Below are 66,982 nucleotides of genomic sequence, written 5' to 3'. Positions count from 1 at the left end.
AGCAATATCCCGGCATGATAGTGGTTTTATAATTACACATTGTAACCTTTACAAAGGAATTAACCTTTAATCTTATCTTTAATGGTGGTAGTAATAGCACTGTTAAGAGGACATATGTGCAACTAATGTGGCAACGTTTCGACAGCTTGACAAAACTCATGGAGAGCGAAATGTTGCAACATTAAAATGTCATGTAACATGTAAATTAATCTTCCTGTCGGTAAAGAACTTTAAAATTCTGGGTCGTGGCCAACTAGTGTCCACCTCCCAGGTGACTTAACCTGAATAAACTTACGTACATAAGAACATAAGAAAAAAGGAACACTGCAGCAGGTCTACTGGCCCATGCGAGGCAGGTCCAAGTCTCCTACCAGCTTAAACCAATGCCCCAACCTAGTCAGGTCAGGACACATTCACTTAAGGAAGGAACATGACAACTGACCTAGTAGCACAAGCTAGTCAGGTCCAACTCACACCCACCCACACCCACTCATGTAGTTATCTAACCTATTTTTAAAACTACACAACGTTTTAGCCTCAATATTATTATTATTATAATCAAGGGGGAAGCGCTAAACCCGGAGGATTATACAGCGCCTGGGGGGGGGGATGTGGAAGGTATTCAGGCTTAATTCGGGGAATTGGAGCACAGATCCAATTCCCTAAATCAAGAGCCCCTCACCAACATCAAGGAACCTTCCTTGAGGGGTTAGCCTCAATAACTGCACTTACTTACCGGAAATATGAGTATTCCAGTCACTTTCAAGATCGAAGTTTAAGGATACAAGTAAATAGGAGAGTAGATAAATCGTTTACAGAACCGACAACACTTGGGTATCTTTAATGAGGAAACGTTTCGCCACACAGTGGCTTCATCAGTCCATACAAAGCAGGAAGATATAAGGAGAGGAGGTTGAGGTGATTAGTCCCTCAGCCCTCAGTGGCTTATATACGTTTATTCAATAAAGATTCCCATATGTCGCATAAGTGTCTTAATTCTTCAACTTGTCGGGAGAGATACATGATTATATACACCTGGAAAATCCTAGAGGGACTAGTACCGAACTTGCACACGAAAATCACTCACTACGAAAGCAAAAGACTTGGCAGACGATGCACCATCCCCCCAATGAAAAGCAGGGGTGTCACTAGCACGTTAAGAGACCATACAATAAGTGTCAGGGGCCCGAGACTGTTCAACTGCCTCCCAGCATACATAAGGGGGATTACCAATAGACACCTGGCGGTCTTCAAGCAGGACTCACGAAATCGTAATGACACGATTGCAAACAAACCATACCCCGGCCGGGATTGAACCCGCGGTCAGAGAGTCTCAAAACTCCAGCCTGTCGCGTTAGCCACTAGACCAGCTAGCCACAATAAGATTCGTCCAACTAGGTATATTTCTACACCATAGGAAGGTTAGCACAGGCACCACTGTGACCACAAATGCAAGTTTTTACAGACGAATCTCCAGCTAGCGTGGCCGTGACGAACTCTAGCTCAAGTCCCTTCACTGCCATCAACATGACTCACGAAATCGTAATGACACGATTGCAAACAAACCATACCCCGGCCGGATTGAACCCGCGGTCAGAGTCTCAAAACTCCAGCCCGTCGCGTTAGCCACTAGACCAGCTAGGCACTGGACAAGCACCTAAAGTTGGTACCTGACCAGCCAGGCTGTAGTTCGAACGTTAGATTGCGTGCAGCCAACAGTAACAGCCTGGTTGATCAGGCCCTGATCCACCATGAGGCCTGGTCACAGACCGGGCCGCGGGGGCGTTGACCCCTGAACTCTCTCCAGGTAAACTCTTCAGACATCTTGGGATCTTAATACAGGGAATTCTTCACTTGCCTAACCTTTAGACATGACCTACTTCCACATTTGGATTTGTCAAGTGTGATACCACCTATGACTGCTGCACCTCACCTGTCTACAGTATATAAGCCCCTTCTTGGCACATATGCTGTATTTTTTTTCAAGATTGATGGACTGATTACATTGACTCAAGGCTGAGGGACTAATTACCTCAAACTCCTCCTGTTCTTCAACATTCTCCTTTGTATGGACTGATGAAGCCACTGTGTGGCGATACGTTTCCTCAATAAAGATACCAAAGAGTTGCACGTGTGTCTAACTTATCATCATGGTGAATGTGTTTAGAAGCTGTGATGAAGGTTTAGAAGCTACCTAACTGCTGTTAATGGGTTGGATTTGTGATGGACCTGTCCATTATGGTCCAGCAGGCCTACTGCAGTGTTCCTCCTTATGTTCTTATGTAGCACTATCCATCAAAGGTCTGGAAATTACACTGTATTCAAATTGCTAATCAATTGGACTGATAAAGCCAGTGTGTGGCAAAACGTGTTTACCTGGAGAGACTTCCAGGGGTCAACGCCCCTGCGGCCCAGTCTGTGACCAGGTCTCATGGTGGATCAGAGCCTGATCAACCAGGCTGTTACTGCTGGCTGCACGCAATCCAATGTACGAGTCACAGCCCGGCTGGTCAGGTACCAACTTGAGGTGCTTGTCCAGTGCCTGCTTGAAGACAGCCAGGGGTCTTATGTATGCTGGGAGGCAGTTGAACAGTCTCGGGCCCGACACTTATTGTATGGTCTCTTAACGTGCTAGTGACACCCCTGCTTTTCATTGGGGGGATGCTGCATCGTCTGCCAAGTCTTTTGCTTTCGTAGTGAGTGATTTTCGTGTGCAAGTTCGGTACTAGTCCCTCTAGGATTTTCCAGGTGAATATAATCATGCTTCTCTCCCACCTGCATTCCAGGGAATACAGGTTCAGGAACCTCAAGCGCTCCCAGTAATTGAGGTGTTTTATCTCCGTTATGCGTGCCGTGAAGGTTCTCTGTACATTTTCTAGGTCAGCAATTTCACCTGCCTTGAAAGGTGCTGTTATGTGTGTAGCAACAATCCAGCTTAGATAGAACAAGCGGCCTGAAGAGTGTCATCATGGGCTTGGCATCACTAGTTTTGAAGGTTGCTCATTATCCATCCTGTTATTGAGCTGTACGTAAGTGTCTTTTTCCACATCTTGTCAGTATCACCATACCATTTCTCTCGTCAGTAGCTTACACTAGTGCAGGGTCTCCTTAGGCGCAGGGCGCAATTGAGAGCAATCAGTCCAATCGGCTGAAGGCTGGCCCTGACAACTACTACTGCTCGTCTGGAACAATATCGTTCCAAATAATGGAGCTCATCTCTTCTCCAGGCTTAGAGACTGACTATTTCTCCAAGGTTGATGGACTGATGACATCTTCATTTCACTACTGTACCTGCTTCGTAACAGCTTGACAAAGCTCCTGGAGAGTGCAACTTGCCACAAAATGTCACATTAGTTGCAGTTGTGTGCTTTTACTTAACATGTACCTGCTTCCTCCATTTGACTTAGGAAGCCTATTGTGTAGGTGAAACGTTTCAACAATAAAGATACCTAACTGTTGCACGTCTTAATCATCAACTTGTTAGCATTTTATAACATTTTCAGCACAACCACTGCTAACACTGATAGTATCTACCCTTAAAGCAGACACCCTAATTTCATGACTACAAGTTCATCACTTGTGACCCCTTATTCTTTCTGCCAATGTCCACTCAACACTCCTGCCTCTGGGCTGTATAGTCCTGCATGACTCTTACATGTTGATTATTTCCCTATGAATTTTTATTTATTATCACACTGGCCGATTCCCACCAAGGCAGGGTGGTCCGAAAAAGAAAAACTTTCACCATCATTCACTCCATCACTGTCTTGCCAGAAGGGTGCTTTACACTACAGTTTTTAAACTGCAACATTAACACCCCTCCTTCAGAGTGCAGGCACTGTACTTCCCATCTCCAGGACTCAAGTCCGGCCTGCCGGTTTCCCTGAATCCCTACATAAATGTTACTTTGCTCACACTCCAACAGCACGTCAAGTATTAAAAACCATTTGTCTCCATTCACTCCTATCAAACATGCTCACGCATTCCTGCTGGAAGTCCAAGCCCCTTGCACACAAAACCTCCTTTACCCCTCCCTCCAACCTTTCCTAGGCCGACCCCTACCCCGCCTTCCTTCCACTACAGACTGATACACTCTTGAAGTCATTCTGTTGCGCTCCATTCTCTCCACATGTCCGAACCACCTCAACAACCCTTCCTCAGTCCTCTGGACAACAGTTTTGGTAATCCCGCACCTCCTCCTAACTTCCAAACTACGAATTCTCTGCATTATATTCACACCACACATTGCCCTCAGACATAACATCTCCACTGCCTCCAGCCTTCTCCTCACTGCAACATTCATCACCCATGCTTCACACCCATATAAGAGCGTTGGTAAAACTATACTCTCATACATTCCCCTCTTTGCCTCCAAGGACAAAGTTCTTTGTCTCCACAGACTCCTAAGTGCACCACTCACCCTTTTCCCCTCATCAATTCTATGATTCACCTCATCCTTCATAGACCCATCTGCTGACACGTCCACTCCCAAATATCTGAATACATTCACCTCCTCCATACTCTCTCCTTCCGATCTGATATCCAATCTTTCATCACCTAATCTTTTTATCCTCATAACCTTACTCTTTCCTGTATTCACTTTTAATTTTCTTCTTTTGCATACCCTACCAAATTCATCCACCAATCTCTGCAACTTCTCTTCAGAATCTCCCAAGAGCACAGTGTCATCAGCAAAGAGCAACTGTGACAACTCCCACTTTATGTGATTCTTTATCTTTTAACTCCACGCCTCTTGCCAAGACCCTCGCATTTACTTCTCTTACAACCCCATCTATAAATATATTAAACAACCACGGTGACATCACACATCCTTGTCTTTTACTGGGAAATAATTTCCCTCTTTCCTACATACTCTAACTTGAGCCTCACTATCCTCGTAAAAACTCTTCACTGCTTTCAGTAACCTACCTCTTATACCATACACCTGCAACATCTGCCATATTGCCCCCCTATCCACCCTGTCATACGCCTTTTCCAAATCCATAAATGCCACAAAGACCTCTTTAGCCTTATCTAAATACTGTTCACTTATATGTTTCACTGTAAACACCTGGTCCACACACCCCCTACCTTTCCTAAAGCCTCCTTGTTCATCTGCTATCCTATTCTCCGTCTTACTCTTAATTGTTTCAATAATAACTACCATACACTTTACCAGGTATACTCAACAGACTTATCCCCCTATAATTTTTGCACTCTCTTTTGTCCCCTTTGCCTTTATACAAAGGAACTATGCATGCTCTCTGCCACTCCCTAGGTACCTTACCCTCTTCCATACATTTATTAAATAATTGCACCAACCACTCCAAAACTATATCCCCACCTGCTTTTAACATTTCTATCTTTATCCCATCAATCCCGGCTGCCTTACCCCCTTTCATTTTACCTACTGCGCCTCACGAACTTCCCCCACACTCACAACTGACTCTTCCTCACTCCTACAAGATGTTATTCCTCCTTGCCCTATACATGAAATCACAGCTTCCCTATCTTCATCAACATTTAACAATTCCTCAAAATATTCCCTCCATCTTCCCAATACCTCTAACTCTCCATTTAATAACTCTCCTCTCCTATTTTTAAGTGACAACTCCATTTGTTCTCTACGCTTCCTTAACTTGTTAATCTCACTCCAAAACTTTTTCTTATTTTCAACAAAATTTGTTGATAACATCTCACCCACTCTCTCATTTGCTCTCTTTTTACATTGCTTCACTGCTCTCTTAACCTCTCTCTTTTTCTCCATATACTCTTCCCTCCTTGCATCACTTCTACTTTGTAAAAACTTCTCATATGCTAACTTTTTCTCCCTTACTACTCTCTTTACATCATCATTCCACCAATCGCTCCTCTTCCCTCCCGCACCCACTTTCCTGTAACCACAAACTTCTGCTGAACACTCTAACATTACATTTTTAAACCTACCCCATACCTCTTCGACCCCATTGCCTATGCTCTCATTAGCCCATCTATCCTCCAATAGCTGTTTATATCTTACCCTAACTGCCTCCTCTTTTAGTTTATAAACCTTCACTTCTCTCTTCCCTGATGCTTCTATTCTCCTTGTATCCCATCTACCTTTTACTCTCAGTGTAGCTACAACTAGAATATTATAATAATCAAAACCAAGTGCTAAACCCAAAAGGGTCATACAGTGCTGCTCCCCCATGAATACAGCATCTATGGAACAAAACTCTTCTCCAGGCTGCAGGACTGATGACATCGTCTTCACATCTCTAATGCTTCTGCTAACTTTTCTGTTCTCGACTGAAGAAGACTATTGTAATAAAGTTGGTAGAATTACCGACAATATGTAAAGTAAAAGGACACAAGTGCAACTAATGTGACATTTATTGTGGCAACGTTTCGCTCTCCAGGAGCTTGATAAAGCTCCTGGAGAGCGAAACGTTGCCACAATAAATGTCACATTAGTTGCACTTGTGTCCTTTTACTTTACAAGACTATTGTGTAGGCAGAATGTTTCAGTATAAAGATGCCTAACTGTTGCATGTCTTACCTTCTTAAAAGCTATTCCTGGCTAACAGCCAGAGGATCCAGGCTCAGTCAGGGGAGGGTTGACATGTATGGGGAGGTCTTGCACCTGCTGCCTATTCACCTAGCAGTAAATAGGTACCTAGGTACGTATTTGGCTTTTGCTCGTCACATCCACTGGAGATACATCACACTTGCTCAAATTCCTTGGGTTATCGTGGGTTAAAAGTGCTTTGGTGTTAGTAACCCAACAAGTCTTCTTAGATTATTAAATATCCTGGGGAGTGCTAAACACATAGGGTGAGGGTGGGAATTGGAGCACAGATTGTTTCTTAGATCAAGAGCCCCTCACCACCATCGAGGAACCTCCCTTGAGGGGTTAGAAGGCACAAAAATATGTATATGTAATGGAGAATTAAAGAGTACCGAGTGACTCATACAAATTTAGATTTTTTTGTAATTATAATAAAATGGGAAAGATGAAGTTGAAAAAGGAAGTCTTACCGAGATGTTTTCACTTCTTCTGTGACTGACTTAAGAAGACTTCTGACAATGTCTTCAATCCAGTAACATTTTAGTGCATTTTTCTTAACTGTTTAACAATTCACATAGTTTTAAAATATCGTATGAAATATTCAGCAACTATATATTTTTATGTACTTCATATGATTTTTTAAAATGCGAGATATTTAAAAATATAAAAAAATGTGCTAAAACGATTCCTCTTTTTTTTTCACTACTTTTCGGCTTTGGTCATTTGTCTCTGTAATGCAGTAATGGAAAATTATAGTCCATTAAGTTTATTTTTTACTTAAAAGGGAGATGCTACAGCACATTCACTTTACATTAACAATACAATATATTCCATATGCTGAACAGTGTTACTTGGAAGCCCTATACCACAATACATGTATTTATAAAGTTGTGAGACAATACCGCATCGTGAAAATCCATGAACAAAATGGTATATTATTTTTATTATAATGAGGAAGCAATAAACCTGTAGGGGTTATGCATCTGAAGAATGGGAGGTAATCAGGATTGATCAAAATAGGGTAGCTCAAGTTCCTTGGTTAAAGAGACCTTCACCAGCACTGAGGAAAACTTCTCTTAAGGTAAAGAATAAACTGCAATCCTATGAAGGACATTACTATTATAGTCACAAGAAACTTGCTAAACCTTTGCAACCTTTCAAAGATGGTATCTTGATGCTGCTAAAGGGTTCCTGATCTAAGTAACTGGAGCTATCTAACCCTTCGTTTCATCAAACCTTTTATTTCCCAGGCATTGCATGACCCTTACAAGTTTAGCACTTCCCCATGACAATAATTCCTTGGAAAGGATCCTATGAGAAATACGCAACAGATGTAGTATTACCAGTTGATGATTAAGACACACGTGCAACACTTGGGTACCTTTATTGTTGAAATATTTTGCCTACACAGTAGGCTTCTTCAGTCAAACACAGAGGCAGCATAAGTCTACTGTGTAGGCAAAACATTTCAACAATAAAAATACCCAACCAGTGCTTGTGTACCTTAACCCTTAACCCCTTCAGGGTCCAAGGCCCAAATCTGAAGTGGTGCCCCAGTGTCCAAGAATTTAAAAAAAAAAAATTTGTTATTTTTTCTTATGAAATGGTAGAGAATCTTTTTGTGAAGGTAATAAAACAAAAAGTACGAAATTTGATGGAAAATTTACGAAATTATGCTCTCGCGAATTTTGATGTGTCAGCGATATTTATGAATCGGCGATTTTGCCGACTTTGACTCCCATTTTAAGCCAATTACATTATTCCAGTCAACCAAATTCTTAGCTATTTCACTAGTATTACTTCTATTCTATCGATTGAGCACAAGAAATCACCAAATCAACTGTTTCAACTACAAATTAAAGTGATCGGAAATTGTTAATTTGGCCAATTTAACACAAAGTTCAAAATATTCCAATTTCAAAATAGGGTCCAGAATCAACAATGTAGGTATTCCTGGAACTAAACTAACATTTCCTCTGTTCATTAGTTACGTTTTGAGGCTTTACAAATAAATTCCATTTTGATTTTTTATTCACATAATGAATTTTTATTCACACCAAAAAATAGAAGATTTACTGTTATGCAATACTGTAATAATTGTATAAATATCACCATATTTGTGAATGCATATTAGACCCACCAGCTGGCGTGTACTAGATGTGTGAGGTCGTTTGTTTACTCTTGAATATCGGCAAAAATTTAACATTTCTGCTACTTTGAGCTCAGTTTCAAGCCATTTCCAGTGCTAAAACCAATCAAAATCATCTCTATTTCTGTAATATGTCTCCATTCTATCAAATGAGACCAAGAAATTGCAAATACAACTATAAAAAACATACGAAAAAACACTGCAAAGTCGCTGTTTTAATTGAAAAATCATGATTTCAGTTTTTTTCTCTCATTATACACAGTGTGCTGCAAGATCTGTTTTATGTGGTGCACACATACCACATAGATGTATTCTCTCATATCTAGGCCCAAATGTACCACTCCTCACAGTTTATCAGAGCGAGCTGAGCTCATGACGTAGATCTACGGTTTGGACCCTGAACGTAAAGCCGTAGATCTACGGGACGGACCCTGAAAGGGTTAAACTGCCCAAACGTAGATCTACGTTCACTCACGTAGTGCTCCGAATGTAGATCTACGTTTTTTTTTTACGTGCTTTCTAATGGACAAAATCTAGGTCGGAGCGCTATGAGCGTAAATGTAGATCTACGTTTGGACAGATTAAGGTTTAATCATCAACTTTATATTTTATACCATTTTCAACATAATATTACCAGACAAGCCATCACCTCGGGTCCTGAGAGACGGAGCTGAGAAACCACGACTCCACTTTTATGATGTAAACTAGTTTCACTCTCATTGTAATTTTCATTGAAATTTTATTTTTAAATTAATGGAATAATCTTAATATAGTATTATCTAAGTGTTCTTATTCTTTTGAAACATGTTATATTATCTACTTCATATACATTTTTCATATATTTTATTGTGAAAAACATTCATCGTGTAAAGTCCTTCTAAACGTAAGTCAGGCTTAAGGGGTTTCCCATGGTTCATGTGAGAGATATAATGTCATTACATTTTCTACAATTTTTTTTCCCTTTAACTGGCCGTATCTCACTGAAAAAGGGTGACCCCAAAAAGAATTTTTTTTTTTTTTTACATTTAATGTACACAGGAGAAGGGGTTACTAGCTCCTTATAGTTGCCTCTTACAACACAGTTACAAATGATTTATCATGTAGAAAAAACCGACTGACTGAACTATGGAGAGACTTCAACCACTTGTGAAGGATAGTGTTAATGTACCATGCCCTTTGAGCAGTTTAAACATTAGTAACATTAGTTTTTGTGAATTATTATTATACTTAGGTGGTCACACAGATCCGGGCAATACAAGAAAATCAGGTTCGATCCAATTTTTTGTAAAGAAAAACTTATTTATGTTTAAGGAAAAAAAAATACCTTCAAGAGGAGTGCATTAATGCCAGAGAACGGCTATTGTTGCAACAACATATAACCAAAAAGGTATCCAAAACGGTGGGGATCCTCTCCAAGATACGATACTACATGCCGCAAACTGCCCTTCTCACACTATACCATTCACTTATATATCCATACCTCACCTATGCTATCTGTGCTTGGGGATCAACTGCAGCAACACACCTAAAACCAATAATAACCCAACAAAAAGCCGCAGTAAGAATAATCACTAAATCCCATCCCTGGCAAGACACCCCCCCCCACTCTTCATAGATCTAAACTTACTCCCTGTTCAGTACATCCACACTTAGTGCTGTGCAATCTATATCTACAGGACGTTAAATTCCAATATTAACCTTGACCTAAAACGCTTTCTTGATAGTTGTGACAGAACCCACAGGCATAACACCAGACACAAACATCTCTATGACATTCCCCATGTTCAACTAAACCTTTACAAAAATTCAATGTATTTCAAAGAACCTAAAATCTGGAACACCCTACCTGAGAACTCTAGAACTGCAGACACATTCATCACCTTCAAAACTACAGTTAGAAAACATCTTATCTCCCTGATCCACCCCGACAACTAACTACACGATAACCACCTGGTGGTTCACAATTACACTCACTCGCCCAATGACTATAAACCCAGAAATACTAATCTTAATCTTAAAATAATAAATCCTAACTAGTCATAAGTTTGCCTATGATACTCCAATATAGACACCTTGTATTGTGCCAAAACAAAAGCATTCACATTGCTAAACTCACAAATTATGATGTAGTGACTTAGCCTTAATACCATAACCTGTAAGAATTTAATGTTAAGAATTAATCTAAGTCTGCCCAAAATGCCTTGCCATGCTAGGTGTCCTAGTGGCCCCCTCTGTAATTAGTATTTTATAACATGTAAACCACACAATACCCAAAACCTGTAAACCCCGCATTGTAACCCTTATAGAGAATAAACTTGAATTGAATTGAATCAATTACAGCTACCCTCCCCCACCTTGGATCAAGCCTGATTGACTGCCATTCCCCATACACTGTAGACTCCTATGGATTTAATGTTACCCCATCAATATAATAATAATAATAATGTATAACAACTGAAAATAAAATGAAGAAAAGCATGATTCAAAGTAACAAAAATTGCAAATAAACTGTTAAAACTAGAATTTCTGCCCATGTATATTAGATAAAATTTCATAAACTAATGCAAATTAATAATTAACTTGCAAAATAATAATGGCACAATTGTAGATAAATGGTTCAAGAACTGCAAGTTGATAAATTAGACACACATCCAACACTTGGCTATCTTTATTGTGGAAACATTTCACCACACAGTGGCTTCATCAGTCCTATATCAAGAAGAATGGGGAAGATGAGGAGTTTGAGGTAATAAGTCCCTTAGCCTAGTGTTGATGTAATCAGTTCATCATTATTATAAAGAGTGATGGACTGATTACATTGACCCCAGGCTGAGGGACTGATTACCTCAAACTCATCATTTTCACTATTCTTCTTTATAAAGGACTGATGAAGCCACTGTGTGGTGAAACATTTCCACAGTAAAGATACCCAAATGTTGCACGTGTCTAATTTATCAACACAATTGTAAACCACTCACTAAACTGTTGTCCGAACCCATGGCAAGGCTGGCATGGTACAGTGAAAACACTCTGGTCTGCTAATTTTAACACCAACTTGCCATGGATTCAAACTTTCAGTCCAGTGAGTTTATAAAGAAAAACCTTGATTCAATGGATTCAGGATTTAATGGACACAATCTGTGGCTGGACAACACTTAAAAGTAATGCACAAAGTCAGTAAAATCCAGAACTATCTGTTATTGTTGCAGTCCGATGGGTAAATTTATCTTCAGATCTAATGGACTAAGTCCTTTAAATCCAAAGCAGACCAAGCCCATTAAATCTTGATTGTTATTATTAGGATCATGGAGAAAAATTCTTTTAATTTGGACTCATTAAACAAGTGGCTTTAGCAGATGTCCTCTGCCCTTTATTGGTTCATTAAATCCAAGTTTTACTAAAATACAGAAATTCAGCATAGAGCTGAGCAGAGCAATTTGTATATCTAATAATCTACTGCAATATCCATGTGAGGTTAGGTAAAAACTAGAGAAGAGCGCTAAAAAGTGCAGAACATGGTAGTGTATTACACAAATCGAAGAGAAGAACAAACAGCAGTGTTGAAGAGAAATGAATGATAGTGAAGAACAAAATTACATGGCTGTCAAACAAACACGGTAGTGTGGATCATAAAAAAAAAGTGAAAAGAATTAAATGATAGTAAAGAATAAATAGTAGTGCAGAATAGTGTAGAACAATTACACAGCAGTGAATAACAAAATCAAGCAGTAATTTAGAACACAGTGTTATATAACAAATAAACAGTAGTGTATAACAAACTATTGTAAAATATGCATAATAATGTACAAGTTAAACAGTAGTATGCAACAGCCTTGAACAGTAGTGTAACACACCACTATTATTACATATCATATATATATATACATATATATACAATAAACCACATTCTGATAATGTAACACAGCCATTTCATTACCCAATATTAATAATAATAAGATATGCTAATATGTTAATAAATCCAAAATAAATCTCTAAACCTTGCATAAATCTAATAAAATTAATTCACTATATGTTGCTACAATACTATAACAGTTTCTTGAATATTCACTCTATATTTTATATTGCAAAACTAGTTTTGTATACAGTATAAGGAATCATTGCATTATGTTAAGCCATGGATTTAAGAATCCTCTCTCCCTGTACAGTAGCAGCATTTCCAACTTATTAGGTGAACAACTTGAAGGTATCGTCACAGAAGGTGGCCATTTGGATATCCTTTGAAGAGAGTCCACCGCAGTCATGTGTGGACCAAGTCACCTCCACCTTGTTATACACGTTGAACCATTCAGGGTGGTGGTCTAACTTCTCACTTCTCAGTGCAACCCGGCTCATCCAACCCCAGGCCTGAAACACACAAGAGTGGATGTATTTCTTCTGAAACACATCGGGGTTAATAAATAATAATAACAACAACAATAAGGGGTATGGGTCAGTGCAGGAAGGGTTTAAGAGATAAAGTAAAGAAGGTTTTGAGTGTTGGGGCTTGAGCATTCAGCAGCCTTGTATGAGCATATTAGACTGAAGTGAAGAAAAGTGATTTTTATTGTTTGTTGTGTCCTTTTAAAGTCTTTTTTATTTCCTAAGATATGACAACAGTAGAGAAACTCTTGGGTACCTATTTACTGCTAAATAACATGGGCAGCAGGTGCCGGGAGATTTTACTCTATGTCCTGCCTCTCCCTGGGTTCCAAGATAAAGATATTGATAAAGATTTTATTTCTTTGCAATGTTTACAATGTGCGATTACAATTTTGATTTGTTAAGTACAAAGAAAGCCACTATTATGCTGGGGCATTTAGGGAAGACTAAACCTAATGCTTACAGACTACGTTCTTAATACTAGTGATTTAGAGGAGCAAATTTTTATTATACATTGTTTTTCTCATTTTATCACTGGGTCCTTTCAGGTGTGAGTCGCACATGCTACCACTGAACTACAAGGTTATATATCTTGGCTCACCTCGTTGAAGTCCTTGAAGAGGAAGGTTTTCTTAACGGCATCACGGCCATCGACCATGGTCCAGCTGTCATCCAGAAGAGGCTTCAGCTTGGACTCCCGCTCACCTGCTGTCAATTTCTGAGCCTGGAATGGAACAAAAGACCAAGTAACATAAAACAATGAGTTAGGGTTTATTTCCTCACACCTGCTGTCCCTGTTTACCTTGCAGCAAGTAGGCATTACTTGGGTGTTAGGCAACTATTGTGGGATGCATCCTGGAGATAATTAAAGGATCTCAATGGAAGGAAATAGGCCAGACAGTCTAATGACAACATAACTTTGTTGGGTTATCATGGGTTACTAAATCTCTTAGGTAATAATCCCAACAAAATCTTCAGTTTTGCTAGCAAGTTTGATGTCTTCTATATATGTGTGTGTAAAAGATTATATTTTAGCAACATTAGGAAATAACCGAATCTTGTTTCTTGGCAGATTTCGGTGATGAAATATACAGTATGTACATAGTTTAAATTATACAGTGCTGAGTGGGTTTTATGTTAAGAGATATTATCTTTCTTCTTTCAACAAACTGGCCGTATCCCATTTAGGCAGGGTGGCCCAAAAGGAAAAATTAAAGTTTCCCCTTTTAAATTTAGTAATGTATACAGGAGAAGGGGTTACTAGCCCCTTGCTCCTGGCATTTTAGTCGCCTCTTATGACACACATGGCTTATGGAGGAAGAATTCTGTTCCACTTCCTCACAAAGACATTATCACAGTGTACAAATGTTAGGAAACATAAGAAATCTAATAAAACCATTTAATCCAGCCTAATCCAACATTCCTGGCCAGGTGGAAACGTTGGGCGTGTTTCCTTACACCTGCTGTCCCTCTTCACCTAGTAGTAAGTAGGTACCTGGGTGTTAGTCAACTGGTGTGGGATGCATTCTGGGAGGTAGTATTATACCTTACATACAGCTGGGGTAGAATAACAGCTCTGAGCATGTGATACTGATCTGTGTAAAAAAACAAAAAAAAAACATGGGGGCTTCAGTCCCCTAAAATAAAAAAAACCCAGTAATAATAACTGCTTCAAAATAAGTCTGTATGTAAATAAGTAAGCAAGCTTATTTGGGCACAGGTACACACAAGTACAATTATCATATTACAGCTTAGATAATCTTAATTTTAATCCTGCCCATAGTGCTCTGGATCCAAGGGACTTTTGACATGTACACCCAACAATAATAATACCTTGTACAACCATGTATCACATCATAATAAACTTGGTTACAAGAAAGTGGGTGCGGGAGGGAAGAGGAGTGAGTGGTGGAATGATGATGTAAAGAGAATAGTAAGGGAGAAAAAGTTAGCATATGAGAAGTTTTTACAAAGTAGAAGTGATGCAAGGAGGGAAGAGTATATGGAGAAAAAGAGAGAGGTTAAGAGAGTGGTGAAGCAATGTAAAAAGAGAACAAATGAGAGAGTGGGTGAGATGTTATTAACAAATTTTGTTGAAAATAAGAAAAAGTTTTGGAGTGAGATTAACAAGTTAAGGAAGACTAGAGAACAAATGGATTTGTCAGTTAAAAATAGGAGAGGAGAGTTATTAAATGGAGAGTTAGAGGTATTGGGAAGATGAACGGAATATTTTGAGGAATTGTTAAACGTTGATGAAGATAGGGAAGCTGTGATTTCGTGTATAGGAAAAAAAACTGGCAGGAAATGGCAGAAATCGTACACCAAATCCAGTCATTCCTGGAGTGGAACCACAGTCGATGGCCTCCACTCCAAACCAACAGATACAGATACTAATGCCGGAAAAAAATCCCCCCCCAGTACCAACAATACCACCAGTCCGATAACATTCTTCTTTGCAAATATACAGGGTCTAAAGCCAGCAACAAACAACAAAATACCTTTCATCCGTGGACTGCTTGCAGAGGCAAAGGCAATGTTCGCGGCTTTCACTGAGACCCACATAAAGGATCACTTGGACAATGAAATATGGATCCCAGGTTACAACCTATACAGATGTGACAGAGTGAACAGGCAAAAGGGGGGGGTTGGCCTGTACATTGCAGAGTCACTTGTTTGCACAGAACTGCTTAATGCCTCAAATGACGTAGTGGAAGTTTTAGCAGTAAAGGTCGAGAACCAAAACCTAGTCATTGTGGTAGTCTACAAGCCTCCGGATGCAACATCCCAGCAATTCCAGGAACAGCTGTTAAAAATTGACCACTGTCTGGAAAATCTTCCAGCTCCTGCACCCAACATCTTGCTCCTGGGGGATTTCAACTTAAGGCACCTAAAATGGAGGAATATAGCAAATAATATTGTTGCAGTAATAACACCAGGAGGCAGCTCTGATGAAAACTCACACTCACACGAGCTTTTAAATCTCTGCACAAAATTCAATTTAAACCAGCAAATAATAGAGCCTACTAGACTGGAGAATACACTAGACCTCATATTCACTAACAATGATGATCTGATAAGAAATGTCACCATATCAAAAACAATATACTCAGATCACAACATAATTGAGGTTCAGACATGTATGCGAGGAGCCCCAGACCGACAAAATGAGACTAGTCACGAGGGAGCATTCACCAAATTCAACTTCAATAACAAAAACATAAAGTGGGACCAAGTAAACCAAGTCCTAACCGATATAAGCTGGGAAGATATACTAAACAACACAGACCCAAACTTATGCCTAGAACAGATTAACTCGGTGGCACTCGATGTATGCACAAGGCTTATTCCTCTAAGAAAAAGGAGTAGTAGATGTAAAATAGAAAGAGACAGGCGCTCCCTTTACAGGCGACGGAAAAGAATAACAGAGCGGCTAAAAGAGGTCAATATATATGAAATGCGCAGGGAGACACTGGTCAGAGAAATAGCAAGCATCGAACTTAAGCTAAAAGAATCCTTTAGGAGTCAGGAATCGCGGGAAGAACTAAAAGCTATAAATGAAATCGAAAGAAACCCAAAGTATTTCTTCTCCTATGCCAAATCAAAATCGAGAACAATGCCCAGTATTGGGCCCCTACTTAAACAAGATGGGTCCTACACAGATGACAGCAAGGAAATGAGTGAGCTACTCAAGTCCCAATATGACTCAGTTTTTAGCAAGCCGCTAACCAGACTGAGAGTCGAAGATCAAAATGAATTTTTTATGAGAGCCACAAAATTTGATTAACACAAGCCTATCCGATGTTATCCTGACGCCAAATGACTTCGAACAGGCGATAAATGACATGCCCATGCACTCTGCCCCAGGGCCAGACTCATGGAACTCTGTGTTCATCAAGAACTGCAAGAAGCCCCTATCACGAGCCTTTTCCATCCTATGGAGAGGGAGCATGGACATGGGGGTCGTCCCTCAGTTACTAAAAACAACAGACATAGCCCCACTCCACAAAGGGGGCAGTAAAGCAACAGCAAAGAACTACAGACCAATAGCACTAACATCCCATATCATAAAAATCTTTGAAAGGGTCCTAAGAAGCAAGATCACCACCCATCTAGAAACCCATCAGTTACACAACCCAGGGCAACATGGGTTTAGAACAGGTCGCTCCTGTCTGTCTCAACTACTGGATCACTACGACAAGGTCCTAAATGCACTAGAAGACAAAAAGAATGCAGATGTAATATATACAGACTTTGCAAAAGCCTTCGACAAGTGTGACCATGGCATAATAGCGCACAAAATGCGCGCTAAAGGAATAACAGGAAAAGTCGGTCGATGGATCTATAATTTCCTCACTAACAGAACACAGAGAGTAGTCGTCAACAGAGTAAAGTCCGAGGCAGCTACGGTGAAAAGCTCTGTTCCACAAGGCACAGTACTAGCTCCCATCTTGTTCCTCATCCTCATATCCGACATAGACAAGGATGTCAGCCACAGCACCGTGTCTTCCTTTGCAGATGACACCCGAATCTGCATGACAGTGTCTTCCATTGCAGACACTGCAAGGCTCCAGGCGGACATCAGCCAAATCTTTCAGTGGGCTGCAGAAAACAATATGAAGTTCAACGATGAGAAATTTCAATTACTCAGATATGGTAAACACGAGGAAATTAAATCTTATCAGAGTACAAAACAAATTCTGGCCACGAAATAGAGCGAAACACCAACGTCAAAGACCTGGGAGTGATTATGTCGGAGGATCTCACCTTCAAGGACCATAACATTGTATCAATCGCATCTGCTAGAAAAATGACAGGATGGATAATGAGAACCTTCAAAACTAGGGAGGCCAAGCCCATGATGACACTCTTCAGGTCACTTGTTCTATCTAGGCTGGAATATTGCTGCACTCTAACAGCACCTTTCAAGGCAGGTGAAATTGCCGACCTAGAAAATGTACAGAGAACTTTCACGGCGCGCATAACGGAGATAAAACACCTCAATTACTGGGAGCGCTTGAGGTTTCTAAACCTGTATTCCCTGGAACGCAGGAGGGAGAGATACATGATTATATACACCTGGAAAATCCTAGAGGGACTAGTACCGAACTTGCACACGAAAATCACTCACTACGAAAGCAAAAGACTTGGCAGACGATGCACCATCCCCCCAATGAAAAGCAGGGGTGTCACTAGCACGTTAAGAGACCATACAATAAGTGTCAGGGGCCCGAGACTGTTCAACTGCCTCCCAGCACACATAAGGGGGATTACCAACAGACCCCTGGCAGTCTTCAAGCTGGCACTGGACAAGCACCTAAAGTCAGTTCCTGATCAGCCGGGCTGTGGCTCGTACGTTGGCTTGCGTGCAGCCAGCAGCAACAGCCTGGTTGATCAGGCGCTGATCCACCAGGAGGCCTGGTCACAGACCGGGCCGCGGGGGCGTTGACCCCCGAAACTCTCTCCAGGTAAACTCCAGGTAAATAGGGCAAGGAGGAATAACATCTTGTAGGAGTGAGGAAGAGCCAGTTGTGGGTGTGGGGGAAGTTCGTGAGGCAGTAGGTAAAATGAAAGGAGGTAAAGAAGCCGGATTGATAGAATAAAGATAAAAATGTTAAAAGCAGGTGGGATATAGTTTTGGAGTGGTTGGTGCAATTATTTAATAAATGTATGGAAGAGGGTAAGGTACCTAGTGATTGGGAGAGAGCATGCATAGTTCCTTTGTATAAAGGCAAAGGGGACAAAAGAGAGTGCAAAAATTATAGGGGGATAAGTCTGTTGAGTATACCTGGTAAAGTGTATGGTAGAGTTATTATTGAAAGAATTAAGAGTAAGACAGAGAATAGGATAGCAGATGAACAAGGAGGCTTTAGGAAAGGAAGGGGGTGTGTGGACCAGGTGTTTACAGTGAAATATATAATTGAACAGTATTTAGATAAGGCTAAGGAGGTTTTTGTGGCATTTATGGATTTGGAAAAGGCGTATGACAGGGTGGATAGAGGGGCAATGTGGCAGATGTTGCAGGTGTATGGTGTAGGAGGTAGGTTACTGAAAGCAGTGAAGAGTTTTTACGAGGATAGTGAGGCTCAAGTTAGAGTATGTAGGAAAGAGGGAAATTATTTCCCAGTAAAAGTAGGCCTTAGACAAGGATGTGTGATGTCACCGTGGTTGTTTAATATATTTATAGATGGGGTTGTAAGAGAAGTAAATGCGAGGGTCTTGGCAAGAGGCATGGAGTTAAAAGATAAAGAATCACACAAAGTGGGAGTTGTCACAGTTGCTCTTTGCTGATGACACTGTGCTCTTGGGAGATTCTGAAGAGAAGTTGCAGAGGTTGGTGGATGAATTTGGTAGGGTATGCAAAAGAAGAAAATTAAAAGTGAATACAGGAAAGAGTAAGGTTAGGAGGATAACAAAAAGATTTGGTGATGAAAGAGTGGATATCAGATTGGAGGGAGAGAGTATGGAGGAGGTGAATGTATTCAGATACTTGGGAGTGGACGTGTCAGCGGATGGGTCAATTAAAGATGAGGTGAATCATAGATTGATGAAATCGAAAGAAACCCAAAGTATTTCTTCTCCTATGCCAAATCAAAGTCGAGAACAACGTCCAGTATTGGGCCCCTACTGGGTCCTACACAGATGACTGCAAGGAAATGAGTGAGCTACTCAAGTCCCAATATGACTCAGCTTTTAGCAAGCCGCTAACCAGAGTGAGAGTCGAAGATCAAAATGAATTTTTTATGAGAGAGCCACAGAATTTGGTTAACACAAGCCAATCCGATGTTATCCTGACGCCAAATGACTTCGAACAGGCGATAAATGACATGCCCATGCACTCTGCCCCAGGGCTAGACTCATGGAACTCTGTGTTCATCAAAAACTGCAAGAAGCCCCTATCACGAGCCTTTACCATCCTATGGAGAGGGAGCATGGACACGGGGGTCATCCCACAGTTACTAAAAACAACAGACATAGCCCCACTCCACAAAGCAACAGCAAAGAACTACAGACCGATAGCACTAACATCCCATATCATAAAAATCTTTGAAAGGGTCCTAAGAAGCAAGATCACCACCCATCTAGAAACCCATCAGTTACACAACCCAGGGCAACATGGGTTTAGAACAGGTTGCTCCTGTCTGTCTCAACTATTGGATCACTACGACAAGGTCCTAGATGCACTAGAAGACAAAAAGAATGCAGATGTAATATATAAAGACTTTGCAAAAGCCTTCGACAAGTGTGACCATGGCGTAATAGCGCACAAAATGCGTGCTAAAGGAATAACAGGAAAAGTCGGTCGATGGATCTATAATTTCCTCACTAACAGAACACAGAGTAGTAGTCAATAGAGTAAAGTCCGAGGCAGCTGCGGTGAAAAGCTCTGTTCCACAAGGCACAGTACTCGCTCCCATCTTGTTCCTCATCCTCATATCTGACATAGACAAGGATGTCAGCCACAGCACCGTGTCTTCCTTTGCAGATGACACCCGAATCTGCATGACAGTGTCTTCCATTGCAGACAGTGCAAGGCTCCAGGCGGACATCAACCAAATCTTTCAGTGGGCTGAAGAAAACAATATGAAGTTCAACGATGAGAAATTTCAATTACTCAGATATGGTAAACACGAGGAAATTAAATCTTCATCAGAGTACAAAACAAATTCTGGCCACAAAATAGAGCGAAACACCAACGTCAAAGACCTGGGAGTGATCATGTCGGAGGATCTCACCTTCAAGGACCGTAACATTGCATCAATCGCATCTGCTAGAAAAATGACAGGATGGATAATGAGAACCTTCAAAACTAGGGAGGCCAAGCCCATGATGACACTCTTCAGGTCACTTATTCTATCTAGGCTGGAATATTGCTGCACACTAACAGCACCTTTCAAGGCAGGTGAAATTGCTGACCTAGAAAATGTACAGAGAACCTTCACGGCACGCATAACGGAGATAAAACACCTCAATTACTGGGAGCGTTTGAGGTTCCTAAACCTGTATTCCCTGGAACACAGACAGGAGAGATACATGATTATATACACCTGGAAAATCCTAGAGGGACTAGTACTGAACTTGCACACGAAGATCACTCACTAAGAAAGCAAAAGACTTGGCAGACGATGCAACATCCCCCCAATGAAAAGCAGGGGTGAAACTAGCACGTTAAGAGACCATACAATAAGTGTCAGGGGCCCAAGACTGTTCAACTGCCTCCCAGCATACATAAGGGGGATTACCAACAGACCCGTGGCAGTCTTCAAGCTGGCACTGGACAAGCATCTAAAGTCGGTTCCTGACCAGCCGGGCTGTGGCTCGTACGTTGGTTTGCGTGCAGCCAGCAGTAACAGCCTGGTTGATCAGGCTCTGATCCACCAGGAGGCCTGGTCACAGACCGGGCCGCGGGGGCGTTGACCCCCGGAACTTTCTCCAGGTAAACTCCAGATGAGGGGAAAAGGGTGAGCGGTGCACTTAGGAGTCTGTGGAGACAAAGAATTTTGTCCTTGGAGGCAAAGAGGGGAATGTATGAGAGTATAGTTTTACCAATGCTCTTATATGGGTGTGAAGCATGGGTGATGAATGTTGCAGCGAGGAGAAGGCTGGAGGCAGTGGAGATGTCATGTCTGAGGGCAATGTGTGGTGAGAATATAATGCAGAGAATTCGTAGCTTGGAAGTTAGGAGGAGGTGCGGGATTACTAAAACTGTTGTCCAGAGGGCTGAGGAAGGGTTGTTGAGGTGGTTCGGACATGTAGAGAGAATGGAGCGAAACAGAATAACTTCAAGAGTGTATCAGTCTGTAGTGGAAGGAAGGCAGGGTAGGGGTCGGCCTAGGAAAGGTTGGAGGGAGGGGGTAAAGGAGGTTTTGTGTGCGAGGGGCTTGGACTTCCAGCAGGCATGCGTGAGCGTGTTTGATAGGAGTGAATGGAGACAAATGGTTTTTAATACTTGACGTGCTGTTGGAGTGTGAGCAAAGTAACATTTATGAAGGGGTTCAGGGAAACCGGCAGGCCGGACTTGAGTCCTGGAGATGGGAAGTACAGTGCCTGCACTCTGAAGGAGGGGTGTTAATGTTGCAGTTTAAAAACTGTAGTGTAAAGCACCCTTCTGGCAAGACAGTGATGGAGTGAATGATGGTGAAAGTTTTTCTTTTTCGGGCCACCCTGCCTTGGTGGGAATCAGCCAGTGTGTTAATAATAATAATAAAACTTGTATAAATTACCTAGAATAACCCAAATTACTATCCTTTGGGAGCGCTACACCCGTAGGGATTATTCAGTGCCTGTGTGGGACGGGGCAAGCAATCAGTCTTAATCCAGGGAACTGGAGCACAAATGCGAACACAAAAAAGGTCAAAGTGACGTACTGTATCAAGCTGAAATAAAGATTAATTATTATTATTGTCTATATTACCTATGATAATCCAAACAAATAATTCCATCCTCCACCCACAGCCCCTCCCTGGCAAGTTTGGTACAGAAATTCTGGCACTGCCCCTGATGTTGGGATTATTATTATAATAAAAAAAGAAGCGCTAAACCACAAGGGCCATACAGCGCTGCCTGATGCTGGGATACTTGCAAAATTAATATATTATTGTCACGAGTGATATGTCAAGGTGGTCTGGTGGCTAAAGCTCCCGCTTCACACACGGAGGGGAGGGGTTCGATTCCCGGCGGGTGGAAACATTTCGACACGTTTCCTTACACCTGTTGTCCTCTTCACCTAGCGGCAAGTAGGTACCTGGGTGTTAGTGGACTGGTGTGGGTGGCATCCTGGGGGACAAGATTAAGGACCACAATGGAAATAAGTTAGACAGTCCTCGATGACGCACTGACTTTCTTGGGTTATCCTGGGTGGCTAACCCTCCGGGGTTAAAAATCCGAACGAAATTTTATCTTAAGGTTAATCAATGGTTAGTATTGAGTCGTGTTATTATAATCATGGGGGAGCGCTAAACACGTAGGATTACACAGTGCATGTGGGGAGGGGGGGGATGGAAGGTATTCAGACTTATTTCAGGGAACTGGAGCACAGATCCAATTCCCTGGATCAAGAGCCCCTCACCAGCATCAAGGAACCTCCCTTGATGGGCGAGTCGTGTTGCTGAATGTAACGGCGACCATTACCACATCTACCGCTGGCGGAGTACTGCTGGTAGTATAATCATGGGGGAGCGCTAAACACGTAGGATTACACAGCGCATGTGGGGGACGGAGGTGATGGAAGGTATTCAGACTTAATTCAGGGAACCGGAGCACAGATCCAATTCCCTGGATCAAGAGCCCCTCAAGGAACCTTGAGGGGCTCATTTATAACCAGAATCTTTAAAACCATTATAGAGAAATAAAGTACTGAAAAGATCATAGCACGAGTGACAAAATTGTTAATAAAGTATTGAGAAAAATAAAGTCACTATATATCATGTCTAAATAAAAAATAAATATACATGAATATTTAACCTCAAACCCACCATATTTATCTGACGAGTTTATATATTACAAGATGAACGATAGGCCAGGAGCTGTGACTCGACCCGTGTTATCACAAACAGGTGGGTACAGGAAACGTCAGGTCAGGAGCTGTGACTCAACAATCAACAACAATAATGTGAGTAGAGAGCGTCAACACCCTCAACCACAACAGCAACAGGTCGACTGAGGCGATTCCAGTTCACCTCTCAACCTCATCCTTAAAATTGTTCGCATCCTTTACTACCCCCAAAAAAATAAAAAAAAATTTAATTTCTATATCCATTACCCAGGGTCAAGTGAACTAAATGCTAATTTTCCCACTTCAAAATTATAGCTTCGTCAAAATATTCTATGAAAGTGTACAATATTTTTGTTAATAGTGAATATTGTATTATCCCTAGCCAGGAGGAGGCATCCGGACGCAGGATCCAGGATGACTGGTTCCACTCCCTAATAAAAAATGTAAATAATTCAAGGCTACGTAAACTATTGTTTCTATAACTGGTATTATATCTGTAATAAATACCTCACTGCCACTATAACAAGATGATGATAATAATAGTGTTTATTTCTACCAGTAGATGGTACAACTTACACAGACCATAGCTCACAACAATGACATACTATATAATAATAATAATAATAATAATAATAATAATAATAATAATAATAATAATTATTATTATTTCTACCAGTAGATGGTACAACTTATACAGACCATAGCTCACAACAGTGACATACTATATAATAATAATAATAATAATAATAATAATAATAATAATTATTATTATTATTATTATTTCTACCAGTAGATGGTACAACTTATACAGACCATAGCTCACAACAGTGACATACTATATAATAATAATAATAATAATAATAATAATTATTATTATTATTTCTACCAGTAGATGGTACAACTTATACAGACCATAGCTCACAACAATAAGATAAGATAAGATTTCGTTCGGATTTTTAACCCCGGAGGGTTAGCCACCCAGGATAACCCAAGAAAGTCAGTGCGTCATCGAGGACTGTCTAACTTATTTCCATTGTGGTCCTTAATCTTGTCCCCCAGGATGCCACCCACACCAGTCGACTAACACCCAGGATGCCACCCACACCAGTCGACTAACACCCAGGATGCGACCCACACCAGTCGACTAACACCCAGGATGTGACCCACACCAGTCCACTAACACCCAGGTACCTATTTGCTGCTAGGTGAACAGGACAATAGGTGTAAGGAAACGTGTCGGAATTTCCACCCGCCGGGAATCGAACCCGGGCCCTCCGTGTGTGAAGCGGGAGCTTTAGCCACCAGACCACCGGGCCATACTATATAGAAAGTTCCTGGTTATGTAGAGCATTTCCCACAACTTAGGTTAATTTTGTCCCCCAGGATGCCACCCACACCAGTCCACTAACACCCAGGTACCTACTGACTGCTAGGTGAACACTGACAGCAGGTGTAACTAACACCCAGGTACCTACTGACTGCTAGGTGAACACTGACAGCAGGTGTAACTAACACCCAGGTACCTACTAACTGCTAGGTGAACACTGACAGCAGGTGTAACTAACACCCAGGTACCTACTTACTGCTAGGTGAACACTGACAGCAGGTGTAACTAACACCCAGGTATCTACTGACTGCTAGCTGAACACTGACAGCAGGTGTAACAAACACCCAGGTACCTACTTACTGCTAGGTGAACACTGACAGCAGGTGTAACTAACACCCAGGTATCTACTGACTGCTAGGTGAACACTGACAGCAGGTGTAACTAACACCCAGGTACTTACTGACTGCTAGGTGAACACTGACAGCAGGTGTAACTAACACCCAGGTACCTACTTACTGCTAGGTGAACACTGACAGCAGGTGTAACTAACACCCAGGTATCTACTGACTGCTAGGTGAACACTGACAGCAGGTGTAACTAACAACCAGGTACCTACTTACTGCTAGGTGAACACTGACAGCAGGTGTAACTAACACCCAGGTACCTACTTACTGCTAGGTGAACACTGACAGCAGGTGTAACTAACACCCAGGTACCTACTTACTGCTAGGTGAACACTGACAGCAGGTGTAACTAACACCCAGGTACCTACTTACTGCTAGGTGAACACTGACAGCAGGTGTAACTAACACCCAGGTACCTACTTACTGCTAGGTGAACACTGACAGCAGGTGTAACTAACACCCAGGTACCTACTTACTGCTAGGTGAACACTGACAGCAGGTGTAACTAACACCCAGGTACCTACTTACTGCTAGGTGAACACTGACAGCAGGTGTAACTAACACCCAGGTACCTACTTACTGCTAGGTGAACACTGACAGCAGGTGTAACTAACACCCAGGTACCTACTTACTGCTAGGTGAACACTGACAGCAGGTGTAACTAACACCCAGGTACCTACTTACTGCTAGGTGAACACTGACAGCAGCTGTAACTAACACCCAGGTACCTACTTACTGCTAGGTGAACAATGACAGCAGGTGTAACTAACACCCAGGTACCTAGTTACTGCTAGGTGAACACTGACAGCAGGTGTAACTAACACCCAGGTACCTACTTACTGCTAGGTGAACACTGACAGCAGGTGTAACTAACACCCAGGTACCTGCTTACTGCTAGGTGAACACTGACAGCAGGTGTAACTAACACCCAGGTACCTACTTACTGCTAGGTGAACACTGACAGCAGGTGTAACTAACACCCAGGTACCTACTTACTGCTAGGTGAACATTGACAGCAGGTGTAACTAACACCCAGGTACCTACTTACTGCTAGGTGAACACTGACAGCAGGTGTAACTAACACCCAGGTACCTACTTACTGCTAGGTGAACACTGACAGCAGGTGTAACTAACACCCAGGTACCTACTTACTGCTAGGTGAACACTGACAGCATGTGTAACTAACACCCAGGTACCTGCTTACTGCTAGGTGAACACTGACAGCAGGTGTAACTAACACCCAGGTACCTTCTTACTGCTAGGTGAACACTGACAGGTGTAACTAACACCCAGGCACCTACTTACTGCTAGGTGAACACTGACAGCAGGTGTAACTAACACCCAGGTACCTACTTACTGCTACACTCAGGTATACAGTGTTCCATCACAAATATATACATTAATTATTTTGGAAGTAGAGTCAATGTAAAATGTTTTAAACCCAACAAATATATTATTTTCCTGGTGTTGCTCTAATAACTTGGCCAACCTCTATACACATGTCACTAGGTATTATAACTGTACTTATGTGCTCCGTGGCCTGGTGGTAGAAACTCTCGCTTCACATGGTCAGTGTCCGGGTTTGATTCCCGGCGAGGGTAGAAACATTGGACGTGTTTCCTTACACCGGTTGTCTATGTCCACCCATCAGTAAAATGGGTACCTGGGTGTTAGTGGACTGGTGTGGGTCACATCCTGGGTGTTAGTGGACTGGTGTGGGTCACATCCTGGGTGTTAGTGGACTGGTGTGGGTCACATCCTGGGTGTTAGTGGACTGGTGTGGGTCACATCCTGGGTGTTAGTGGACTGGTGTGGGTCACATCCTGGGTGTTAGTGGACTGGTGTGGGTCACATCCTGGGTGTTAGTGGATTGGTGTGGGTCACATCCTGGGTGTTAGTGGACTGGTGTGGGTCACATCCTGGGTGTTAGTGGATTGGTGTGGGTCACATCCTGGGCATTAGTGGACTGGTGTGGGTCACATCCTGGGTGTTAGTGGACTGGTGTGGGTCACATCCTGGGTGTTAGTGGACTGGTGTGGGTCACATCCTGGGTGTTAGTGGATTGGTGTGGGTCACATCCTGGGCATTAGTGGACTGGTGTGGGTCACATCCTGGGTGTTAGTGGACTGGTGTGGGTCACATCCTGGTGTTAGTGGACTGGTGTGGGTCACATCCTGGGTGTTAGTGGACTGGTGTGGGTCACATCCTGGGTGTTAGTGGACTGGTGTGGGTCACATCCTGGGTGTTAGTGGACTGGTGTGGGTCACATCTTGGGACAAAATTGACCTATCTGCCCAAAATGCTCCACATAACAAGGGAGTTTCTATACAGTACCATGTCATTGATGTCAGCTAGGCCAGTATACCTTGTAGGTGTATTTATAGAAATAAAGATTAATATTGTGTATACAGTGGACCCCCGGTTTACGATCAGCTCCCAAGGCGACCAATAATGTAAGTGTATTTATGTAAGTGCGTTTGTATGTGTATGTTTGGGGTCTGAAATGGACTAATCTAATTCACAATATTCCTTATGGGAACAAATTCAGTCAGTACTGGCACCTGAACATAGCCTGGTGGCTAAAGCTCCCGCTTCACACACGGAGGGCCCGGGTTCGATTTCCGGCGGGTGGAAACATTTCGACACGTTTCCTTACACCTATTGTCCTGTTCACCTAGCAGCAAATAGGTACCTGGGTGTTAGTGGACTGGTGTGGGTCGCATCCTGGGGGACAAGATTAAGGACCCCAATGGAAATAAGTTAGACAGTCGTCGATGACGCACTGACTTTCTTGGGTTATCCTGGGTGGCTAACCCTCCGGGGTTAAAAATCCAAACGAAATCTTATCTTATCTTATCTTATCTTGTAAACCGGGGGTCCACTATACTTGTACTTAAATATAGGGTAATGTTTTGCTCTCCAGGTTTGCAATGGCTTGACAAAGCTCATGGAGATAAATGTTGCAATAATTGTCCTTAGTGCCCTTTTACCTAACATATTTATTGTTGCTAATTTTACCAACATTATTACCATACTTATTTAATTACATGTAAACTACATTGTGTGCTTGGAGAGGGATTTTGGGGGTCAACGCCCCTGCGGCCCAGTCTGTGACCAGGCCTCCTGGAGGATCAGGGACTGATCAACCAGGCTGTTACTGCTGGCCGCACGTAAACCAACGTACATGCTACTGCCTGGCTGGTCACGTACTGACTGCATAAACGAAATAAAATGATTTGAGTCTGAACTTTGAATTAGCTTTCAAAAGTCAAAACTTTGAAGTGAAGGCCCTAGACCCATTATGTACTTTCCTACATGTAGTTGCAAGGGTCGAGTCACAGCTCCTGGTCTGGCCTCCTTGGTAGTCGCTACAGGGTTGACTCTTGGCTTTGAAATCCTTATCATACTTCTAATCTATTGACTACCACTCACTGGGTGGTACCCAATAGATTAGTAAATAGATTACTCAATAGATTTTTGCTGTATCTCAATATGCTAATCATAAGGTATTTTGTAGAACCCACGCAGCGTTGTATGACCCTGGTAGGTTTAGTGTTTCTTTTTAATTATAATAAAAATCATAGAGCCCAATGGAAATAAGTCACTGGTCTTTTTGGGTTATCCTACGTAATTTACGTAAATGTTAGGTAAAATGATACAGGTGTATTATTACACAAATTTTGCCATGTAAGATAATTGTAATCATCCAAAATTGTAGAAACGCTGCACCTGTATAAACTTACTTATGAAGTCCATATTAAACTACTTCCTTCAAAGGAGCATGCAAGGATCATGAAGGACAAATCAATTTACCGTTTATAGCAACAAACAGTATACATACCAACAGTTTGTATGTAATAAAGTCAAACTGTAGTTATAGATATGGTACAGCGCTGGATTAAGGGTTGTGGGGGCACTTGATTGCCACATCTTGAGGGGGCCTCAGGGCTCTAGCCCTGGTAGCCCCCCCTTTAATGCAGCCCTAGTGTGGTATCATGTAAATGGTTTAGATAACCGACAAGTTGAAGAATGAGAGATATGTGCAACATTTGAGAATCTTTACTGAAGAAATGTTCTGCCAGCCAGTGGCTTCTTCAGTCAATTAGAGAAAGGTGATTAGGAGTTTGAGGTTATCAGTCCCTCAGATTGATAGACCGAACATATCAACTTCACGCTGAGGGACTGATTACCTGAAACTCCTTCTGATCTTCACCATTCTTCTTTGTATAGGACTGATGATGCCACTGTGTGGCAGAAAGTTTCTTTAATAAAGATACCCAAGTGTTACACACGTGTCTAAATTATCGGACTTACTAGGCCATACTAGGCAGGTCCTCAAATTAAACAATTTCCACCCACATATTTGTCCAATCTATACCCAAAGCTACTCTTAGATGTTTCACCTGTTGTGTAGGCAAAATGTCAAAATATATTTCTATAACTATAATTTATTTTTATTACACACGCTTCCTTGCTGAAGTTTTGGTTGGATTATAAACAGATGGTTAGTAAGCCAGGATAATCCAATAAAACCATTATTTCTGGTTGGATTATAAACAGATGGTTAGTAAGCCAGGATAATCCAATAAAACCATTATTTCTGGTTGGATTATAAACAGATGGTTAGTAAGCCAGGATAATCCAATAAAACCATTATTTCTGGTTGGATTATAAACAGATGGTTAGTAAGCCAGGATGTGAGACCTCTACCCACTCTACCTGAGGTATCCCAGCGAGTGAGCACGTCTCCTGTATATCCCAGTGCTTAACAAAATAGGGAATAGCATATGAAGGTACAAATAAAAATGGGAACTATGGCTATAGTTTACTTAATAACATAAAAGGGCTAGAATACAACATATCCTGATGGAAATTTACACAATATAACAATTGACCTATGAGACTTATTACCAGGGGGAAGGGTAGATGTTATAAGTAACACGGACTAGTACTCACTCTTAATTCACCGACCAGCTGACCCGAGATTCCCAAATGCGTGGTCCACTACACACGCGGCTGTCCAGAGCTCTCGCTCGACGGACCTGTCACCAACAACCTCTTTGCCCCGCTGTTCCCTGGGCTTATATTGTAGTCAAAGTACCCCCTCCCCAATGGTGTATGTACCACGTGTTATGACCTGACGCTGTTAAGAACAAAAGACCTCAGACGTGGGCGTGACTACCCGACATTTGCTAAGGCAGGTGTGACCATATAATTAGGTCTCCCTAGAGACCTCACAAGCCCATCTGAACTGCATCACATCCCCCTTTCTCCCCCAATTTAAAATATCTGAGAACTAGGACAATTTGTCCTAAGTTATTAGACTATTTTAATCCTAACCCTTTTATTCTATTACAATACAATAGCAAATAATATGAATTCACACAGATCAGTAGGTTTAATAAATTCTAGCACAAGAAACGAATAACAATGACTCTGGTGCGAAACCTCCTTATCCGTCATGTCTCCTTAAAACTAAATATCGGGCTCCAGTGCCAAGGATAATCCAATAAAACCATTATTTCTGGTTGGATTATAAACAGATGGTTAGTAAGCCAGGATAATCCAATAAAACCATTATTTCTGGTTGGATTATAAACAGATGGTTAGTAAGCCAGGATAATCCAATAAAACCATTATTTCTGGTTGGATTATAAACAGATGGTTAGTAAGCCAGGATAATCCAATAAAGCCATTATTTTTGGTTGGATTATAAACAGATGGTTAGTAAGCCAGGATAATCCAATAAAGCCATTATTTCTGGTTGGATTATAAACAGATGGTTAGTAAGCCAGGATAATCCAATAAAGCCATTATTTCTGGTTGGATTATAAACAGATGGTTAGTAAGCCAGGATAATCCAATAAAGCCATTATTTCTGGTTGGATTATAAACAGATGGTTAGTAAGCCAGGATAATCCAATAAAGCCATTATTTCTAGTTGGATTATAAACAGATGGTTAGTAAGCCAGGATAATCCAATAAAGCCATTATTTCTGGCTTACTTCTGGGCTGACCCACTGATTCACTTCCCCAGGATGTGAACTACAGTAGTCGACTAATAACCAAGACTAATCAGGGAACAGGTAGGAGTTTGAACCTGAGGCAGGTGAGTCTTAAAACTCACAGGCCAGTGTGTTAACCACTGGGCCAGCTGGCTCTGAAAACATTAATCCAACTAAGTACAGTGGACCCCCGGTTAACGATATTTTTTCACTCCGTAAGTATGTTCAGGTGCCAGTACTGACCGAATTTATTCCCATAAGGAATATTGTGAAGTAGATTAATCCATTTCAGACCCCCAAACATACACGTACAAACGCACTTACATAAATACACTTACATAATTGGTCGCATTCGGAGGTAATCGTTATGCGGGGGTCCACTGTATATTTCTATACATCAGAGAGAGGCCAGTATGGGCCATCACTGTGACCACAAATTCAGGTTTTTGTAGACAAATTCCAAGCCAGCATGGCTGTGGCATGCTCTAATTCAAGTCCCTTCAAAGCCACCATCATGGCTCATGAATTCGTAATAATACAACTGAAAATAAATCATACAGCAGGTGGGATTTGAACCCATGGCAAGAGAGTCCTAATGCTCACAGGTCACTGTGTTTATCACTCACCTGCCATATATACCGTCCAACAAGGTAGTCCTAACCTATAGCATAAGGTACACAAATAACCCCCACATAAAAGAGAGAAGCTTACGACGACGTTTCGGTCCGACTTGGACCATTTACAAAGTCACACTAACCACTTCTTCCTGCCTATATATAGCCGTCCTGCTCCACTTCTGGTTAGTGTGACTTTGTAAATGGTCCAAGTCGGACCGAAACGCCGTCGTAAGCTTCTCTCTTTTATGTGCGGGTTATTTGTGTATCGTTCCAGTCAGGGTATTGTGCATTTTTTTGTTATTTATAGCATAAGGTGATTGTAAGGGTATTCATCCCTATACACACATACAAACTGCTATATACATAATACTAACTAATGTTTAGGTTCAAGCCCCAAACATTCTGTGATTTATTTGTAATTGTGTTATTGTGAACCAAGACTATGAAGCAGGATACTTCTCAAGACTGATGGACTGATCACATCACTGCTTTTGATGTCTCCATATTTAGTCACCTCCATATTCACTAAAGAAGCTTAGTGTATAGGCAAAGTGATTTGAAAATAAAGATACTTACCTGTTGCACACGTCTTACTCATCAACTTGTCAACATTGTAAACCATTATTATAATGTTAATCTAGCACCTACAGGAGGGCCCCGTGTTACAGTGCTTCACATTACAGTGTTTCGTTGTACAGTGATTTGCTCTATAGTGCTTCACTTTACAGTGTTTTGTTGCATTAGCAAAACACTGTAAGAGATTACATACAACTGATGAGATTATGTATAACTTAAGGGATGAAAGAAGAGAAAGGAGGGATGAAAAAGGAAAGTGAGGGAGGGATGAAAGAAGATTGAGGGAATGTAGTAAAGAGGAAAGGAAAGGTAGGAAAAAGGGCATAGCACTAGAGCTCTTAGGACTAAAGGAGCCCTCCCTCCTTCCTTCCGTGGCATCACCCCCTTCCTCATCAATTGGGAACATTATAACATTCTCTAACACAATACTCACAGCTTTCCCCTTGGTTGTCATTTCTCGTGCACTGGCCAACAATAACCCTGGAACGAAGCGAGCCCCATGGAGTGTCCTGCACACGGGTGCAGCAGATACAAATGCCTGGTCAGATATGAGAAGTGTCCGGGAAAGCGAGGCGGGCACCAGTCTAGCCACCACACTCATTGGCCTGCAGAGCAATGATAGTATATCATAAAATTTACATAAAAACTTCAGTTCCAAACATGGGGAATACAGTGCCTTCATTACGAAGGACTGGCGGGAAAACTGTAATTTGGATAGTAATTTTGAACTGTGATGTTCGTATGTTTCTGGCAAGGCAACCAGTGAATGATTGTTGATGAGTGTATTGCATTTGGCTCATCCTACCCTGGTGGGAGATAAATATGGTAAAATAAATATTCAAGCATATGTATATACATTAGAACCCCCGTGTCCACTGATTCGGCACCTGCGGTTTCAGTTATCCACGGTTTACCATGGCCCAAAAATACCCTATAATTTTGCACACTAATGGCCCCCAAGGTGCAAAAGTAGAGAAACTGGCAGTTCTCCAAAGCCTAAGAGAAGGCGTGAAGTGCTTCCCATCAGTAAAAAACTGATAATTCTCCAGTTATTGTGCATAATTAATCAATTAAACTTTATAATAGGTATTTATAGGACTTATATAAAAGGTTTCTACTATCCGCGGTTTCGGCATCCACAGCATGTCCTTGGTACGAATCCCCACGGATTAGGGGGGTCCTACTGTTTATGTGGTTTGTGTAGGTACGTGTGAAAATGTAGGTATGTATACAGGTGTAGGTACATATGCAAGTGTAGGTATGTATGCAAGTGTAGGTATGTATGCAAGTGTAGGTATGTATGCAAGTGTAGGTACATATGCAAGTATAGGTATGTATGCAAGTGTAGGTACGTATGCAAGTGTATGTACGTATGCAAGTGTAGGTACGTATGCAAGTGTAGGTACGTATGCAAGTGTAGGTACGTATGCAAGTGTAGGTACGTATACAAGTGTAGGTATGTATGCAAGTGTAGGTATGTATGCAAGTGTAGGTATGTATGCAAGTGTAGGTATGTATGCAAGTGTAGGTACATATGCAAGTATAGGTATGTATGCAAGTGTAGGTACATATGCAAGTGTATGTACGTATGCAAGTGTAGGTACGTATGCAAGTGTAGGTACGTATGCAAGTGTAGGTACGTATGCAAGTGTAGGTACGTATACAAGTGTAGGTATGTATGCAAGTGTAGGTATGTATGCAAGTGTAGGTATGTATGCAAGTGTAGGTATGTATGCAAGTGTAGGTACGTACGCAAGTGTAGGTATGTATACAAGTGTAGGTATGTATGCAAGTGTAGGTGCGTATGCAAGTGTAGGTATGTATGCAAGTGTAGGTGCATATGCAAGTGTAGGTATGTATGCAAGTGTAGGTATGTATACAAGTGTAGGTATGTATGCAAGTGTAGGTATGTATGCAAGTTTAGGTACGTATGCAAGTGTAGGTGCGTATGCAAGTGTAGGTATGTATGCAAGTGTAGGTATGTATGCAAGTGTAGGTACGTATGCAAGTGTAGGTATGCAAGTGTAGGTATGTATGCAAGTGTAGGTACATATGCAAGTGTAGGTACATATGCAAATGTAGGTGTGTATGCAAGTGTAGGTATGTATGCAAGTGTAGGTATGTATGCAAGTGGAGGTATGTATGCAAGTGTAGGTATGTATGCAAGTGTAGGTACATATGCAAGTGTAGGTATGCAAGTGTAGGTATGTATGCAAGAGTAGGTACATATGCAAGTGTAGGTGTGTATGCAAGTGTAAGTATGTATGCAAGTGTAGGTACGTATGCAAGTGTAGGTATGTATACAAGTGTTGGTATGTATGCAAGTGTAGGTGCGTATGCTAGTGTAGGTATGTATGCAAGTGTAGGTACGTATGCAAGTGCAGGTACGTATGCAAGTGTAGGTATGTATGCAAGTGTAGGTATGTATGAAAGTGTAGGTACGTATGCAAGTGTAGGTACGTATGCAAGTGTAGGTATGCATGCAAGTGTAGGTGCGTATGCAAGTGTAGGTATGTATTATGTATGCAAGTGTAGGTATGTATGAAAGTGTAGGTACGTATGCAAGTGTAGGTACGTATGCAAGTGTAGGTGCATATGCAAGTGTAGGTATGTATGCAAGTGTAGGTGCGTATGCAAGTGTAGGTATGTATGCAAGAGTAGGTGCGTATGCAAGTGTAGGTATGTATTATGTATGCAAGTGTAGGTATGTATGAAAGTGTAGGTACGTATGCAAGTGTAGGTACGTATGCAAGTGTAGGTATGCATGCAAGTGTAGGTGTGTATGCAAGTGTAGGTATGTATTATGTATGCAAGTGTAGGTATGTATGAAAGTGTAGGTACGTATGCAAGTGTAGGTACGTATGCAAGTGTAGGTATGCATGCAAGTGTAGGTGCGTATGCAAGTGTAGGTATGTATTATGTATGCAAGTGTAGGTATGTATGAAAGTGTAGGTACGTATGCAAGTGTAGGTACGTATGCAAGTGTAGGTACGTATGCAAGTGTAGGTGCATATGCAAGTGTAGGTATGTATGCAAGTGTAGGTATGTATGCAAGTGTAGGTGCGTATGCAAGTGTAGGTATGTATTATGTATGCAAGTGTAGGTATGTATGAAAGTGTAGGTACGTATGCAAGTGTAGGTACGTATGCAAGTGTAGGTACGTATGCAAGTGTAGGTGCATATGCAAGTGTAGGTATGTATTATGTATGCAAGTGTAGGTATGTATGAAAGTGTAGGTACGTATGCAAGTGTAGGTACGTATGCAAGTGTAGGTGCGTATGCAAGTGTAGGTATGTATGCAAGTGTAGGTATGTATTATGTATGCAAGTGTAGGTATGTATGAAAGTGTAGGTACGTATGCAAGTGTAGGTACGTATGCAAGTGTAGGTACGTATGCAAGTGTAGGTATGTATGCAAGTGTAGGTATGTATGCAAGTGTAGGTATGTATTATGTATGCAAGTGTAGGTATGTATGAAAGCATAGGTACATATGTAAGTGTAGGTACGTATGCAAGTGTAGGTATGTATGCAAGTGTAGCAAGTGTAGGTATGTATGCAAGTGTAGGTATGTATTATGTATGCAAGTGTAGCAAGTGTAGGTACGTATGCAAGTGTAGGTATGTATGCAAGTGTAGCAAGTGTAGGTATGTATGAAAGTGTAGGTACGTATGCAAGTGTAGGTACGTATGCAAGTGTAGGTATGCATGCAAGTGTAGGTGCGTATGCAAGTGTAGGTATGTATGCAAGTGTAGGTATGTATGAAAGTGTAGGTACGTATGCAAGTGTAGGTACGTATGCAAGTGTAGGTATGCATGCAAGTGTAGGTGCGTATGCAAGTGTAGGTATGTATGCAAGTGTAGGTGCGTATGCAAGTGTAGGTATGTATTATGTATGCAAGTGTAGGTATGTATGAAAGTGTAGGTACGTATGCAAGTGTAGCAAGTGTAGGTATGTATGCAAGTGTAGGTATGTATTATGTATACAAGTGTAGGTATGTATACAAGTGTAGGTATGTATACATGTGTATGTATGTGCAGGTATTTATGCAGATGTAGGGGGTAAAACAAAATCTTCAGTTAATATCGTGCGAGGCAATAACAAAGAAAGACATTTAGAAACCCTAGGCAATGATAATAGAAAAATTGACAGACAAGCAAAGATGAACATGGAGAATATAGAGAATTAAAAGTATCTTTGCTTGCATATTATACATATATCTGTAGCACTGAAAATACAACACATGTGATAAGATTAACTGCACGGAAAGGGAGGGGAGAGAAGGGAGGAATGGAAAGGAAGGGAAAGGGAGGGGGTGAAGGGAAAGGGAGGGTGGGGAAGGAAGGGAGGAGTGGAAAGGAAGGGAAAGGGAGGGGGTGAAGGGAAAAGGAGGAGTGGAAAGGAAGGGAAAGGGAGGGGGTGAAGGGAAAGGGAGGGTGGGGAAGGAAGGGAGGAGTGGAAAGGAAGGGAAAGGGATGGGGTGAAGGGAAAGGGAGGGAGGAAGGGTAAGGGAGGGAATAAGGGAAAGGGAGGGAGGGAGAGTGGAAGGGAAAGGGAGGAAGTTTAAGTACAGGTACACATAAGTATAATTATCATACATGGTATATTATTATAATAACTAAAACTAAGCACTAAACCGACAAGGGCTTTTATCACACATAACATAAATTACTCCCCAGGATACCTGGAGTTTCCCTGGAGAGAGTTCCGGGGGTCAACGCCCCCGCGGCCCGGTCCGTGGTGGATCAGGGCCTGATCAACCAGGCTTTTACTGCTGCCTGCACGCCATCTAACGTAAGAACCGCAGTCTGGCTGTGGTTATCCTGGAGGATAATCTACACATATGCTGCCATGTGTGATAATTTATGTAACTGTATTTATGTGTACCTGAATCAACTTACTAAGTTTCGCCACGAGCGGAATCTTCAGTTTCGCTTCGTCTCGCCCTCCGACTCTAGATTTATTTAGTTATTATGCACTAGGATTAGTCTGCCCAAAATGCCCCAGAATGATAGCGACTTTCCTTGTACTTATTAAACCAAAACTGTAATTAGTTATTATTATAATCAAGGGGAAGAGCTAAACCCGAAGGATTATACAACGCCTGTGGGGAGGGAGGATGGAAGGTATTCAGACTTAATTCAGGGAGCTAGATAACAGATCCAGTTCCTTGGATCAACATTTCCTTAATGAATGTCTTGATCAGTATATATTTACACACTCAAAAGAAAATTATTTATGCAAAACACTTCTGGCAAAATGCAAGTTTTAGTCTTCATATTAAGTTGTGTATGATGAGGGAGTCTTCTAATATGTGTGAAGTAAGTGTCTGTTAATCTTGTAAGAATTGTGTATATTTTGTAAATAACATTTGCTGAAGGGGCTAAAAAAAAAAAAAGACACATTAAGATCAACCTTGAAATTGTTGACGGTGATGTTGGGTTTGTTATTGTTGGGTTGAAGGGTTCATGAGGCTCCCAGGACCGTCGGTGGTTGATGTTGGGGTTTATAGGGCCACTGATAACCAGGACCGTTGTAAGTGAGCCACTGTTTTCCAACCTTTGGGTATCTTTTTTTCTGGAAACGTTTCGCCAGTGACTTCTTCAGTCCAATGCAGAAAAAGGTGGACTAAGAGGAGTAGTTTGAGGTAGTTAGTCCCTCAGCCTTGAGCAAATGTGTTCAGTTTCAATTTTTCTAAAGATTGGACTGAAAACATCTAATTCTTCAGTAAGCACTAGGATCAATTTGCCCGAAAATACAGTGCATATTAATGACTTTCTTTTCTGCCTAACAATGTTTTATTACATTTAAACTGCATTATCGTAGTACCACAAAGAAATAAATAAATGAATTTGAGTAAAGGGTTCATACGGTCCTCGAGCCGTCGTCTTCGGTTTATAGGGCCACTGACAACTAACGTCGTATCGAGACCAACTTTCCGATATACAATTCAGAAATCAAAATGTTTGTTTCTTTGGGTAGCATACCAAATGTAGTTTACGTGTAATAAAATCTTAAGCACAAAATAAGCCACTAGCAAGGTGTGTATTTTGGGCAAACTAATCCTAAGGTTTAAATGTTACCTAAGATACACACACAGATTAAGCAAGACTCCTTATACAGTTAATTACAATCATAAGTACAATATCTTATGAATAAACGGTCAATTACAAAAGAATTACTTATTATTTCAAACTAAAGCAGTTAAACTATTCAAGAAATTGCCTACCAGGCCTGTGGCCTGGTAAGCAATGCTCTCGCTACACGCACTGTTGGTCCGTGGTTAGATCCCCGACGAGGGTGGAAACATTATTATAATCAAAAGGAAGCGCTAAACCACAAGGGCTATACAGCGTTGGAAACATTGGGTGTTTCCTTACACCTGTTATCAATGTTCACCTAGCAGCAAATAGGTACCCGGGTGTTTAGGGACTGGTGTGGGTGGCATCCTGAGGGAGAGCATTTAAGACCACAATGAGAGTCCTCGATGATGCAATACTTTAAGTTATTCTGGGTGGCTAACCCTCCAGGGATAAAAGTCCCAACAAAATGTTCTTTCTCTTATCACTAAATCAGTTTAAGGTTTGCCTGGTCTGAGACCATGCCTCGTGGTGGATCAGGGTCTGATCAACCAGGCTGTTACTGCTGGCCACACATAAACTGATGTACGAACCACACCCCAGCTGGTCAGGTACTGACTTTAGGTGCCTGTCCAGTGCCTTCTTGAAGACAGCCAGGGGTCTCTTGGTAATCCCCCTTATGTATGCTGGGAGGCAGTTGAACAGTGTTGGGCCCCTGACACTTATTGTGTTCTCTCTCAGTGTACTCGTGGCGCCCGTTTATCACTGGGGAAATGTTGTATCTTTTGCCGAGTCTTTTGCTTTCATAGGGAGTGATTTTAGTGTGCAAGTTTGATACTAATCCCTCTAGGATTTTCCAAGTGTATATTATCATGTATCTCTGCTGCCTGCATTCCAGGGAGTACAGGTCAAGGGCCTTCAACTGTTCCAAGTAATTTAGGTGCCTTATCATACTTGTGTGTGCCGTGAAAGTTCTTCGTACATTCTCCAGGTCAGCAATTATTTCAATACACACTTAATATTTTACTATTGTAAATTGTACTAATTGTAGCATTTTTGTTTTTGCTACCTCTCTGCTATAATTTTTCTTTTAATTTTTGACTGGCTCTTTTTGTAATACACAATTAAAATTTACCGCTCCATATAGTTCTCTTCTTATGCCATATCTAAGGCAAAAACAATATCCAGAGAGGGCACTGGGGTATTTAGATTTAACCCATGGAAAAGGGAGAAAATGCCCAATTCCTCAGATTAAGAGCCCTGTTGCTGCAGGAATTAGCACTTAGTTTTGATTTTAATAATAATTTGCTGTTAGGTAAGACACATATGCAACAGTTAGGTATCTTTATTTCGAAACGTTTCGCTTACACAGTAGGCGAAACTCCATATTGTTTCAGACTATGGAACAATACTCTTCTCCAGACTGAGGGACTGACCACCTCAAAACTTCAAGGGTGATGGACTGATTACATCGTCTTCAAGTATCTTCTGCTTCTATCAACTTTTCTGTACTCGACTGAAGAAGCCTACTGTGTAGGCGAAACGTTTCGAAATAAAGATACCTAACTGTTACATATGTGTCTTACCTAACAACCTGTTGGTATTTTATACCTTTTGAAATAATTTGCTGTAGCAAAGAACACTCCCCCCCTTGTAGGCAACTAAGGTTAATAAAATACACATCAACATGAACTGTTTCATTTGAGATAGCATTTCCCAATGAAAATAGAAAATAAATATATATATACAACAGATAAACATTTGAGTAGCACTAAAATGCTTAGATGAAAAGTTTCACGGACAGCAGTACAAGTCTTTAATTTATATATTGCATTGTAGCTGTCACCCTAACTGCAGCCAAACCCCTTGGAAAAATATTTTATACAGAAAATTTTGCATATCACTTTGCAAACGACTAACTTATTATAAATCTGGTTTGCCTATGACCCTTATTATCCAGTATGTTTGTTCTCCCTCCTTCTCACTCTTGATGATATACAGTGAACAATGAGATAATGGTAACCAAAGTTTGTTTTGCATCTAATACAAATGAGACACTGGCTGACAATGTAATCTAAATCCACACATTCACTACAGTTTGTAATTAATTTTCAGGACTCTAGATTCTTTGTGTCTCTTGATCAACCTCTCTGCTCCAGTTATTACTATTACAATCAGAACTAAGTGCTAAACCCACAGGGGTCAGCTCCAGTTATACATGCATACCTGCCACTGACTGCCATATACCTACACCTGCCAACTGTGGTACTAGACACAAGATTAAGCTCAGTTAGGGGTTGGCATTATTAATGTATTCATATCATACAGTCCACACTGAACAGCTGGAAATAAAGCACAAATATTACCAGTCAATATATCCAGCTCCACTTCTACCCAACTCAAATTTGTGTATTATATTCACAATCACAAAAGGTTTAAACCCACAGGACCTGTACAGCGCTACACAGAGAGGTGCTGATGCCAGGATAATACAGTATTATATTGAGGAGTGATGCTGACATTATACGCAAGAAAACTGAAGGGCAAGTTCCTGTGCTAATGAGGAAAGTCAAAGGTAACATGAAATTTGTGTTACTAAATACATCCTGATCGATTTGTTCAATTTCTTTTTCGAGATGAATTCTGAGTGATTCACTCTACCGTTTCTTTCACCTCTAACATGTAGCATGGTATGACCCTTACAGGTTTAACACTTTCCATAAATACAACAACATCAACTCACTCAAAAGTTAAATATGGCAGTGAAATACCCCAGATTAAATATTACAATCAGTATTCACCTAAAATTTGGGTAAAATAAAAATACCCTTCAAAGTGGAAAAGGCAGGGGAAGGGTAAGAAGGGGGGGTAGTGACAAAAATATCCTTCAAAGTGGAAAAGGTAGGGGAAGGGTAAGAAGGGGGGGTAGTGACAAAAATACCCTTCAAAGTGGAAAAGGCAGGGGAAGGGTAAGAAGGGGGGGTAGTGACAAAAATACCCTTCAAAGTGGAAAAGGCAGGGGAAGGGTAAGAAGGGGGGGGGTGTAGGGTCCTCATATCAGTAAAGAGCTACTGAGCTAAGGAATGGTAGGTACCCTTCCCCTACTAGAATCAACCCTGATGATGTCCCATTTCAATAGCTGTATGGCCCCTACATGTTTGGCACCTCCCTATAAATAAAATACATAAAAAATAAACCAAGTGTATACTGTATACTGGCTGGTAAAAGGCTGCTGGGCTGGAGGCTACAGCCATATGGCTTAAAATCACAACTGTACTGTTGTAAATTTCTCAGCATTTAGAGACAACAATATACAATGGAATTCATGATTTAAAATGTTCTGGGACACTCATCTCTCCATATGAACATATTTTCTTACATAAAATGTTTTACACAAGCGCTGATACTATTATCCCACATATAGGTATTGTCTATGCACACACACATTATTTACAAGCAGTAATCCGTCTAACTTACCATGTGGTTTATCAAAAAACATGAGTCCAGCCCCATATCATTATTCACCCTATGTACAGTGCTGAGACAATGAATGCTGTGTATAAACAGTTTACAAACTGACGAGTTCATAAATAAGACACTTGTGCACACTTGGGAACTTTTATTCTGAAAACGTTTTACCATGCAGTGGCTTTTTCAGTCCAGTGCAGAAAAAGGTGGAAGATGAGGAGTAGTTTGAGGTAATCAGTCCCTCAGCCTAGAGTTGATGTGTATAGCATATGCTGTACTTTCATCCAGACTGATGGACTGAACATATCGACTCTAGCCTGAGGGACTGATTACCTCAAACTCCTCCCCATCTTCCACTTTTCTCTACATGGACTGAAGAAGCCACTGTGTGGGAAAACATTTCCAGAGTAAAGATTCCCAAGTGTTGCACAAGTGTCTCATATATCAACAACGAATGCTAAATTATATGTGAACGGCCATTGTTCACAGAAGTCAATTTAGGGAATGATGTTTATTTTCTACCCCAAGACTAAGGGGACGAGTTCTTGGACAAGCAACAATTAAATTGCGGTGAATATGCTCTGTGGGGGGTGAAGATGATGAGAACATCAAGAGTGAACGTGACATGACCATGATTTGACGTGATAGGTGATGTTCTTGATATTAACAGTGATACAATGATTGAGTTATGAGACAGAGTCTGATACAGACTATGCATAATGATTAAATGACGATGTATTATAGTGATAATGAAAATGATAAACTTGAAGAAAATGATCTGTGATTACTAATCTGCTCATGAAGAAATTAAAGAATAGTTTTAGAAGTTCATAAACACAAGCTATCATTAAGTATTGCATTTTTAACATTTTTTTTTTAAGAAAGGGGGTCAAATTTTGTACTTTAAGTCGTTGAAAGGTGGCATTTTCATTGGCAGATTTTATTATTTAAGACAAAATACACTGTGTTTCACTCATAGGAGGCCAGGAATTAATACTCCTGTTGTTGTAACCATCTTATCTGTACGTTATGTCTGTAGTAAATGATAACTCAGGGCCTCCTGAGGAGCACATAACTGCTGCAGCATATGGGTGCCTGGCGAACCTAAGAATAGCATTTCAATATCTAAGGAAGGAGGCCTCTTACTACAGACATAATATATAAACAAGACAGTTGCAACTATGGGGGTACCAACTCACGGCCTCCTATGAAACACCTGTAGAAAAGAAGAAAATGCCATGCTGCTTCATCAAATACAAAATATTACTCAATTATTATTGCAACATCAACAAGCCTACAGTGAGCTTGCACTCGATAGGCTACATGACAGCATATATTTAATATTCCAATTAAAACAAAGCAAATTATACAGTAGGCTAGTTAGAACCAAATGGCATACTGACAACAATAGTAAAGACATTATTGAACAAGCATTAATTGGGATATTATTTCTATCTTTATAATCTGTCGAGTCATAACTTGATCAAGGTCTTTAAAGAATAAACCACGGAACAGGTGGGGGCTTGAACCCATGATGAGCAAGTCTTAAAACTCCAGGCCAGTGTGTAAGCCACTCGCCATGAGTTCAAACCCCACCTGTTCCATGGTTTGTGTGTAATTGTGTTACTACGATTTTGAGAGTTAAAGATCGAAACTTTGTCCCATTAAAACTTTGTTCTGCAATGCGTGTCTTCTTCACATGATACACTAAATTTCAGCATTCCTTTAACACTACAAATTAGTAAATGAATGTTTTATTCTATATACAGTACAATATTGTAAAGTCAAACTTTGGTTGTAAAATACACAAGCTGCCAATATGAAAAAGATAAAAAAAAAAAATTGAATCGCGTTTTGGTAATCCACTGTTCGATATCTACAAGTACAAATACAGAAAATCCCCAACTTAAAAACAAGTCATGTTCCTGGGTTTTCAACTTAAAATAAGTTGGAAAAAGAGAGTACAATGCATATGATATTGCATGTGTCTCTCTCTCTTCTATTTTATATAATTTCTCTCCATCTCACAAACAGGTTTTTTTTTTTCCTTCAACAAACCAGCCATATCCCACCAAGGCAACGGTCACCTAAAAAGAAAACCAATTTTTTTTCTCTTTAAAAAGAAAAACTTTCGTTTTTCTTTTTAAAGAGAAAAAAAAATTAGATTTATATAGGAGAAGAGGTTACAAACAGGTTATGTATTTATATGTTATCTGTATATTGCATAAAAGAAATAAAATATCTGAATTTGAATTTGAGTATGATTCTCATTAGGCGGGTGTAACTTCGGACGTTTATAAGTTGGTGACCTCATATGAAGTTGAAAAATGGTCCGAGAAAAATTTTTTTTTTATGAAAATTTGAAATAAGATGAAATATCAAAGATATACTAGATAATATGATGTAATATGGGCCAATATTATGGTGCACTACTGAGTTCTATAGTTAAGGTGCACTGAGATTAGGTGGTGGTGTGAGAGGTTAATATCCCCCACCCCACACTGAGTGGAGTAGGGGTGAGTGAATGTGGAGTCATAGAATACACAATGGGAGGAGTAGTGTAGGGGAGTGAGTCAGTATAGTGTGCATTATGTTACACAAATAACCCACACATAAAAGAGAGAAGCTTACGACGACGTTTCGGTCCGACTTGGACCATTGACAAAGTCACACTAACCAGAGGTGGAGCAGGATGGCTATATATAGGCAGGAAGAGGTGGTGGTAGTAGTAGTACAAGAATGGTATATAATACCGGCAAGATGAAATTAAGACACATGCGCAACACCCGGGCATTCCTATCGTAGACGTTTCGCCATCCAGCCAGCCACTGAATGGCGAAACGTCCACAACAAAGACAACCAGACGCCGCACATGTGTCTTAATTTCATTAATAGTTGTAGTAGTAGTAGTAGTAGTAGTAGAAGAGGTAGTGGTAGTGGTAGAAGTGGGAAATAAGGAGGACGAGCCAGTCAAAAACAAAGGAAGGGGAGCACTGCAAGAGAGCTAGGTGCCCACTGAGGGAGAGCAAGCGCACAGAGGTGCGTGAAAGGGGAAGTGGGAAATAAATGAAGAAGGAACAGAAACACGAGACAGAAGAGAGAAAGACAACCCAGAGGAGAAAAGGAAAGAGGAAAGGGGAAGAGGGAGAAGAAGAAAAAGAAAAAGGAAAAAGAAAAAATGAGGAGTCAGGTTAAGTCACCAGTGACTTAGGGATGCCCAGGTGTTGCGCATGTGTCTTAATTTCATCTTGCCGGTATTATATACCATTCTTGTACTACTACTACCACCACCTCTTCCTGCCTATATATAGCCATCCTGCTCCACCTCTGGTTAGTGTGACTTTGTCAATGGTCCAAGTCGGACCGAAACGTCGTCGTAAGCTTCTCTCTTTTATGTGTGGGTTATTTGTGTATCGTTCCAGTCACGGTATTGTGCCTTTTTTGTTATTTGTGCATTATGTGGTAGTGCACACAATGTGAGTGACAAAGTGAACACAGTATGAGTGGTAAAATGCAGTTTGTGATAAAGCACACAATTTATTGGTAGAGTACGGAGTGTAAGTGGTAATGCAGTGTGAGAGGCAGAGTGAACACAGTGAAGGGTGTGTGGTACAGTGTACGTGGGGTACTCAACACCACCTGTCTTGTACCACATTAAGAGGCACATAAGTACCCGTCTTCTAATATGATGCTCATTTTTCCACTATAATCTACCTTGCCCATAGTATTTACTTAAGCATTTGCTCTGTTTGTTTTGTAAGGTGAAGTCCAGGATCTTTCCTTAATTCATGGTATAACTTAACAAATCTTTTAGGTCATTTGTGTTACATGCAACACAATTGTCATCAAAGATTTGTTAAGTTATACCACGAATTAAGGAAAGATCCTGGACTTCATCTTACGAAAAAGACAAAGCAAATATGATAGTAATTATGGACAAGGTAGATTATAGTGGAAAAATGTGCATGTTATTAGAAGACGTTGGAACTTAAGGGCCTCTTAAGCTTCTCTTGTCAACACTGTGATGAACAAGATATACATACAACACTCAGGTAACCATACCCCCGGCCGGGATTGAACCCGCGGTCATAGAGTCTCAAAACTCCAGCCCGCGGGTTCAATCCCGGCCGGGGGTATGGTTTATTTGCAATCGTGTCATTACGATTTCTTAAGTCATGCAAACACTCAGGTATTTTCATTGTTTTAATAATAAAGATATCTAAATGTTGCACAAGTTTTACTCATCAATTTGTCAGTATTGTAAAGCATTTGTATGATACACTTTGTAAACTTTGTAACATACTGTATGAAACACATACAGTATGTACAACTATTGTTGAAAGTAATTTTTTTATTTTTTACTTTTTCGAAATGTTGAGGAATTAAAGCAATATTTTACCAAACTGGATTTTAAAATCCAGTGCTGTATGTGAACATGATAATATAGGCATACCTCGCTAATATGGTGCTTCGATTTAGAGCACTTCGCTAATACGGCACTTTTCAATACACGTATTCATGCTTTTTTAGTGGTGATGCGCATTACAGCTGCTGACTGTAGCATTTATGATTTTTCTTTTTCCATCTTTTTTTTTTTAGGTCTAGCGCTATTGCACACTTAATAAATGATAGTGTAAACATGTTTCTAGGCTTTTATATGCAATGGCAAGTGGAAAAAGGTTGAGGTTCATTTTAAGGCAAAGTTTGCCTTATGGCGATGGCCTGGAGCCTAACCCACCATATTATTTTTTATTTTATTAACACATCGGCTGTTTCCCACCTAGGCAGGGTGGCCCGGAAAAGAAGAAACACTTTCGCCATCATTCACTCCATCACTGTCTTGCCAGAGGCATGCCTACACTACAGTTATAAAACTGCAACTAATCAACACAATATTAGTGAAGTATTTATCTACGTCGTGACCACAGGACCATGGCTTCCTGTGTTACCCAAAAACTTGTATAAATTTAGCATCACTGCTAGAATGATTATCCCTAGAATTTTATAATGGAGGCTCTCACCACACTTATTGTCAATGCCTAATTTAAGTGCATGAAAACTAACCGAAACAGGCTGTGCTTGTTATGGGTTTGCAACTTTCTTATCCTAAACTGTGTTCTGACTATTATATAGAGAAAATTGCGTGAAAAGAAGAAAAGCTTTATACGGTTTTCTTTATCGAGTCACCCTGCCTTAGTGGGAGACGTCTGGTATGTCAAAAAAAAAAATTGTTTGTTTTACTCCAACAAGAGACCAATTTGCTAAGTTACTAAGTAACCAGCCACTGTTTTGACACAAACTATACTAACTGGTATTTCACTGGCCAACATATCTTTCTCCAAAATGATATTTCCCACATTTACAGCAGTATGGACCACAAATTTCTGCTAATATATCAAGCATACTGAGCAGACCATTACCATTTTCTTGAATCAGACTGACACACTAATCATACCAAAATTTCTACAGTATAAAGTATACTGTACAATACTGTACCTGATTTTTAAGTTTTTCATGACTGTAATCTTTATAAATTATCTGATTTGAGATCACATTGCTTTTACATAAACCTAAAATAGTAAGTAAAGCATACTGGGAAGCCAAGACATCCCAATTACTGAGAAGATATTTTAAACAAAACAGTAGTTGTAAAATATTAACACTAGCCTATTAACTTAAATGATAAAAGCATAACCAAGGACAAGGGAAATGCACGATTTTATGCAAATTGTTTACATACAATACATGGAACCAAAACATTTAACTGAATATAGATTCCGTCTAATTTTCTTTTTACATTTAGTAATTTATACAGGAGAAGGGTTTACTAGCCCCTTGCTCCCGGCATTTTAGTTGCCTCTTACGACACACATGGCTTATAGAGGAAGAATTCTTTTCCACTTCCCCATGGAGATAAGAGGAAATAAAGAAAAACAAGAACTATTAAGAAAAACAGAAGAAAACCCTGATGGGTGTGTAAATATGTGTGTACATGCATGTGTAGTGTGACCTAAGTGTAAGTAGAAGTAGCAAGATATACATATTTCGCAGCTTATTAGACACATTTTTTTCCATAAAATGTCTCCAAAAACCAGCCTGCATCCTATAAACTGAAGGTCAGTGACAGGAGCCATAAGTTTGAGGTGTGGGGTGGGCTGTAGCTCTCCCAGTTACGTCCAATGCTGAGGGATTAAAACTAAAACAAGTCTTGTAAGCCACGAAATAAGGTACCTGTTACCCTGCCTGTTTATGAGACAGAATAGTACAGTATAATGCTGGTAACACACACAAAAAAATTATTTTTGCTACTACATAAGCAAGAGAAGAAAACATTACAAATTCAAAGTAATCAGGGATCTATTCGTACTCAATAAAAGTCACAATACCATGGCAGGAACAATTCACAAATAACCCATGATTTGGAGAGGAAATTTTAGACGACGCTCTGGTTTGTCCTGGACCAGAGATAAAGCCATGATGACAGTGGTCCAGGATAGATTGAAATGTAACGTTGTCTGAGGGTTTCTCTCCGAATAGTGGTCAGCTGTAAATGCATTAGTGTGGTGGGTGACACCAGGTTGCACAAGCCACACTAACATGTTGAAAACTTTGACATTACAACACACTTGAGACTATCGTCAAAACTTACCAGTTAATGAAGATAACGAGGGAGAACTCAACATCTAATTATGGTAAAAAAATACTTTTAAAGATATTATTTATGGAAAAATTAATACAAATTAAATTTCTTTCAAAATATTAAAAATATTTGTTTATTTTTTGACAAGTATAATTAATATTTCAAAGTATTTTTTTTGTAAATTTCAGATGTTAAGTTTATCCTTGCTATCGTACACCTCACAACAATATACACACAATCACAGCTTCAAATTAAGTCAACTAGGTGACTACTTGTACCAAACAAGGATATTACACATACAAATTTACCCAAATACAGAAGTTACTCATACTGTAATCCCAAACATCCTGGCAATGACTTAAATAGATAATTACAGCACACATAAATGCATCTCTAAATATTTTTGGAAGAATTCTTTAAAATGCTGAGGTACGTCACAAACACAGGCGTTACTGTTTTGGCTTCACATAATTTTTTCCCTCAGAGGCAAGAAAGTTTTATCTAATGTTTAAGTATTTATCCAGAGACAACAGTTCATCTGTAAACATTATCCTCCAAAGTAATGCACCAGGTAATATATAGGTAACTACAATGCGGATGTCTCTGCCGAAAATAATTCAAATTCTAACAAATGTCACAAAAAAATTAATTGTGATACACAAAACTACATTATAGCAATACATATGCAAAATAACCAATGCAAAAAAATAGCAAACTTCCAAGCACTTTTATGATTTCTCACAGTGGTTATTTTGCATACTGTGATATCAGCTGTTTAATGTGATATTCTTGCACTAATACATGTGTTCATGTTTCTTTTAGCAAGTTGATCAGATTTTATCAAACGCCATAAAACACATTTTTTGACAATGCACACTGAACCAATACCCAAAACCCTTGCTGGAGTTGCAACATCTCAACACAGCAATGCGTGACACCAAGAAAATAACCATAATATTTTTTAAATGGGTGGACCAGTAAGCCAGTGGAAGGCCTCAGTCAGACGACCAAAAGCTCCAGCTGCAGGACATGACTAAGACCCACATCAGGAAACACTTGTCCTGTTTCCTGACAAACATTATATACAAAGAAAATGTATTTCAAGTCTGTCAGTCAATTGAGGTACTACTACATACCCACAACAACGACTACTCACTCTATATGGTTATCTCCTAATATTTTTTTAACACAATGGCTGTCTCCCATCGAGGAAGAGTGACCCAAAAAAGAAACACTTTCACTGTCATTCACACTATCACCATCTTGTCAGAGGCTACAGTATATAAAGTGAATTAATTTTGTCATCCTTCTATAAATGACCCCAAGGCATTTGTATGCATTCCTCAGAATGGAGAGCAAACCTGAATAGTTCCTTCAGCCTTCTACTTGTTGCAATGCAGCAAATCAAGCTTTCTTGGACACACTGAGCCACACCATTTTTTTGTAATAATGTTGGTAGAATTACTGACAGTAAGTTAGGTAAAACAACGCAAGTGCAACTAATGTGACATTTTATTGTGGCAACGTTTCACTCTCCAGGAGCTTTGTCAAGCCATAACAGCTTGACAAAGCTCCTGGAGAGTAAAACGTTGCCACAATAAAATGTTACATTAGTTGCACTTATGTCCTTTTACCTAACACACCATTTTTCGTAAATACGACTGAAATAGTGCAGCCAAAATAGAGCAGCATGAGAAAGGCCTTCATAATACATGTTATTCAAATCTCACAACAGGGTGGGGTTTGAAACCATGGCAGGTGAGTCCTAAAACTCACGGGCCAGTGTGATAAGATAAGAAAAGATAAGATTTCGTTCGGATTTTTAACCCCGGAGGGTTAGCCACCCAGGATAACCCAAGAAAGTCAGTGCGTCATCGAGGACTGTCTAACTTATTTCCATTGGGGTCCTTAATCTTGTCCCCCAGGATGCGACCCACACCAGTCCACTAACACCCAGGTACCTATTTGCTGCTAGGTGAACAGGACAATAGGTGTAAGGAAACGTGTCGAAATGTTTCCACCCGCCGGGAATCGAACCCGGGCCCTCCGTGTGTGAAGCGGGAGCTTTAGCCACCAGGCCACCGGGCCTGGCCCGGTGGCCAGCTGGCCACTGGACCAGCTGCCTCGAAGAGGATTCATCCAGCTAGGTATAGCATGGGCCACCACTGTAACCACAAGTGCAGGTTTTTACAAACGAATGCCCACCTGTTCTGTGATTAATTTACAAATGTGTTATTACAATTTCACAAGACATGCTATTCAATTCTGGATGAACTTTTTCAATTTCAATTGCAAAACTACACTAGATACAATAGCTTTAAGACAGCTTCCCAGATTCCTCAATATTAGTGGTTCCAAGCCCATGCATACACATGGGTTTGGAACCACTAACCAGCTCAGGGGTTCCTTAGTAGACTTCCAGTAATGATGGTAGAAAATGCAGGTAAATCACAACATACTTACATGGTAGTTTCCAAAACCTCTATAGCTCAAAACTGTAACCTACCATCCTAAGCAAACCTTGTTTCTGTTACTTCAGTTGAAGACTGTTGGTAAAATGACTTTGATACTAAAATGTATTATTATTATTATTATAATCAAAAAGAAGCGCTAAGCCACAAGGGCTAAACTAAAATGTAGAAGTGGGTGTTTTACATATTTCTTACTTATACGTAAATGTCTACCGAGTCCCCATTTTCAGTTCACACTTCAAAATGCATTCTCCTTTATACATTATTGAATTTACTGGAATTGTTTTTTGTTATACATTTCTGACTAAAGATTATTTAACCTAATTCAACCTAGACTTCTTAATAAAATTGAAACCATATGAGGGTAACACAGAGATGATGGAGCTGTTGGAGTGTGAGCAGGGTAATATTTTGTGAAGGGATTCAGGGAAACCGGTTAGCCGAACTTGAGTCCTGGAAATGGAAAGTACAGTGTCTGCACTTTAAAGAAGGTGTTTGGGATACTGGCAGTTTGGAGTGACTATCTGAACTATCATATCTGGGCACCTCCGCAAAGACAGTGATTATGCATGAGTGATGGTGAGAGTGTTGACTGATAATGAAAGTTTTTTCTTTCTTTTTGGGTTTTTCTTGAAACTAAAACAAGTCTTATAAGCCATGAAATATGGTATACTATTATTATTATACACAATACAGAAGATTCTCAATTTGTTTGTAAGTTGAGAACTAATGGATAATATTCAATTCTGCATGGATTTCAAGCCTGAAGCTAATTCAATGAGGCCTTTGAAAGACATTGAAGAAATGTTGGTTGATGTTCGTAGCCTTGTGAGTGCATCTGACCCATCAAAATAAATTTAAGGAGGCTGCATTTTACCTAAACAGCACCCGTCACTTGATCGCTACTGCACTAAGCTTACACACTGAGGTCCAGAGTTCGAGTCTCCTCTGGTACAGCTGGAAAACATTAGGAACGTGTTTCCATAAGACACCTGCTGTCCCTGTTCACCCATTAGCTTAAAATGGATACCTGGGTGTTAGTGGACTGGTGTGGGTCACATCCTGGGACAAAACTGACCTAATTTGACCGAAATGCTCAGCATAACAAGGGTCTTTCTATATGTATAGTAGTATGTCATTGATGTCAGCTATGGTCTGTATACCTTGTATATGTACTTGTAGTAAATAAAGATATTATTATTATTTATTTAATCAAGAATACTTTAATCAGTAAAAGAGGGATATACCTTTGATGAGTTTCGTGAGTCTTATTACTCTCGGAGCCTGGCCATGGGCCAGGCTCATCTGGTGCTAGCCTAGTCAACCAGGCTGTTGCTACTGGAGGCCTACTGCCCCACATATCCATCACAGCCTGGTTGATCTGGAAAGAAAGTACATTATCAGCATATATGCACTGAGATCTACAGTATAAACCTCTTAGTGTATATATGTACACCAAGATACATCTTCTGAAGAATATAACCAGTCATACAAGAAACAGAATAGTATAAAAAATAATTGACTGATGTGTTATAAATATATATAAAGTCAATGAGGAGTGGGGCTATCTTATTTAACCCTTAAACGGTCCAAACAAATCGACGTTCAAATCCGTAATGCTACAAAAGTAGATCGACGTTTTTTACATATTTTCAAATGTAACAAAAAAATGTAGATAAAAGTTTTTTTTACACGTTTTCAAATGTAAAACAAAAAAAGAATCTACATTTTTTTACATAATTTCAGATGTTGAAAAAACGTATATATACGTTTGGACCATTTAAGGGTTAAGTGATATGTTAAGAGCAAATCTAAAGTTTGTGCTCTAGTGCTTGCCATCAAATTCCATACTAGCCATATAAATACAGTGGACCCCCGCATAACGATTACCTCCGAATGCGACCAATTATGTAAGTGTATTTATGTAAGTGCGCTTGTACTTGTATGTTTGGGGGTCTGAAATGGACTAATCTACTTCACAATATTCCTTATGGGAATAAATTCGGTCAGTACTGGCACCTGAACATACTTCTGGAGTGAAAAAATATCGTTAACCGGGGGTCCACTGTACGTACAATAATGTTTTTCATTATTATTATTATTTGTTTTATTAACACATCAGCTCTTTCCCACAAACCTGGTTAATCAGTCCCTGATCCACGACGTGGCCTGGTCACGGACCAGGCCACGGGTGCATTCACCCCCTGAACCCCCCTACAGGTATACCTCCAGAAAAAAACCTCCAGGTAAGGCAGGGTGACCCCAAAAAGAAGAAACACTTTCATCATCATTCACTCCATGTCTTGCCAGAGGTGTGCCCATACTACAGTTAAAAAGCTGCAACATATCAACATCCCTCCTTCAGATTTTTAATTCCTGACACATTACGGTACAGCAGTTATAATTATAACCAAGTGCTAAACCTATAAGAATCACAATACAGCAATTACATTGGAATTTTCTGACCTGCAGTAATTGCTATGTCTGATATATGAAAGAAGATTCAGGTTGGTCCTTAATAAATTTCTTTAGTTGAAAAAAATGCATTCTATTACACTTAGTTTTAATTTGTACATCAGTGTGTAATATTCAGTGGATAAAATAGAGAAAGTTGAGGGGGTGGGGGAGGTCAGAGCTGATCAACTACATGTGGGTTGTGTACGAATGGTATATAATACCGACAAGATGAGAGTAAGACACTTGTGCAACATCTGGGTATCTTTATTGTAGACGTTTCGCCATCCAGTGGCTTTATCAATACAAATTCTAGGACATAACTTGAAGACAGTAGAACTATGTACAGAAGATGAGGTAATCAGTCCCTCAACCTAGGAGTAGGTGCGAACAGCACCATAGTCGTGGAGATTCTGACTGATTACTGATTACCTCATCTTCTGTACATAGTTCTACTGTCTTCAAGTTATGTCCTAGAATTTGTATTGATAAAGCCACTGGATGGCGAAACGTCTACAATAAAGATACCCAGATGTTGCACAAGTGTCTTACCCTACATGTGGGTTATTAAGACTGAAGTGAGTGCTAATGAAAGTACTTCTTCTATTTTAGGTTGCCCTGCCTCGGTGGGAAACGGCAGATGTGCTAATAAAAAAAATAAAACCACCTTCTCACCACCAAACAAGTACACTTTAATCCCTAAACGAGAGACTAAAAAAAACTCACAGCATATCTATACTGAGATGTCTACTCATTGGTGAGTATATCCTGCCAGAAATACCCTCAAGTGTCTCAAAGCTCATTACCATGACTCACAAAATTGTAATAACATTATTGAAAAACAAACCAGCGAATGGGTGGGGTTTGAACTCTTAGTGAAAGAGTCGTAAAACTACAGGCCAGTGCATAAGCCACTGGCTGAGTGGCTTACACACTGACCTGCAGTTGTACAACTGATGCCCATTGCCAAACTCATGAAAGTATAATGCTTAGTAATGTAATTGACTCCATGCCAGTAACTTTACAGTTCTTGCATTGAACAACTCAATGGTGACATAGAGGCAGGCCCCACTATACAGCAGGTTAGCTTCCAGGCTACTGCTGTAAAGCCAAAATTGTATATAAAAACCTGATAACATGTTTACACTATCATATATTACGTGAGCAAAAAATGCATGTACAGTACACATTTTTTTTTTTCAACAAGTCGGCCGTCTCCCACCGAGGCAGGGTGACCCAAAAAAGAAAGAAAAGTACACATATTACTTTAAAATATTTTTGTCCTTAGCTTACAGTGAGTGGTGATTATATTTATTGTAAGAAGTCTGAATAAATGAAGAATGGCTATAACTGAAAACTGCTGCATTAGTGAAACGCTGTACACTGAAGCGCTGTACAGCGGGGCATGCCTGTACAGTCTCTGTAGCATAACAACAAGGAGCTCAGACTTATGTTCCTAGTACTTCTACTCACAAATGAGTTGTTTGTAACCTTGAACCCATTATCCTAGAGAAATTAATTGAACAAGGGAAAATTATAATTCAAACACTCGTACTTGCAAATTGGTCTTCGTAAAACAATTATATTGTTGCTTTTGTACCTCTTTTTAAGTGTGGATCATAATAAGCTAGGGATTCCCCGTACAAAAATTCTTGTAACACAGGGCGGCAGCAGCAGCATACAGTGTAATGTTGATAAACGTTACTCTGTGAATGATACAAATAATGCCCATAACACAGCAATACACATGGTATTAATCTCAATGCCCATGATAAAAAAAATAAGTTCATTCTAGTTTCTATGCAAAAATAGACACATCTATCTGGAATACCATGATATGCGGAAGTCAAACGAACAATGGGATACATAATTATAAAAGTGACAAATACTGCCAAGAATCCTACATGAACACCTAACAAAATCCTAGATACACATTAACACCCCATGTCTACAAGCACAGCACAATGATGCCAAAAGTATGGTTTTAGGGTTGATGCTCCCATAAATCACCAGTTCATTATCACCTCTGAGTTACGTTCAGGGAAGCTTGCAACAAATACAGTACTACCAATTACTCTTGAATAATTTCAAAATCTAAGCTTAATATGTACCATATTTTCCAGCATACAAGGCGCGTGATCATACGAGACATATAAGACATTTTCAAGCAGTTGTAACGTAACGTTAGTAAACAACTGCTAAAGTGTAACACAAAGCCTACCCTTGACCCCCTCACCTTGAGCATACAAGGCACAGGCTGATTTTCTGAGACATTTTTGTGGGAAAAAAGCATGCCTTATATGCAGGCAAATACGGTATATGCCCCTAACCAACAAAATCATCATGGATGACAAAGGCATAGTGCAGTGACAATTAAGATGAATTAATGGTAAATATTTTGGGTGATAAGAAGACACGATGAAATGGCAGGATGCCTTCTTGATCACCATCATAAAATTAGGACAATATTACAGAGATGGCAGGTTACAAATTTCATTGGTTAATCAAATTTAGTAAATGATGGACACAGTGGATACCTTAATTATCTAATGGAAATGATTTGTCCAAGCAGGGACTTCATTACTGATTTGATAAAGCTTTCATAAACAATGTTGTTAATAGAAGAACAGAGCCCGAGCCTTTAGCTCATAAGACTGTCATTCCCATTTGCCTCCTTGGGGAGGGGATGGCAGACCAGAGAGGCCTAGCTTGTGGCTAGGCCTTGGGACAGTTGGTCCCAAAGATGAGGAGGTACTTGTGCCTCCTCCTATGGGAGACTTAGGTCTCAGACACTCCCTAAAGAGGGAGCCAAGGCCGGGCCACCACTTGGAAAAGGCCCGGGCCGGGAGAATACCGGCGAATCTTTAAGAAGAGGAAGAACTGTTGTTAATAAAGACAGCAACTGCACCTGAGCCACATTTACTCGGCCTTCGTGACTCACAAAATCGTAAAAACACAATTGCAAATAAACCACAGAATGGGTTTGGATTAAACCCACCTGACCAGCTGGCCCAGTGGCTTATGCACTGGCCTCGAGTTTTATGACTCGCTTGCTGTGGGTTCAAACCACGCCTGTTCCCTGGTTTATTGACTTGGCCTTATTGGTATTTACATACCATTCTAGATGCAGTTAATCAGCCTTTTTATTTTTTTATCTAGATACAATAGCAAACCTAAAGACAGGAAAACAAAATGTGGTCTCATGGAATATGACAACAATCAATGAATGTTAAAATTTAAAGTAAATAAGATTTTTACTTAATCGTTTTAAAACAAGAAACTTTAAAAGAAAGATTTTGCCGACTCCAGTGATTTCCACTTTGTGACTCAGCAGTCTTCCTAATATAGATTTCAAGAACAGAACTTTTGGTCAAATATGGTTGCAGCTACTTTCAATAATATAGATCAAACTAACTGACATATTACCATTACTGTATTATATACAAAATAACCACTGTGACAAAACAGTGAATTGCCAAGCACTTTTGTGATTTCTCGCATTTTCACAAAAGCACTTGGAAATTCGCTGCTTTTTCACAGTGGTTGTTTTGCATATTGCCAGATCACCTGTTTACTGTGATCTTATTACATACTATATTGTATGTATGGAGGATCATTCACTGCTGCATGACAGTGTTTTTGATATTAAGGTGATGTTAAAAGTACAAGAGAAGAAAGTTTTAGTTCTAAATCATGCAGTCCTGGCATAAAACTTTCAGAAACATGGACAAGTACAAGGTAAGAAGTTTCAGTTGTAAATCATACAGTCTTGGCATAAAACTGACTTTCAGAAACATGGACAAGTACAAGGTAAGAAGTTTCAGTTGTAAATCATACAGTCTTGGCATAAAACTGACTTTCAGAAACATGGAGAGACAACATAAATATGTCAGGACAGTAAAGGAGAACAGGAAAACAAAACTGCTGTTGTTCTCTAATGATCCTTACCATTTACGAAAAAACTGCAGATAGGATGGGAATCTTATGATGACATTAGTCTCCCCTGGACCACTGTCATGTTACCAATGGCAGCAGCAGCTGTTGTGAGCCCTAAACCTATAATGATCTTTTACCTTAGTTCTGATGAGTTCCGAGAGTTTCGGTGGTTGTGTATTCTAGTTAGCTGCACGTGTATGTCTACATTAGCTTTGTTTTATAGTGCTAGGTTCCGTCTTCATTTTGTACAAGTATTTAGCTAAGTAATTCTTCTATTTTAATGTAATATGTATAGTAATTTATTTTCATATAGTTGGACTTGAGTCCTGGAAAAGGGAAGTACAATGCCTGCACTTTAAAGGAGGGGTTTGGGATATTGGCAGTTTGGAGGGATATGTTGTGTATCTTTATACGTATATGGTTCTAAACTGTTGTATTCTGAGCACCTCTGCAAAAGCAGTGATAATGTGTGAGTGTGGTGAAAGTGTTGAATGATGATGAAAGTATTTTCTTTTTGGGGGTTTTCTTTCTTTTTTGGGTCACCCTGCCTCGGTGGGAGACGGCTGACTTGTTGAAAAAAAAAAAAGTATAGTAATATTTGTATGTTATTATTAAACTACAAAAAACTAGGAATTCTTGACGAAAGGTCTATAGGAATGATGGAGGAGGGGTAACTTAGGTTTATAGGAGTGATGGAGGAGGTGTAACTTAGGTTTATAGGAGTGTTGGAGGAGGGGTAACTTAGGTTTTTCTACTCCTGGAACCCGGCTGGTCATCTGGGTTACACAACCTGGGAACAAGAGGTACAGTAATCTGATTTGATCTGAAGGGAACAGCAGCTCTAATTCCCTGGATGACGGGCTCTTAAACATGAAGTGCCTCCACACCCACCAAAAGATGGTGTGTTTGTGTTTACTGAAGAGGCAACACGGCCAGTGTTGAATGTGAAAGATGATGGCCTGTGATAAGTCAAAGTTCTAAAGAGTTTGTAGTGAAGTGGAAAGTCAGAGAATACAAGAAAGGAATGAGGGAGGGGAGGGAGGGGAGGGAGGGGAGGGAGGGGAGGGTAGGGAGGGAGGGAGGGAGGGAGTGCAACTGTATTGTCCCCATATAACTTTATATTTGATTTTCCAATTCACTTTGGCTACAGTTCACCCAGAAGCACACTGCCCAGGCTAATTAAAGACCCAAAACATCATCATAAGTTTCACTACCCCATGTGCAGGTTCTATGCGTAATGGATTATCATAAACAGTGGAACCTTGATACTCGAACAGCTCCCTAATCGAACAAAGCTCGGCATTCGACCAAACAAACACAACTTCACTGTAAACTATTTTGTGTTTCTTTGCATTTTTTTGGTGTTTTTTTATATTATTTGTATAAATAAGTCACCATGGGGCCTACAAATATTAGTGATAAGAACCAACCAAAAAGAAAATTGACTGGGAAAAATTCGTTCGGTACTTGAACAGATCGGCGCTCGAACAGCCTTCTGGAATTAATTAAGTTTGAGTACCAAGGTTCCACTGTATGTGTATGATTCATGAAATCATGATAAAACGATTGTAAACAAACCACGGCGAGTGACTTATTCACTGGCCTGGAGTTTTAGGACCTGCGTGTCATGGGTTTAAACCTCACCAGTGCTGTGGCTTGTGTGTGTGTGTGTAATCTGTGTCAGGGTTATGCCTCCATATCATATTTGCAGCTCATGCCAATACTGTAAGAATACAGAGGAGGATGGAAGAAAATTACCAGAATGAAAAAAGTTCTGGGATCAGTAAAAAGAATATTAAAAGAATACCTTAAGTGGAAGGATGATGACTGAGAAAATTGTGGAGACAAAATTCCATGCACAAATTCACCAGTGTGTCAGACGGAATGCCCATATAAAGTCCAATGTTTGGAAGAACTGGTGGTAAACAGTGGTTGATTAAAGTAAGTCCTTGCCTTATAAACACATAATTATACATTATTATACAGGATACAGAAGGTCCCCAATGTGTTTGTAAGTTGAAGACTTCCTGTATTATGAATGTGATACACAATTCAGAAGGTCCCAGTGTGTTCATAAGTCAAGGACTTACTGTACCTCCACGAGAATAACCTCCCTAGTGGACACAACAAAACATCTTCTCAATACACCTACCATCCGACTTACGACCGAGTTTGGTTCCGAGAAACCGGTCGTAAGTCGAAATGGTCGTAAGTCGAACTTTACTACTGAATATCAACAAAACATTTTTGTAATGACTTTATTTTATTGTTTTATTTTGGTATTTCATGTTTTACTTTACTTTTTATGTTGTTAGTACTGTATTTTATACTGTAAGGTTTAGGATAAACACTGTGTACAACACAAATAGTTGTTTATTTCCCAGAAATTTTGCATAAAAAATACAGTCGTAAGTCGAGTGGTTGTAAGTCGAGCAGGTCGTAAGTCGGATGGTAGGTGCACTAACTGTAATATTTATGCTACCTCTCTTTTTGTAATAACGCATAACAAAAATTTACCACTCAATAGCCTATGTCTAGTTTTAAGTAGTGTGTAAGCATTAGTATTAGTCTGTTAGAAATGCACCGCACGCCAGTGGCTTTGTGCTTGACAATATTCTATTACATGTAAACTACACTTTGTATACTAAGCAAATAAATAAATTTTATTTATTTCAAATGCACACACAGTCATACATGTAGGTATATTGTACCACTGACATACATAATTAGGAGGAGATACTTTCATTATTATCATTAGTCTGCCCAAAATGCCCTGGCATGATAGTGGTTTTCCTTGTACTTATTAAACCAAAATTATAATTACACTTTCTAACCTATACAAGGAAATAAAATCTTTATCTTCTATCTTTAACCAGCTGAGAACCTAATGTCTTGCAACACACAACCGTGTCTGCGTTCAACAGTCAATTCTGAAGATACGTATATATAATGCACATTTGCTAACAACGTAATATACTGTTGTTTATTAAATATAAAATTTACCAAGGTAATTTACAAAAAAACTGACCATTGTGAAATGATCCCTCATTTACGTTGTTTGAAATAAAAATTAGTAATCACCGATATACAACAAAAGGCAATCCTTAACAGTTATATACTGTACTACATATAAAATGTTACATATCTGACAACACTCGGTTGGTGTTATCTAACCCATAATACACTACATATTTGCTAAATATATATCATGGAGAGATAAGTACTACAAGATCACATTATTATCCATAAATACAATCAATGTATTTTTGCTCTAGGGTCAAGAGAATGATGATGATGATAATGATGATGATCCCACTTTATCTACTATAATGACGTTTGTATGATGTGTATCAAAACTAGTCTCTATACATGAGATGAAGAGGGTCAGTTTACATTGCAGTTCAGACAGAACAAGATATAAGACTAAGTGAAGAACGAGACGCAAGTAAATTCAGAGATGCACAAGGGACAAACCACTAAAAAAAGGAATTAAGAATAATGGAATACGTAAAAAGAGCTGAGGTCAGCCAAATTAAACACGGAAGAAGTACAAAAGGGAAAAGAAAGGAACAGGAATAACAGTGGCACAGGGAAGAAGTAGCACAGCCGGAATTTCAATCTGGGGAAGGGGTGTTCAAGCCAAGATTGAAATTGGAGAAAGGGTGTTCAAGCCAAGATTTAAATCTGTGGGGGAGAAGGGGGGTCAAGACAGGATTTAAAACTCTGGGGGCTTGAAAATAATAAAATGCTGAAATTCTGAGAAAAAAAAAAAAAATCGCCTTTAAAAACATTTGATTTTCACATGTGAAATTTCTCTGCTAGTCAATGTAAACGAGCGAAAATTAGCCATAGACCCCCAAAAAGCATTGACCTCTGAGGGGCTTAACTCCCCTTAGCCCTCCCTATATGGCTGTGCCACAGCAGGTATGAGACACAGAAAAGAGAGGTCAGCCAGGGCAAGAACCCAATACAAGACAGATTCTGAAAAAATGAAGAGAAAACTCAATTACCGTTATCCTATATTTCTTGTTCCTCATGTAAGATACACTTGCAATCTTGGCACTCAAGTCGTATATATACAGTGGACCACCGCATAACGATTACCTCTGAATGCGACCAATTATGTAAGTGTATTTATGTAAGTGCGTTTGTACGTGTATGTTTTGGGGTCTGAAATGGACTAATCTACTTCACAATATTTCTTATGGGAACAAATTCGGTCAGTACTGGCACCTGAACATACTTCTGGAGTGAAAAAATATCGTTAACCGGGGGTCCACTGTATTTTAGGAAGCTAAAAATTAAAACTTGACATATGAAGTTAAGGTATTCTGTGAATTTTGAGCTCATTCACCATTCTAAACAAGGAATAAAGAGCCACAAAATATGGCTGGGATAATTCATCAAAACTCCCTGACTTGTTAGAGGAGGATCCTTTGGTGACTTCTGTCCTTCCTCGACCACTGTCAAATGGTCCATGACCACTGTCAAATGATCCAGGACCACTGTCAAATGATCCAGGACCACTGTCAAATGGTCCAGGACTACTGCCAAATGGTCCAGGATCACTGTCAAATGGTCCAGAACCACTGTCAAATGATCCAAGACCACTGTCAAATGATCCAGGACCACTGTCAAATGGTCCAGGACTACTGTCAAATGGTCCAGGATCACTGTCAAATGGTCCAGGACCACTGTCAAATGATCCAGGACCACTGTCAAATGATCCAGGACCACTGTCAAATGGTCTAGAACCACTGTCAAATGGTCCAGGACCACTGTCAAATGGTCTAGGACCACTGTCAAATGGTCTAGGACCACTGTCAAATGGTCTAGGACCACTGTCAAATGGTCCAGGACCACTGTCAAATGGTCCAGGACCACTGTCAAATGGTCCTGGAGAAACTGAATCATCAATATAACATTCCTCTCCCAAGTGCAATTTTTGGTGAATTCTAAACAATATTATAAGTTTTCTTTACATAAAAGAGAATTAAGCTCGTAAAAGTGTATGCTCACACTTTTACACTATTGTAAATGGTGTATTTGATTTGTAACACTGGTTTTACAACCAGTCAACTGAGGTCAGTGGCAAGTTATATTGCCACGTGTGGCAACACTGTCATGCTACAGTTCTTGTATTAATATAAAACGTAGAATGAAAATGTTTGTGGCACTTAGTCTGTTGTATACAGTGCTTGTGGCAGGTGGTGTGTGTGTTAGTGCTTGTGATACTGTTACAGTGTTTGTGGCAGGTGGTGTTTGTGTTAGTGCTTGTGACACTGCTACAGTGCTTGTGGCAGGTGGTGTGTGTGTTAGTGCTTGTGATACTGTTACAGTGTTTGTGACAGGTGGTGTGTGTGTTAGTGCTTGTGATACTGTTACAGTGTTTGTGACAGGTGGTGTGTGTGTTAGTGCTTGTGATACTGTTACAGTGTTTGTGGCAGGTGGTGTTTGTGTTAGTGCTAGTGATACTGTTACAGTGTTTGTGGCAGGTGGTGTGTGAGTTAGTGCTTGTGATACTGTTACAGTGTTTGTGGCAGGTGGTGTTTGTGTTAGTGCTTGTGACACTGTTACAGTGTTTGTGGCAGGTGGTGTGTGAGTTAGTGCCTGTGACACTGTTACAGTGTTTGTGGCAGGTGGTGTTTGTGTTAGTGCTTGTGACACTGTTACAGTGTTTGTGACAGGTGGTGTGTGTGTTAGTGCTTGTGATACTGTTACAGTGTTTGAGGCAGGTGGTGTTTGTTAGTGCTTGTGACACTGTTACAGTGTTTGTGGCAGGTGGTGTTTGTTGTTAGTGCTTGTGACACTGTTACAGTGTTTGTGACAGGTGGTGTTTGTTAGTGCTTGTGACACTGTTACAGTGTTTGTGGCAGGTGGTGTTTGTGTTAGTGCTAGTGATACTGTTAGTGTTTGTGGCAGGTGGTGTTTGTTGTTAGTGCTTGTGACACTGTTACAGTGTGACAGGTGGTGTTTGTTAGTGCTTGTGACACTGTTACAGTGTTTGTGACAGGTGGTGTTTGTTGTTAGTGCTTGTGACACTGTTACAGTGTTTGTGACAGGTGGTGTTTGTTAGTGCTTGTGACACTGTTACAGTGTTTGTGACAGGTGGTGTTTGTTGTTAGTGCTTGTGACACTGTTACAGTGTTTGTGGCAGGTGGTGTTTGTTAGTGCTTGTGACACTGTTACAGTGTTTGTGGCAGGTGGTGTTTGTGTTAGTGATACTGTTACAGTGTTTGTGGCAGGTGGTGTTTGTTGTTAGTGCTTGTGACACTGTTACAGTGTGTGTGACAGGTGGTGTTTGTTGTTAGTGCTTGTGACACTGTTACAGTGTTTGTGACAGGTGGTGTTTGTTGTTAGTGCTTGTGACACTGTTACAGTGTTTGTGACAGGTGGTGTTTGTTAGTGCTTGTGACACTGTTACAGTGTTTGTGGCAGGTGGTGTGTGTGTTAGTGCTAGTGATACTGTTAGTGTTTGTGGCAGGTGGTGTTTGTTGTTAGTGCTTGTGATACTGTTACAGTGTTTGTGACAGGTGGTGTGTGTGTGTTAGTGCTTGTGATACTGTTACAGTTACAGTGTTTGTGGCAGGTGGTGTTTGTGTTAGTGCTAGTGATACTGTTACAGTGTTTGTGACAGGTGGTGTGTGTGTGTTAGTGCTTGTGATACTGTTACAGTGTTTGTGGCAGATGGTGTTTGTGTTAGTGCTTGTGACACTGTTACAGTGTTTGTGACAGGTGGTGTTTGTGTTAATGCTAGTGATACTGTTAGTGTTTGTGACAGGTGGTGTGTGTGTGTTAGTGCTAGTGATACTGTTACAGTGTTTGTGATTGGTGGTGTGTGTGTGTTAGTGCTTGTGACACTGTTACAGTGTTTGTGGCAGGTGGTGTGTGTGTGTTAGTGCTAGTGATACTGTTACAGTTACAGTGTTTGTGGCAGGTGGTGTTTGTTGTGTTAGTGCTTGTGACACTGTTACAGTGTTTGTGGCAGGTGGTGTTTGTTGTGTTAGTGCTTGTGACACTGTTACAGTGTTTGTGGCAGGTAGTGTGTGTGTTAGTGCTTGTGATACTGTTACAGTTACAGTGTTTGTGGCAGGTGGTGTTTGTTGTGTTAGTGCTTGTGACACTTACAGTTACAGTGTTTGTGGCAGGTGGTGTTTGTTGTGTTAGTGCTTGTGACACTGTTACAGTGTTTGTGGCAGGTGGTGTTTGTGTTAGTGCTAGTGATACTGTTACAGTGTTTGTGGCAGGTGGTGTGTGTGTTAGTGCTTGTGATACTGTTACAGTGTTTGTGGCAGGTGGTGTGTGTGTTAGTGCTTGTGATACTGTTACAGTGTTTGTGGCAGGTGGTGTGTGTGTTAGTGCTTGTGATACTGTTACAGTGTTTGTGCCAGATGGTGTTTGTGTTAGTGCTAGTGATACTGTTACAGTGTTTGTGGCAGGTGGTGTGTGAGTTAGTGCTTGTGATACTGTTACAGTGTTTGTGGCAGGTGGTGTTTGTGTTAGTGCTTGTGACACTGTTACAGTGTTTGTGGCAGGTGGTGTGTGAGTTAGTGCCTGTGACACTGTTACAGTGTTTGTGGCAGGTGGTGTTTGTGTTAGTGCTTGTGACACTGTTACAGTGTTTGTGGCAGGTGGCGTTTGTTGTGTTAGTGCTTGTGACACTGTTACAGTGTTTGTGGCAGGTGGTGTGTGTGTGTTAGTGCTTGTGACACTGTTACAGTGTTTGTGACAGGTGGTGTTTGTGTTAGTGCTAGTGATACTGTTACAGTGTTTGTGGCAGGTGGTGTTTGTGTTAGTGCTTGTGACACTGTTACAGTGTTTGTGGCAGGTGGTGTGTGTGTTAGTGCTTGTGACACTGTTACAGTGTTTGTGGCAGGTGGTGTTAGTGTTTGCAACATTTACAAGTGGTGTTAGTGTTTGCAACACTTACAAGTGGTGTTTGTGACACTGTCGCATATGTATATGTGTGTTTGTATGTGTGTGCGTATGTGTGTATGTGCATATGTGTGTGTGTATATACTCTGTGTGTGTGTGTGTGTGTGTGTGTGTTTCTTCACATAAGGTATGCACGACTGGCAACAAAATACACACTGAACATGTTTCAGAGTGAACATAAAAGAGAAACTGGCATTACAGTAAAATCTAAATTTAACAGACCTCAGGTTAATAGATTTCAGATTTAATGGACAAAACCTGTTAACCGGACAAAGTCCGGAAACAACAAAGTCCGTAAAATCCAGAATTATCCATGAGCGTTATGGTCCACTGGGTAATTTGATTCAAGATTAAATGAACAACTATTAAATCCAGAATTTTGATTTTGGATTAAATGCATGACTATTAAATCCAGAATCGTCTATTATTTTTCCTTTCATGGAAAAACTCATTCAGATATAACAGACAATGGGCATCACCCTCTCTTCCCTATTGGCCCATCAAATCGAGGTTTCACCGTCACTGCCCGGCATAAAGGTGAGCTTCTTCAAGATATATAACACTGTGTTCACAGCATAAGGACCAAGTGGAGAGTATTGCTCTCATCATGTCAAAACATTGCAGCTTTGTGACAAGAAATTAAGTCCTAGGTACACTCTCCATAAGTCTAGTTTTCCCTTATCAACTAATATACCTTTCATAAGTGAGTATACATGAGGTTCCTAACTTATAAATGAGATGAACTCTCTGTCTCTCTTCTTTGGAAATGTGTTCCAGGTGTTGCATCTTACAAGATGTGTTCCAGGTGTTGCATCTTACAAGATATGTTACTGGTGTTGCATCTTACAAGATGTGTTCCAGGTGTTGCATCTTACAAGATGTGTTCCTGGTGTTGCATCTTACAAGATGTGTTCCTGGTGTTGCATCTTACAAGATGTGTTCCACATGTTTCACCTTACAAGAGTTTCTTGTCAAGAAAGCCACAGTAAAATGGTTGCTTTTGTTGCACACATGCTCATATTATGACTCGGAGACTGTTAAGCTTGTAACTGGTTCTCAAGTTCTCTGCTTGTAAGTGCAGAATTGTATAATCTGTGACATATATAAGTTAGGACCTCCAGCGCTTTACCACCGATCAAAACAATGGTTCACAAGCCTCGGAATCACGTCTGTTATTTTATGGAAGAAATTATCAAAACTATAACTTACCAACAAGAAAATACTTTTTTTAATAATAAATATTTTTTAGCCACTCTCTTTGTTAACAATCAATGCCTTTTTCCTTAATACTGGATCAACAATAAAATAATTTAGGCCCCACCGTTTTTGGGGGATATGTTTAAGGGCCTTTGTGGAAAAAAGTGTTTTTGAAACCCCAAAAATATGGTTCAACTACCCATTATAAGATTTAATAAATTCCAGCAGATCTTTTTTTATAAAAATAGCACTTTTTTACATATTTTTTCAAATATAACAAAAAAAAGTAATAAAGTTTTAACATTTT

At 40.2% G+C, this 66,982-nt stretch overlaps 1 protein-coding gene across 1 annotated transcript; it reads right to left on the bottom strand.

The window, feature by feature from the left end:
• Positions 1-7,307: 7,307 nt before the first annotated feature.
• On the bottom strand, positions 7,308-38,000 carry Pcd (pterin-4a-carbinolamine dehydratase). Its single transcript, XM_070104908.1, has 4 exons — positions 37,910-38,000; positions 32,931-33,102; positions 13,678-13,800; positions 7,308-13,061 (listed from the first exon to the last, which is right to left on the bottom strand). The coding sequence occupies exons 2-4, from the start codon at positions 33,096-33,098 to the stop codon at positions 12,882-12,884; spliced, it is 471 nt and encodes a 156-aa protein (XP_069961009.1). The 5' UTR covers positions 33,099-33,102; positions 37,910-38,000; the 3' UTR covers positions 7,308-12,881.
• Between the last annotated feature and the right edge of the window lie 28,982 nt (positions 38,001-66,982).

The sequence above is a fragment of the Cherax quadricarinatus genome, chromosome 95 (assembly GCF_038502225.1).
Source record: "Cherax quadricarinatus isolate ZL_2023a chromosome 95, ASM3850222v1, whole genome shotgun sequence".
NCBI classification, from domain to species: Eukaryota; Metazoa; Arthropoda; class Malacostraca; order Decapoda; family Parastacidae; genus Cherax; species Cherax quadricarinatus.
Note: the sequence above shows the minus strand (reverse complement) of the source record. Positions and strands in the feature narration are given on the sequence as shown.

Coding starts and splice junctions, on each gene's coding strand:
- Pcd (XM_070104908.1), bottom strand. CDS start 33,098: ATGAGTGTGGTGGCTAGACTGGTGCCCGCCTCGCTTTCCCGGACACTT. Junction 13,801..32,930: donor TGACAACCAAGGGGAAAGCT/GTGAGTATTGTG, acceptor GTTCCATTCCAG/GCTCAGAAATTGACAGCAGG. Junction 13,062..13,677: donor TCTTCAAGGACTTCAACGAG/GTGAGCCAAGAT, acceptor TGTGTGTTTCAG/GCCTGGGGTTGGATGAGCCG.